Below are 66848 nucleotides of genomic sequence, written 5' to 3'. Positions count from 1 at the left end.
AGGAGACCCAATGGGGTAAATTCCAGTCTGAAAGCCAATCCCAAGAAGAGCCCATGTTTCAGTTCAAGTCCAAAGGTTGGAAAAGACCTTTGTCCCAGCTCAAGGTAGCCAGGAGTGCATTTTTATTCAGCCTTTTTGTTCTATTTAGGCCTTCAACTGATTGGATATGGCCCACCAACATTAGGGGGGACAATTGGCTTTACTCAGTCTACATATTCAAATGTTAATCTCTTCCAGAAACACCCTCACAGACACACCCAGGGTAATGTCTGAACAAATGTCTGGGCACCCGTCTGGCCCATACAAGTCGATGTATAGAATTAACCATCACAGTGACATTCTGGAAAAGGCAAACTTACTGGGCAGGAATCAGATCAGTGGTTGCAAGAGAAAGGGAGATTATTGAACACAAAGGGATATGAGGGAAGTTTGGGGGAGGCGATGGAATATGCCATATTTTTATGCGGTGGTAGTTACATGACCATTTAGGTCTCTCAGAACTCATTGAATTGTACACATAAAATGGGTGAATTTCCTTATATGTAATTATACCTCAATAAACATGAATTTAAAAACAAAAAGAATTTGAGGAGCAATTTAAAAACAAGAAGAGTTGGTCTGGGGACTATTCTGAGGACACGGCATTTAAACTAAAACCTGAAGGGTGAAAATAATTTAGCCATGTGATTTGTTTGGGAGTGGAAAGAGCTTTCTAAGAGAGGAAGAGTATGAGAAGTCTTTGAGGTAGGAAAGACCGGCAAATTCAGGGAAGTGGACAGAGCTGGGTTGCTTGAACACAAAGTGAGGTTAAAGAAACTGCTTAAGGCCAGATCATTTAGGGGTTTATAGTCCATGTTTAAGGAGGATAGATTTTGATGCAATGAGAAACAATGAGAAGTTAAGTATGGAGGCAAGTGATCTGACATATTTTCCATTCACTTTAGCTGTGATGTGGGGATGGGTTGAAGGTGTGAAGAGGCAAAGCAGAGAATCAATTAAGGAGGCTGTAGCAGTAGGCCAGTGAGGGGTGATGCCATTTGAACTAGGATTGCAGCAGAGCTTATTAAGAAAACTGGACTCAAAATATACTTTTGGGGCTTCCCTGGTGGCACAGTGGTTGAGAGTCCGCCTGCCGATGCAGGGGACATGGGTTCGTGCCCCGGTCCAGGAAGATCCCACATGCCGCGGAGCAGCTGGGCCCATGAACCAAGGCCACTGAGCCTGCGCGTCCGGAGCCTGTGCTCCACAATGGGAGAGACCACAACAGTGAGAGGCCCGCGTACTGAAAAAAAAAAAAATTATATATATATATACATACTTTTAAAGTTGAATTCACTGGGTTTTCTGATAAATTCAACATGAAGAATGGAGGAAATGGAGGAATGAAGGGGGACGTTTAAGTTTTTTTTTTGACCAAGTAGGGAGATATTGGTGTTATGCAATGTGATGGGGACAGAAAGGAGAGACAAATTTAGAGCAATGAAAGTTCTGTTTGAACACGTGAGGTCTGGAATGCCTTTGAGATGTCCAAGTGGAAATGTTTAATGTGTAGTTTAATGGGTAATGAAATCTATAGCTCAGTGGGGACTTCCCTGGTGGTCCTAGTGGTTAAGAATCCGCCTACCAATGCAGGGGACAGGAGTTCAATCCCTGGTCGGGGAATTAAGATCCCACACGCCCTGAGGAAGCCGGCGCACCGCAGCGAAAGACCCTGTTTGCTGCAACAAAGATCCCACGCGCCGCAACCGAGACCCAACTTGGCCAAATAAATAAATATTTTTTAAAAAGAGAGAAAAGTTATCGCTAATATAGATAACATTTAAAGTCATAGCAATGAATGAGATCGCTTTGAGAATTTTTTAAGGAAATGAAGAAGGCCTTGCAGGGATCCCTGAGCAACCCTTGGATGTCAGAGACGGGAGAAAGCACAGCCAGTGAGTAGATGAAACCAGGGGAAAGCAGCAGAAGCCAAGGGAAGAGCAGCATATTTAAAGGTAGGAGTTGTCATTCGTGGGGAATGCTGTCAAGGCAGCTAGTAAGGGGACAGGGGTTTCTAATGGCAGCATGGAGGTATAGCTGGTTTTGATACGGTTTTGGGGGAGTAGTGACGTCAGAAGCCAGACTGGACTGTGAAAAGCAAATGTAGAAATGACAGAGCTTTCAGCAAAGCTGCCTTCACAGAATCGGGCTGGTAGCTGTGGTGTTGCTGGGACAGTCACATCTATGAGAATAGTCCAGTAATCAGACTGGTAATTCAGGAGAGGGTATAACCAGTGGAACAATTGGTATTATTGTAAGTGAAGCGATTGAAAGCCTCATGCTTTATACTCGTTTATCAGCCATTTCTCACAATAACTTTGTAAAGTATTATTATTAAGTCTATCAAAATAAGGTTCCAGATGACACTGGTTCCAAAAACCAGAAATTATCTAGTTTCTTTCCTTACTTGCTTAACCACATAGCCTCCCTCAGGCATTTACAGAACATCAAAGGCTTTCCCTAATCTTTGCTAGGGGCACACACTTAGTTGTCCCTAGGATGTAATACTGTAATACTCCTGTCAATGTGAGCCCTGTTCTTGCTTTGGGGCTTCACTGAGTTGCACTGCAACTATTAGGTCAGGCGGTGCTTATGGGAAATCTGCCTGCACTGGTATCATCTCCAGGAAACATGTTTAGGTGTGTGGGGTTTCCTACTCAGGATGTATTTAGGGCACTGGCAGAGAAACACCCGTGTGGCTTCGAAGGCTGGACTAGTGTTAGAGTGACAGGCCTCTGTGTGAGCATGAGACCTGATTGTGTCAGAGACAGAAATAAAAGCTCATTACAGCAAATATCACCCCTGTCTGGTTTGGGTTTTCTGCAAAGCATAGCCTGAGACCAGCACTAAGATGCAGGTAGCTGGGACGTGATCTCAGGAAGAACAAACAAGTGAGAACGTGGAGAAAGGGAGATAGGGAGGCAAGGCACAATGTGGTGTAATGAATGAGCAGGTTACCTCTTGCTGGAGACTTCTGAGATGCTTTGTCCCAAGGAACGAGCCTTGGATTGTCCCAGCAGAGGAGGGGGGCCTGGGGCATTTATAATCCCACCCCACTGGACCTGGCTCCAGGGGATAGCTCCCCCCTTAACTGCCACACCCCAGCACACACACACACACACACACACACACACACACACACACGCACGCACGCGCACGTGCATGCAAGAAAGGGCTTGGGAAGAGATGCTATCTGCATTCCAGGATGTCTGCCACAGGTGCAAGTGGATTCAGGTGGGCGAAGGAATATGAAAGGGGGCATCAACAGCCCTCACTAAAAACCCCAAATTCATGTATTGCAAACGTACTCCCCTGCGGTGATGACGAGAAGAGTCTTGTTTTTATTATCCCCAATTCTGTGCACTCCTGAACTGAAATGGTTTCTCTGACCCCTGTCCACTTAACTGTTCCTTTATCAGCCAGCTGTGTTGTAATTGATCAAGGGGCTACCAGGTGGCGAGAATCCCCGAAGAGTGATGATAGGACGTCAAACAATTTCTCTTCAGTTCTCTTTCCTCCTTGAAATGATCATGCCTCTCCCCAAAGGGACTTTGAAAAAATATATCTAAACTCTCACACCACCATTAAAATCAAGTGAACACGCAAAACAATCTAGGGCTTGTAGCAAAAGAAAGCTGGTGTCTGTTTCCCTGCTAAACCTGCGTTCTCGACCAGGCACCCATAAGCAATGGCTGAACTTTTGCTCTACGTTAGCTCCCCTGGAATTGGAGGCAACCTTTCTTCACATGGGCTAGGGAGAGAGGCTCTATACAATTATATTCTCAGAAAGGTCTATGACACCAAAAGAGAATAAGAACCGCTATCCTCATTGGCTCACCAAGGATCCTTTTCTACTTCACTTATTTACTTCATGTGGAGGATTCAAGACAAGGCAAGAATACGCATTGGATGGAGAGGGGAAGTCTGGCTGCCCGGACAAATCCCCACAGGGTGCCATAACCCTGAGGAGGTCTCCCTAGTCCAGCCTTTTGGCTTCACATGTTCAAGGTCTGACTTGCAACCACTCGGAGGTCTGATGTCTTCCTGGGAGCGGCAGGTTATAATGGAGAGAGCTGCTTGGTAAGCAAGAAACCAGGGCAAAAGAATAAAGTTCAGGATTTGCACAGTCAGTGGCCCCAGGTTCTCACAAGTGTGATGGGGATGCACCTGCTTTAGGCAGAATTCATGCACCAGAACCACATCTTACCTGGCCCGTGGTTAAATGGGCTTTGCCAACATTGCCTTAGACTCTTCTTTAGCCTCTAGGATGAATCAGTCTGAGGAATCGGCTTTCCTTCCCTCTCTCCCCCTTTTTCCTCTCCAGGTATATTAAGACATTCAGTCTTGATATCTTAACATCTTTTAGGCCTTTTTCTTTAAAATCACCAGGAATGTGATTTTAAAGAAAATCCATTGGATAAATCCAACGGTTTCTGTCTTAATTTCATGCATTGAGGATCAGAGGTCTGTCTTGTTTTCTCTTCCCTCGGGGCTACCTCCGTAAAGTGCCCTGAATACAGATTTCTTAGAGACTCTCTAAAAGCTGTTTTCCTTTTAGCTCTTGCTGAGGATGCAATTCGACAAGGCACACATGAAATTTCAACTAAAAGCTGCCTGCTTGTCCGCCCGTAGAGAGAGGCTCTGCAGGAGTGCATCACACAGCCTGGAGGAGCTGGTTGCCTCTGCATTGCACAGTGGGGAGTGAGAAGAATGGCTAGTAGCAATGATGCAGTAGGTTACTTAACACCTACTATGGTGCTAAACTTATTCATTCATTGAGCACTTACTACGTGTTCCTGCACTGTGCTGGTGCTGGAGATGCAAAGGCAAATAAGACAGGGTCCATGCCATGTAGGGACCTTTTTGTGAATGGAAGAAACAGCATGCGAACAACTAGAGCATTTTGTGCTAAGTGTTAAAATAGAGGTAAGAATCAGGTGACTTGGGAGTACTGTGTGCTGGGAGAGAGAAGGGGTCAAGGATGGTAAGAGAGCAGGTGTTTTCCCGGAGGACAAGGTGGGGAACGCAATGAGTTCAGGAACTACTCTCTCTTATGTTTGGGGCCCAGGCATGTCAGAGAAAGGGGAGAAATGAATTCACAAAGGAAAGTATGTGCTGCTGAGTCAGCCACAGTTTATCTGTAGGTAGTGGGGACTCATGTGCATTCGTTTCCTGGGAATGCTGTAACAAATTACTACAAATCTGATGGCTTAAAACACCAGAAATTTGTTCTCTCACACTTCTGGAGGCCAGAAAGGCACCAATCGAGGTGTTGCCAGGGCTGCGTCCCTCTGGAGGCTCTAGGGGAGAATCCTTTCTTTTCCTCTTCCAGCTTCTGGTGGCCTCTGGCATTCCTTGACTTGCGGCTGTGTCCCTCCAATCTCTGGTCACGTTGCCTTCTCCTCTTCTGTCTGTGTCAAATCTTCTGCCTCCTTCTTCTAGGGATACATATGATTGCATTTAGGGCCCACCTGGATAAACCAGGATAATCTATCTCAAGATTCTTAAAGTAATCACATCTGCATAATCCCCCCCATGCCCTGCCACACACACAGTTTTTTTTTGCCATATAAGATAACATCCCCAGATTCCAGTGATTCGGACATGGATATCTTGTAGGGGACATTTTTCAGTTCACCACATTGTGGGAGATTTTAAGCAGGGCAACACTTAGGTTTACAAAGATCCTACAGGGAGTGGAGTGACCCAGTCAGAAAGAACCCCCTGAAGACATTTATTAAACCTAACATGAAATAGCATGGTGGAACAGTGGATTGAAGGAAGTTACAGCAAATTCACTGTACCCACCCTGGGTAGCAGCCTTGGTTAGAAGAGGGGCTTAGGAGTTAGACTGATGAATGTGGAACTCAGAAACCCAGAGCAAGTGAATTCACCTTTCTAAGCCTCAATTTCCTCATCTGTGAAAGCTGGATTATGATAATAGTATCTACCTTTTGGGGTTGTTGAGAGGAGTAAACTAAATATGATACATTGATTGGCACATGAGTAGGACTCAACAAAGCACATTCTGGTGATGACTAATGTTCTGGCATCAGGTTCCTGAGCAGAGGTGGCTGGAAAACCATCAGATGGAGCACATTTCACCCAGTGGCCTCTGATCAACTTGTTGAACCAGTCCACTAAAAGATAGATATTGTTTATGCGCAGCACTGAAAGAATTCCTGGTTCTTAGTGGGATGGTTTAGCTACATTTAAACGCAGAAATCACCTACAAGTAATATCGTTCTCTTAGACTATCAGAGCCTGCTCATGACTTGACACCGTACAATTGATAAATGCTTAGCAGGAATAGTGCTTGCCTCTCCCGTTGCAGAGCACAGGCTCCGGACGCGCAGGCTCAGCGGCCATGGCTCACAGGCCTAGCCACTCCGTGGCATGTAGGATCTTCCCGGACCGGGGCACGAACCCGTGTCCCCTGCATCGGCAGGCGGACTCTCACCCACTGCGCCACCAGGGAAGCCCTCTCATTCTTCTTTTAGTAGTCTTTTAATGACTATTTTGTATTCTTGTGACTGAGTATATCATAATTTATTTAACTATTCCCCCCACTGATGGACTTTTAGGTTGTTTCCAATCTTTTGCTATTATAGACAATGCCAGGATGAATTGCCTTGTACACAGGCCAGTTTGCGCATGTGCACGTATCCGCAGATAAATTAAGAGTCTAATACTCAGGGTTCAAACTTGGACACATTTAGGGTGAGATAAGGATGGACACCTGCTACATTGCACAATAAATAACATTCATGAATTGGGAAACGTACTAGGCACTGTACTAAGCATTTTTAAAGCAGCTTTATTGCAATATAATTCATATCCCACAAAATTCACTCAGAGTACACTTCAATAGCTTTTAAATTTTAGTATATTCACAGTTTGTGCAACCATCACCACAACTGATTTTAGAACATTTTCACCCTCAAAAGACCTCTGTACCTATTAGCCGTCACTCTCTATTCCCTTTTGCCCCAACTCCTGGCAACCACTAATCTACTAACTACTTTTTGTCTCTTTGGATTTGCCCATTCTGGACATTTCATATGAATGAGATCATATAATATGTGATCTTTTTTAAAAAACATTTTATTTTGTTTATCCATTTTTTATACAGCAAGTTCTTATTAGTTATCTATTTTATACATATTAGTGTATACCTGTCAATCCCAATCTCCCAATTCATCCTATTCCCCCCTCCCCCCAGCTTTCCCCCCTCTTGGTGTCCATACATTTGTTCTCTACATCTATGTCTCTATCTCTGCCTTGTAAACGGTTCATTTGTACCATCTTTCTAGATTCCACATATATGCTTTAACAGACGATATTTGTTTTTCTCTTTCTGACTTACTTCACTCTGTACGACAGTTTCTAGGTCCATCCACGTTTCTACAAATGATCCAATTTCGTTTCTTTTTATGGCTGAGTAATATACCATTGTATATATAGACCACATCTTTATCCATTCATCTGTCAATGGACACTTAGTTTGCTTCCATGACCTGGCTATTGTAAATAGTGCTGCAATGAACATTGGGGTGCATGTGTCTTTTTGAATTGTGGTTTTCTCTGGGTATATGCCCAGTAGTGGGATTGCTGGGTCATATGGTAATTTTATTTTTAGTTTTTTAGGGAACCTGCATACTGTTCGCCATAGTGGCTGTATCAATTTACATTCCACCAGCAGTGCAAGAGGGTTCCCTTTTCTCCACATCCTCTCCAGCATTTGCTGTTTGTAGATTTTCTGATGATGCCCATTCTAACCGGTGTGAGGTGATACCTCATTGTAGTTTTGATTTGCATTTCTCTAATGATTAGTGATGTTGAGTAGTTTTTCATGTACCTCTTGGCCATCTGTATGTCTTCTTTGGAGAAATATTTATTTAGGTCTTCTGCCCATTGTTTGATTGGGTTTTTTGTTTTTTTTAATATTGAGCTGCATGAGCTGTTTATATATTTTGGAGATTAATCCTTTGTCTGCTGATTTGTTTGCAAATATTTTCTCCCATTCCAAGGACTGTCTTTTCGTAATATGTGATCTTATATGTCTGGCTTCTTTCACTTAGCATGTTTTCAAGGTTCATCCATTTTGTAACATGTATCATTATTTCATTCCTTTTTAATTGCAGAATAATATTCCATTGTATGGATCTATCACATTTTATTTATTTATTTATTTGGGTTGTTTCCACTTTTTTGTAACTATGAATAATGCTGCTGTGGACATTTGTGTACAAGTTTCTGTGTAAACATATGGTTTCACTTTTTTTGAGGATATGCCTGGGAGTAGAATTGCTAGGTCGTGTGGTAACTCTATTTTTAAACTTTTGAGGAATTGCCAAATTGTTTTCCAAGGTGGCTGCCCTATTTTATATTCCTACCAGCTGTGTATGAGGGTTCCAATTTGTCCACATCTTCAATGACACTTGTTATTATTATCCGTCTTTCTCATCATACCCATGCTAGTGGATGTGAAATTTTATCTCATTGTGGTTTTGATTTGCATTTCTCTGATGACTAATGATGTTGAGCATCTTTTCACGTGCTCATTGGCCATTTGTGTATCTTTTTGGGAGAAATGTCTATACAGAGCCTTTTTCCATTTAAAAAATTGGGTTGTCCTTTTATTATTGAGTTGTAATAGTTCTTTACACCTCTTAGATAAAAGTCCCTTATTACATAGATGATTTGCAAATCCTTTCTCCCATTCTATGGCTTGTTTTTTCTCACTTTCTTGGTGTCCGTTGAGCACAAAGGCTATTAATTCTGATCAAGTCCAATTTTTGTATTTTTCTCTTTTGTCATTTGTGCTTTAGATGTCAAATCTAAAAAAGGTTTTGCCTAACCCAAGGTCATGAAGATTTATTCCTATATTTTCTTCCAAGAGTTGTATACTTTTGTTGTCAAATGCAAGTTCATGTGCCCAATGCACAGTGAGGCGAAACGAACGAAAACAGAGGAGTATGGAGCAGGGAGAGGTTTACTGTAGGTCAAGCAAGGATAATGGGTAGCTTGTGCTCAAGAAACCTGAACTCCCTGATGGGTTTCAGGGAAGAGTTTTATAGGCAAAATTGAGGTGAGGGCTTGCAGTTTTACCTCTTAAATTTAAGCTTATGATTCATTTTCACTTAATTTTCATATATGACTTGAGGAAAGGGTTCAAATTCATTCTTTTGTATGTCAATATCTAGTAGTCCTGGCACCTTTTGTTGAAAAGATATGGTGAGCATTTTATACTGATTATCTCATTCACATCCCATAAAACCCTGGGAGCAGGTATTATTATTATCTCTTTTTACAGATGAAGAAATCAAGTCTTAGAAAGATGAAATAACTTGACCATGTGAAACCAAGCAGGACTCTGTGGGGCTGTCCTGGGTACAAATCCTTTCTGTGTCCCCCCATTTCTTGTTTGTAGGAAAAAGACTTCAGCCTCCTAGACCTTCCTTGAATTCCAAAGGTTGAATTCCTTGAATTCAAGACCTTCCTTGAATTCCTTCCTTGAATTCCAAAGATTCAAACAGTTGTTGATCAGAAAAGTGAGGGAATGCAGAAACAAAGGAGGAGCAATCAAGAAACAATAATGCAGTGATAAAGAAGGATCCTAGTTCCTCCTCAAGGAACACACATAAAATATACCTCTGAGTTCTTCTGCAGGAACTAAGGCCCCCACCCAGGTGGACGATGCTAACTTCAGGCTGAGCACCAGATTCCTGGAGCACTGCCCTCTTACTTCACCACCAACCAATCAGAAGAAAGTCTGCACACAGTGGAAGATAATGAAGATGCTGACCCCCTCCCCAGATGATTAACTGTGATTAACTTCCACTTTCTCCCTTTAAAAACTTTCATGGTTAAGCAGAATCTTCAAAGTTGGTTCTTGGACATGAGTCCACCTTCTCCCCAGGTTGTCAGCCTCCTGAATAAAGCAACCTTTCCTTTCCAACCAACACTTTTCTCTTGAGCGTCGGCTTTCAAGTGGCAAACAGCCAAACCTGAGTTTGGTTACACATGATCACAAAACTAATAAAAGGAGGAACTAGATTTAAACCCATATCCTTCCGACACTAGGGACTACTTTATGCTGTAAAAGAACTTTATAAATTGTAAAGCACTGTAGAAATGTGTTGTTGAAACCCTGAAAGGAATAAACTTTCCAAAGGTGAATGTGTAAAGAGAGAAAACAGAGAGCAGGCAACACCTATTTTATGGTTGGGAAAAAGAAATGAAGGTAGAGAAGAACTAGTTATAGATGGGGATCCATGAGACCAGTGGTTCTCAGACATACAGATTTCATAGACAGGGTTTTCACAGTATGACAACTGATATCTTGACCATTTTACCATAATATCATGTATATAGCTCACATAAGCGTCAGGTCAAGGTGCTATGAACAGAGTTGTGGAAGACCACAAATACTTAATCCTGCTAAGAATATTTTAAAAACACCTGCCTTTTTCTATCATTATCACTTCAGAAAATCAACAGTAATTACAGAAAAAAGAACAATTCTTCCCAAGAAGTATGGACATTATACCACCACATACACATGATACATTGTCATATACTGCATAGTAAATATTTCATAAGAGCTGACATATGTCCTGTGGGTACTGTTTTGTCTTTTTTCATCTCCCTGCTAAAATTTCCCTGCTAAAATGGTCAAAACCTCATTTCCCTGCTAAAATGGTCAAAAAGTCATCATTTGTAACTTTATCCTCTTTGAAAATAGGAACTGCATATTTCTTCGTTGGCACATAGCACTCAATAAATGTTTTTTAACTGAATAACAGACCAATTAAAAAAATGAATCAGCAACCTTGAGAACAAGGAGGGGGGAGGAAGTTAGTTTTAAGATATTTTAAGATACCTTATATTTTAAGATAATGTTCCTCAAGCATTACATAACTACTTGCATAGTGATATAACTAGTTATATTGGGCTCCAGCGCAGATTCTAATATTCTGCCTCCTTCCCTCTTTCTTATGGGTCCTGCAATTAACTCAAAGTGATTCCTTCCTCTTTCCAGCAGGAGAGGAGGTTGGTCTCTAAAGTTCTTTGAAGTCAGGGATAATGTCTCTTTAGTTTTGTATTTGTACATCAAGCACCTGGCCTTGTGTATGGTATGTAGTAGGTGCTCAATAAATGTGAAAGGACTGAAGGACTCTGTGAGGCTAAGTCAATGGGGGACAGGGAGGCTGCCTTGGAGAAAGTAGAGAGACCTTGGAGGGAAAGGAGACTGACCAGGTTTTCCCTGGGGTAAGATCCCATGCTCCAATCCTGCTGGATGCAGATACCTCACCCGTCTTCCTCGGGCTGAAATTCTGTTAAGAGTTTTGCTGTAGGTGGGGCTGTCTGGGTTATAAGACTTATAATCTCCTGCTTCAAGTATTTTCATCACTGCTTGAACATAAAGCTTGTACACTGATACTTTGATAGCAGGCTTGTTTTTCTCCTAATTTAAAACAGAAAATCCTTGTCCTTTTACATCTGAACGCATCTAGCATTTCCCCTCAGGCAACCCAAATCCTTTGACTGGACCACTTACAGGCAAGTGTGCCCCTAAGATTTGCAGGGTCTGGGAAATAGTACAAATGGAAGTCCATATGTCTAAATTTATATATTTATATATATATATATATATATATATATATATATATATATATATTTTTTTTTTTTTTTTTGCGGTATGGGGGCCTCTCACTGTTGTGGCCTCTCCCATTGCGGAGCACAGGCTCCAGACGCACAGGCTCAGTGGCCATCACGGGCCCAGCCGCACCGCGGCATGTGGGATCTTCCCGGACCGGGGCATGAACCCACGTCCTCTGCATCGGCAGGAGGACTCCCAACCACTGCGCATACAGGGAAGCCCCTGTCTAAATATTTTAAAGCTATAAATCAAGCTAAACAATTGTTAAATTATGTTTGATCCTCCTACATTGACAAATACACGTAGAGCTATAGTTTTCTTTTTGTTGTTGATCTTATTTCCCCAACCAGGGATTGAACTTGTGCCCTTGGCAGTGAAAGCTCCAAGTTCTAACCACTGGACCGCCAGGGAATTCTCTGTAGTTTTCATATGACTGAAAATTGGCAAAATATCAAAGATGACTGAATCCAATTATTATTACAAAATTGGAATATATTATCATGACAACATAAATTCAATTTTCAAATAAAATTGTCACTTTTTATGTTTTCAAGAATTATTTTTCTAAAATATTCAAAATCAAAAGTTAAAGGGAAGAAATATAATTTATAATTAACAAATGTTAAAAATTAAACCAAGTATTTAAATAAAGTTGAAACTTTTTACTTGACTTTTTGAAAATGCAATAAAATCTTATTAAATATTTTTATCAAAAGCTACTGATGAGGGCTTCCCTGGTGGCGCAGTGGTTGGGAGTCCGCCTGCCGATGCAGGGGATGCGGGTTCGTGCCCCGGTCCGGGAGGGTCCCACATGCCACGGAACGGCTGGGCCCGTGAGCCATGGCCGCTGAGCCTGCGCATCTGGAGCCTGTGCTCCACAATGGGAGAGGCCACAGCAGTGAGAGGCCCGCATACCACAAAAAAAAAAAAAAAAAAAAAGCTACTGATGATTCTAGTGTTCAGTGTCAAGTCAGTGTCACGTTTCACATACGTTATGCCTAGACCTACATGTATACATTTAAGAGTAATATGAAGTGTTTAATTTTGCAAAATACTCATCAGCCTCCATGTGATATGTTGCAAATACTGCATTAATTTGTGCGTACCTCTGGGACCTTAAATTAGAGCATGTAGAGAAACAAGAAAATGTATACTTGGTGCTACTGGGAGGTGGTGTATTCTCATACAAGAATCTATTGCATCCAAGGCATCTTAGTGGAGGGATCTGACAAGTGCACTTGTCTTTTTTCTGTTACCTAAGCTCTTGCATTGTTTTGTATCCTACTTGCTCTGAAACAGTCTCTGTGTGCACGGGTAGTGGCACAACCCAGGAGCTTCACAGCATTCAGATGTTGTCACCTTTTGTGTCAAGGACATTGGGCAGGAAACATGAAGAAGCAGTTCCCTGGGACCTGAGCAGTGTTATCCATGAGAGGGGGTGTCGCAGTGCTGAGTGTCAGGTCCCAAGTAACCAAAGAGTCGTGTGTTCTTTAACGCATTTGTGTGTGTTTGTGATTGGCAGGCTCCCCTGCAAACATGGGCCAAGAGCGGAGTCTATCCCTACCCAGCCCTAAGAGAAATACTGATTTTAGGCATGGGGTGAGATTACAGGTATATGATCTTTCTGATCCAAATCTCATTTTCTGTGAGGAATGCAGAGTGGAGGTGGAGGTGGAGGGTGGCCCAATGTTCTCACTTTGCTGACAAAAATAGGCTTTCCCGGCTGACTTGGGTAGCATAGTCATTTAAGTGTTGCCCTATCTGCCAATCTGGCTGCTACAATTCACTGAATTGCAAAAGACAGATACAAAGTTTCTCATTCATTCATTCACTCACTCAGTGTGGATTTTCTGAGCACCTGTTTTGTGGGTGTTTTCTGGGTTCAGGGAGTAAAGAGCTGAATGACACTGTGAGGTGGGTCTCACAACCTAGAGGAGACAGACTTGACCATGAATGAAGGTAACACTGTGAGGTGAGTACTTACAGGTGTGTTTAAGGTGCTTTGGGAACACAGAGGAAAGAGCAACGGCAACATCAGTGTGGGTTGGCTTAGAGAAGGCGTCAGAGGATATGGCAGAGTAACACTAGCTTCCATTAGTTGCTAACTGAATGCCTGCCATGTTGCAGGCTCTCTACATATACTGTCATGTTTACTTCCCACAATAACTTTCAGGGGTAGTCATTTATGTCCATCTTACAGATGAGAAAATTGAGGACCAGAAAGGTTAAGTAACTCAATACCACACATCTAGTATGTGGTGGTGTTAGAGTTGTAACTCCCAGATCTTCCTAACTCCACTATGGATGGACTTTCCACTCTGTGCTGATATTTCAAGAGTCTTGAAAGATGTGTAGGAATTTACTTGAGTGAAACAAGAGGGTAAAGAGCATCCAGGCAAGAGCACCGGCATTTGTTATTCAAGATTTCAGGTGTAAATTAAAATTATAAAGCATAGCATATTTGCCTTCCATAAAGATGAAATCACATAGGGGTGTAATTACAGCCATTTGACTGACTTGTATAGGGTCCTTTGCAAATCCCTTTGCTTGGTTGATTTATAATACTTTCTAACAAGTTCTTGGTAACATCTAAATTCTCTCCATTCAGACACAGATCCCTACTCTTTCATAAATATTCTCCTGTGCGCGCGCGTGTGTGTGTGTGTGTGTGTGTGTGTGTGTGCGTGTGCGTGTGTGTATGGGGGTGCAGGAAAATTCTCTAGTGGGTGTTCCTGGTAACCTCTCTTGGATTTGTTTTTTCTAAGCCTATTTAATCTCCAAGTTAGTATTCCAGACATTCTCCAGCAAGCAGTTTGAGATGTGAGCCCACGTCCTGTCTCTGGCACCATCCTAGGGGTTACATGGATTCTCCAACATAGAATCATTAGCGCTGGAGTTCAGTTTGAGGTCAGTAAAACAAACCATCCAAGAAACACAAAACGATCTGGTATACCTTTCCCCACTCCCTCACCCAAGTTCTACCCGTTTCTCAAGTTTTTGCCTAAATCATTCCTCTCGATGCATTTTCAGTTGGAACTACAGTAGTGTTTTTCTTGTTAACGTTTCCACAAAGCTTGTTATAGATTGAATTTGCTCCAGTTGGCCTCAAGTGATTTTTAAACAGTTGTTTCCAGTATAACTACAATCAGAACGCGGATTCCCCACAGCATTTGTTTACAAGTCTGCAACCACACCAGAGGGAGTGTAGGATACGGGGAGAGGGGGGTCCAGGCTTCACCGTCTTTGTTTCTGCAGTGCCTCGCATGTGCTAGGGACTCCGCGTTTGTCGACTGAACCTACGAGGGCCCCGGGAGGGAGGGGAGCCGGCTAGGGCGTGGAACGCTGCGCTGGACGCAGAATTGAGGTTTAGCCACGCTCGGTCGACCTTAAACCCACCTCTTCCTGCCCGCCCCTCCTTCCCGGACCAAAACCAGCCCTTAAACGCGGGCTAGGCGCAGGCTAGAGGCGGGTGCGGGATCGCCGGGCGCCTGCGCAGGCAGCCGCCAGGTGGGCAGGTACCTGGGCGGGGCGCGCCGTGGTTGGCTGCGGCGGGGGCCGAGCACTCGGAAGAGCCCGCGACTCAGCCAGAGCAACAGGCGGCCGGCCGGGGGCTGGAACCGGGGTGGACCGGGCCCGCCATGGACAAGCTGAAGAAGGTGCTGAGCGGGCAGGACACCGAGGACCGGGGCGGCCTGTCAGAGGTGAGTGCGCCGCGGCGCCCAGCCGCCTGGCCGCGCCCTCTCCGCCCCGAGGCTGCTGCGCCCCCGCCTCGGTGGAGGGTCGGCGGGGGGCCTGGGAGCGCGCCGGGGCTCGGGGGTCCGGGTGACACCGGAGCCCCGCCCCCAGCTCCGCCGGCGCCTGTTGCTGGCTGGTAGGAAAGGCAAGCAGGACTTCCAGGATTTCGTGGAAAGCAGCTCTGCCCCTGCTCCTTCCCCCTCCTCTCCAGAGCTCCGGACCCCCGCGCTCCCCCCACTCCCCACCTCAGGTACCAGGGCCCAGACACTCTGCACAGGACAGTCGGCACCTGTTTACTTTTTTGTCCTGCACCCTTCAGCCTTCCGCGTCCCATCCCCCCACAAAGGGAGGGCCGAGCTGGAGCAAAACCTAGAAACATCTGCGAAGGGGAGGGCGGATATTCCCGTTCGGCGGCCCCATCCCTGCAGGCCAGGGAAAGGGCTTTAGGGCCGAGCTAGGCTGGGGCCTCTAGGGTAGATCGCCTGCGCCGGGGGCCTGGGTGACCGCCCCTCCTCGCTGCCCACCGCGAGGCGGGGCTGGTGGCCGCGCCCAGGTGCTCCCGGCTGCGTTCCTGCCCAGTTTAGGCTGTGGGGTGTGACACTCGCACCCGACCTTGTGCGCACTGTTGCTGTAAACTACCCCCAGGAAAACCGTGAACTCCTGGACGGCTGGGACCACATCTTGTTTCTCTGTGCACACACTTCACGTAGACTCCGTAGACGCCTAGGACCTCATGAGGCCGCCTGCACACTTGTTTGTTTTTTTAGAAAGGTTTGGTCGAGCTGAAACTTGGGCATTAATGCCCTATCTTCTAGAGCCACACAGGATGTTTATTTCCTATTTCTAGTGCTTAGAGTTTCGTTATTTTTTTTTTCTCCGTGAATGATAAAATAAGATTTCTCTTTATTTTTTGGCATATTCCGTGGGCCTCAGTTTCCTCATCTGTAAAATGAAGCTCTTGCACAAGATAATATGGCTTCTTTCAAGTTGAAGCCTAAATTTTTCCTCTGATTGTCATCAGTGTCTCAAGTGGCTATCTCAGCATGCTGTTTTCACTCGCCTTTGTGGTTGTTGATGTTATTCTGACCTTTGTGTGACCCTGATACCTCCACGCCCACCATGAAATCTCGGGAACTCTAAAAGTTGCTCTCTGAATCTTCACCTTGAAGAAGCAACACTACAGACATTGAGTGTTTTAGAAATTGGAGTTTAACTTTTTTTTGACATTTCCAAACAGCCTGTGGCTTCTTTTAAATCTGTTGCCTTTATGAATTGGTCAAGGCTTGCTAATAATTTCATGAGTTCCTCGTTTTTTGATATCTGGCTTCTTGTATGAACTCACAAGCCAAACCTCAGACTGGGCCTAAGAAAACTTATGTGGTTGACAGTCATGCTTATCTAAAGCTATATGTTGCACGGACTGTCAATAAGGTTTTAGAGCAGCTGGGGTTCAAGAGGTCATTGCTTTCTCTTCCTGTGGACTCTTGTGGGGAGAGCGGGGATGATGCAGATACTTTGATTTAGAAAATCATCATGAAGTGGACAGACACTCAGGAGCGAATGATGTAGTGCAGATTGAAAACATAAAATGCTGAGTTAGTTTTTACCTAAAATAGTGAATGCCTGTGTTGGACACAATGAAGGGCTTTAAAGAGTTGTAAGCTCAGGCATGTAGAATCTATTTTAGAGAGACTAGGTGCTTCTGTCTGGTTCTAAAACACTGCTGTCACTTTCCTCTCTCTGAGTGTGAGATTCCTGTTTACATCATTGTGTGGCACTTCCTGAGTCCGCAACTAACCAGGAAGCATTTTGTGTCCAGCTGAATTCACTCTCAGGGTTGTTTTTGGCTCAGTTTTTACTTATTAGGGCAGGGCCTCCTTGAAAATGTTGGTACTGACTTGACTGTCTCACATTTCCCATGGTTTTGAGGCTGGCAAGGCTGGAGGATGCTGGTGAAATTTCTGTTTTGTGGGGGATATTGGACTTGGTGGCCTTAAAGTCTCTTCACATTCAGTTATAAAAACAGTCAGACGTCACCAGAAGTGAGTGCTTTAAAAAACTGTTATCCTGTTAGCTAGTGGGAAGCAGCTGCATAGCACAGGGAGGTCAGCTGGGTGCTTTGCAACCACCTAGAGGGGTGGGATAGGGAGGGTGGGAGGGAGACACAGGAGGGAGGGGATATGGGGTTACACGTATGCATGTAGCTGATTCACTTTGTTATATAGCAGAAACGAACACAACACTGTAAGGCAATTATATTCCAATAAAGACGTTAAAAAATTGTTATTCTTTTAATGCAAAAAATAAAAATATGACTAGTTCTGTTTCTCCTACATGTGAAATTGGGGAATTATAAAACTTGCCTGGTGATGTCTAGTCACAGATGGCCTCTTGATGAGTTTTGTGATTGATACCTTGTCTTCATAAATCCACCTTCAATCTTCAATTCAGTTTCTATGGGCTTCTTTCTGAAACTACGGGCTTTATGTTTTCTCTACAGATTGCAGGGACACGGAGGGTCTGAATTGTACCTGGTTTGAAAGCACAGGAATGAGGCAGTGTTCCTTTCTCACCTTCTGCCTGTTACCAACCCTGTTTCCCCGAACAGTTCTCAGCTTTTCTTCTTTTGGCAAGAGCCCCTCTTCTCTCCACATCCCAGAGTCAAAGGGACCCTTGTGCATAACTGCCCGTCAGACAGCCTGTGAGCTCTTTGCCTACAGATTCTATCCAGGTGCTATTCCAGCTACTCTAATTTCCCAAAAGTGCGCTAGCACAGTTTCCAGAAACCATGAATTTAAGGAGTTATTTTACATCAATGGAGTTGATTTTCACAAATTGGCACAAAGAAGTGTTTAGCTTTCACTGGATCCGGCTGGAAGTGGAGCAACATCTTCCTCTGGCCTGTGACTAAGCATGCTTAGTGAGAGAACTTGCAACCACGTAGATGAAAAGTTATCGCCCCCTCCCTCATTTTGGCAAATAGGGTGACATTTGGATGGGAGTCAGCTTGAGAGGCATGTAGAACCAGCATGTTACTTTCCTTTTTAAAGCAGAAACCGGAACTGCTTCCTATCACGAGTGATTTTAATTTTTACAAGAGCTGGCATCTCACTGTCCTGTTGAGACTATTTTGTGCTCTAAATACCAAGGCCGTGTCAAATTGATACTTAACCTTGTGGCTTATCCTGTAAAAAAATGGGTGAGGGCTTCCCTGGTGGTGCGGTGGTTGAAGGTCCGCCTGCTGATGCAGGGGACACGGGTTCGTGCTCCGGTCCGGGAGGATCCCACATGCCGCTGAGCGGCTGGGCCCGTGAGCCGTGGCCGCTGAGCCTGCGCGTCCGGAGCCTGTGCTCCGCAGCGGGAGAGGCCACAACAGTGAGAGGCCCGCGTACCGCAAAAAACAAACAATCAAACAAACGGGTGAATCTTTTAAAATGTCTCTGTTGATGCTAAGTAATGCTCAGGCAAGCATTGGATTGAATCCAGTCCAATCCCACTACCACAATTTTCTTCTTCCACGTAGCTCTGTTCAGTTTTCCACCTTGGCAAGGTAAGTTCTTCTGTGCTTGCATGAGTAGGAAGAGTGGTGGCTTTCGATTTTCTCCTGTCCTTGTGGGAGGTTGAACAGGTGAGTCAGAAGGGGTCTAACCCGAGTGTCTGGGGTGCCAGTGAAGACTGGTAACAGAGCATCACAGGGCTCATTTTGGGGGAGAGGTTCCTAACGTGGGACCAGGTGGCCCCTCTGTCAGCTCCTAACACCCTACTCCCCCGGAGTGTCACCATCCTGAGCGTGCCATTCTGTGTAGGGTCATATGTTGCCATATGTTTCTGCAAGTGCTGTGTGTGTGTGATGAGCCCCACTTTCAATATGTGTGAACATATGGGGCAGATCACCTGCCCTGAAAACCTGTCTCATGAGTGGGGAGGAAGCCATGCTGTAGTGAAGCCTGCCACGCCTGAGGAAGCCTCTGGTCTTCCAGCTTCTAGTTTGACAGGAAGTTTAGAGACAGGGTTGAGAATAGGCCCCTGAGCTGGGAGCAGTCAAGGCTGAGGGAGTTGCCGGTTTAGTGACCCTGGGAACCTCTGCCACCACTGCCTTCCTCCATCAGCTGGGGGCACGTGTGGTCACCACATTGCCAGATGGGGACTGTGCTGGCCACTTGAGGTGAGCCCTGGGTGAATGAATATGCAGGGGGCCTGGCTGCCCTGCCTTGGCTGGGCAGGAGGAAAGGCCTTTGGTCTCCCTGGCAGCTGCCTGTGCAACTTGGAGCAGCTGTGGCCACTGCATGAGGTTGAGAGACTAGGAAGGTCTCTGGTGCAGACACTTGGCTGTCATCTTTGACATGGGGAAAAAATCCTCGGGAGTTACTCACAGGCTCCCTTGTTTTAGTGGGGCTTTTCTGGACATCTCGGCCTCCTCTGAACTTTGCTCTTGGGAAGGATTAATCGTGGTGACAGAGGGATGAGTAGGGCAGTCAGTACTTAACTAGGATCCGTCTCACGTGTGGGTGACTTGGCCAATGCCGGCACCTTGAACAACTTCTGCACCAAGAGTGAATAGACTCTGCTGAGAGTCCTGGTTAGGATGAGAGCCTGAGCCCTCCCGGGTCCCAGAAAGGCCAGCAGGAGCAGTGAGTCCTGAAGCTTGGCCGGTTGACTTAGGAGACGGTGCCCCTTGGATCCAACTGCGTGAGTGCCACGCCTGTCTTTTCCCCTTTCCCTGGGCCCTGCCTGGGGGAGCTCACAGCTTTCCAGTTGTGGTCCTCATCCTGCCTAGGCTGCCGTAAAGGCTGAGGCTGCTCTAGGGTCTGCTGTCTTGCAGATGTGGGGTGCCGTGTCCATGGGGACATGGGTTCGAGCCCTGCTCCAGGAAGATCCCACATGCCGCAGAGCAACTAAGCCCATGCGCCACAACTACTGAGCCTGCGCTCTAGAGCCCGCAGGCCACAACTACTGAGCCTGTATGCCACAACTACTGAAGCCCGTGTGCTCTAGGCCCTGTGTGCTGCAACTGCTGAGCCCACATGCTGCAACTACTGAAGTCTACGTGCCTAGAGCGTGAATGGCCATCATCAAAAAGTCTACAAACAGTAAACATTGGAGAGGGTATGGAGAAAAGGGAACCTTCCTACACTGTTGATGGGAGTGTAAATTGGTGCAGCCACTATGGAGAACAGTATGGGGGTTCCTTTAAGAGTAAAAATACAGTTATCCTATGATCCAGCAATCCCACTCCTGGGCATGTATCCAGAAAAGATGAAAACTGTAGTTTGAAAAGGTACATGTACCCCAATGTTCATAGCAGCACTATTTACAATAGCCAAAATATGGAAGTAACCTAAGTGTCCATTGACAGAGGAATGGATAAAGAAGATGTGGTGTATGTGTGTGTGTGTGTATATATATATATATATATATATATATATATACACACACACACATATATTCCATTTTATATGGAATATATATATTAATATACATATTAATTATATATAATGGAATATTAGCCATAAAAGTGAATGAAATAATGCCATTTGCAGCAATATGGATGGATGTGGAGATTATCATATGAAGTAATCAAAGACAAATATATGATATCACTTATATGTGGAATCTATAAAAGTGATACAAATGAACTTATTTACAAAACAGAAACAGACTCAGACATAGAAAACAAATTTATGGTTACCAAAGGGGAAAGGGGGAGAAGGAAGGGATAAAATTAGGAGTTTGGGATTAACAGATACACACTACTATATATAAAATAGATAAACAACAAGGACTTACTGTATAGGATAGGGAACTATAGTGAATATCTTATAACAACCTATAATGGAAAAGAATCTGAAAAAGAATACGTACATGTATAACTGAATCACTTTGCTGTACAACTGAAACTAACACAACATTGTAAATCAACTACAGTTTTTAAAAAACAATCATGCTATACTCAAAGACTGAGTAATTGTATCTACCTAAAATTTGAGGAAACAAGCTCATTTACAATGTAAGACTAATTAAATTAATTAAAGGGGAGTGGTGATTATAATAAAGTACATCTTATTCTAAGGACAGTAAACGATACACTTCTAAATAGCTGTGAAACCAGCAGAAAATTGGACGTAACAGTCTTTGACATATGCGTAGCCAAAAATTTCTTAAATATGGGTCCTTTTTAGATTTCAGCGTTTCCAGGTTTCTGTATTTTCTTTCACATGTATGGTTTCTGTCAGCTCTTTATGTTGGCCTGGATCCTTTAATTCTGCTTCTGTATTTGAATATCTACTTCATATATAACAACAAATAGTATACATAATTTAATAAATGACCAAGAGAAAATGGCCATATTTGTACTCACACACCTAATATCTTTCCACATCAGAGACAGTGGAAATGTTATCAAAAGATATTTTACTGGGCTTCCCTGGTGGCGCGGTGGTTGGGAGTCCGCCTGCCGATGCAGGGGACGTGGGTTCGTGCCCTGGTCGAGGAAGATCCCACATGCCGCGGAGTGGCGGGGCCCGTGAGCCATGGCCGCTGAGCCTGTGCGTCCGGAGCCTGTGCTCCGCAGCGGGAGAGGCCACAGCAGTGAGAGGCCCGCGTACCGGAAAAAAAAAAAAAAAAGATATTTTACTATTATTAAAACAGTAATAAGTGACCATTCTTCTCATGGAATTTGAATCATCTAAATTGAAATATAACTGTCTCATGCTACATAATATCCCATACTAATATGTTTGTCCTTACTTAATGTCAAAGATATTTGAAGATGATTTTACTTATAATAAACAGAACATGGTGGAGCATTTATGCATAGGATAATATTCTGGAACAGTCTCTGAGGTCAACCTTGGCATAATTTGACTTGTGGTTTAACGGTATCTTATTCTAAGTACCGTGATTTCGTCATAAACATGGTCAAATCATTTTGTGGTAAAAACAAGAGAAAGTACATATAGCATACATGACACAGTACAGCACTAGATAGATTTTTTTATAATAAACACTCTTTAGGAAAAATGGAATGCATGTGTTTTTCAAATATAATTTTTCTAAGATCTAAATCTATTACAAAGGCACATATCTTTAAAGCAATAAAACTTTAAAAATTTTGTAATATAAAGAACAGTGCACTCAAAAGAAAGAACCCAGTGATCATTCCATTCACTATTTTTCCACAGTTTTCTTTAACTCCTCTTTCGAACTCAATAGCATCTGTTGGATAATTTTATAATTCCCTACGGAGTAAGAAACCAGAAGTTATCTTTAAATTTCCATGGACGATTTTGCAGTTCATTATGGAGTAGGAAAGTAGATAATACCTATACATTGTCAAGATAAAGTTAAGGGACTTCCGTTTGTGCCACAGGTTTTACCAAGGACCAAAAATGCTAAATTTCTCTATATGATTTCCAGTGATGGAAACAAGGCAGAGACAGTAGGCACCCAAAGTGGTGAGTTAGCGCTTTCCGGATGCCTGTCGTCCTCATGGAAGAGACCCTGGAACTATTTGTTGGCCCGTTTGTGTCTGTACATCTGCATCATCCTCTGACGGAACACGTCAAACGTGTCTTCTTTGTGCTCCTGCCTGTCGGCACCCAACCCCTCCCCTTCCGAGGCAGTTCCCACGCTGACGGGCTCCCTGATGCCCTTCCCACAGGAGCCCAGGCCGTGGCCCTCCTTCCAGCCCATCTTCTGTAGCATCTGGACCCCCAGGTTCTTGTCGGTCAGTTTCTGCTGGGCGAAATCAAAGTCCTGGCGTTTCTTCTTCTTGGACACGGGACGACCCCGAGGCCTGTCATAGGCAATTCGAACCGGTTCGTGAACTTTGGGCTCCTGGATGAGACACAGCACAGCTGTGGGACACAGCTCGGGTCCCACCAGCCCATCTCTTCAATCCACTTCACTGTTTGTGAAGTGCATTGTGCTTGAGACAGAGTTTCCACCTCTGGAGATGTCCAACCAGAGGATCGGTAGCCTCTAATCAGCTGCTGGAGAAGAGATTCATGGCCGGATTCAGTGATCATGAGGGCTCCTGTAGCTATGCACAGCTAGGATTCTGTGTTGCTGCCTTTCTCTGTACAAATTCTAAATTTAAGTATGTGTCCTTTGTTTTTGGTGATTACATATGCATATACATGTATGTAATTAGTTTTTTAAATATTTCAGGTTGTGGAGGCAGCTTCATTAAGCTCGGGCACCAGAATAAAAGGCTTCATTGCCTGTTTTGCTGCAGGAATTCTCTGCTCACTGCTGGTAAGACCGCCCACCCCTCCGCCATCTTTTCCCCCTGCGTTCCTTCCCTCTATCTTTCCACTTTCATCTACCTCCTTTTCTCTTCTGCTCGTCACTGAAATGCATGGATAAGAGGAGGGGGAGGAAAGGGAAGTGGTGAGGGAGGTAAGGGGAGCGCGGAGGGGAAAAGGTTCCTCTGTGCACTCCTGGTTCGGTGGCTGTGGTGGGGTGTTCCTCACGTGCGGATACTCTGTGCCTTATCTTTCAGGGAACTCTTCTGCTCTGGGTGCCCAGGAAGGGACTATACCTCTTCGCAGTGTTTTACACCTTTGGTAACATCGCATCTCTTGGGAGGTAACAGTTTTTTAAATCTAACCTTAGCCAATAATTAGCCAATTATTAGTGCGTTGTGTTTGGAGGGAGGTGAAAGAGGATGCTTCCATAGTTTTAAGGATTTGGAGAGAAAAGAAGTAGTTAAAATACATCACTTTTGGGCTTCCCTGGTGGTGCAGTGGTTGAGTCCGCCTGCCAATGCAGGGGACACGGGTTCGTGCCCCGGTCCGGGAAGATCCCATGTGCCGCGGAGCGGCTGGGCCCGTGAGCCATGGCAGCTGAGCCTGCGTGTCCGGAGCCTGTGCTCTGCAACGGGAGAGGCCACAACAGTGAGAGGCCCGTGTACCGCAAAAAACCAACAAAAAAACCCCAAAACATTACTTTCATACCCTATCACTTCAACATATATATATATTTTTTTCTTTTTTAACTTCAACATATTTTTATATCTTAGTTCATCCTTGAAGTACCACTGGAGAAGGCAGGAACTGTACTACCATTGTGATTTTATATGGCACGGAAGAGTTGAATGATTTCTTCAAAGTTTACAACACTGCCCTCTCCATTGCTCTAGTCTTACTGCTGCTGCCCCTTGCTGATTGACTCACATGCTCACACCCAGTGCTGGGCTCTGAGGCTTCAAGGACGAGCGGGGTTTGGTTCCTGCTGTGATGGAGCTCACTGGTTGGCCAGGCAGACAGACATATAAACTGATAATATAATAGGGTATGGGGAGAGCAATGCTCAGGGAAGGGCAAGTGAGCTGATCTGACGTGACATGGGGAGACCGGAGGGCTTCCCGTAGAAGGTGATATCTGAGCTGCTTTTAGCTCTGGCCTCTATCACTGCTCACTGCAGGAGTTCCTTGGTGGGCTTCTCTGCCTCTTTTACGGACCCTCGCCAGGCCATTTTCCACAGAGCTGTGGAGCCATTCATTTAGAGCCTTGCTTAGCCCCCTTAGTGGCTTCCCATTCCCTCTCAACGGGTGAAGTCCAAAACCCTCAGCATGCATACAGGACAGACTCTTCGAGTCGTTCTCTTCAGCCAGGCTGAACTTGCATTTCTCCAAACGTCTTCGTGCTTTGCTTGGGCTGTTTTCTGTGCCTGGGATGCTGCCCCGTCTGCGCCCCCCCTTGATGGGTACTTGCTGATTTGTCAAGACCTGACTCAGAAGTCACCTCTTCCATGAGACTTCTCTTAATTCCCTTTTCCCCTCCAGAATCAATGACCTCCTTTATATGGGCTCTGTCTATCCCACATATATTTATGTGACAACACAGATAGCATTTTATTACACTGACTTGTTACAAGTCTACCACTTGACAAGGGCTGCACTTCTGTCTTACTTGTCCCTAATTGTCCCCAAACCTAGGTCTTTTTCTGCCTGGAAATGTTAACCAAATGATTAAGTGCAATGCACTGGCCATGCTTAAACTTAATTTATTAATTCTGTTTTTTTTCAAGTTGTTTTTTTTAAATTTAATTTTTATTTTATATTGGAGTATAGTTCGTTTACAGTGTTACGTTAGTTTTAGCTGTACAGCTAAGTGATTCAGTTATACATATACATATACCTATTCTTTTTCAGACACTTTTCCCATATACGTTATTGCAGAATATTGAGTAGAGTTCCCTGTGCTATGCAGGAGGTCCTTGTTGATTATCTATTTTACATATAGTGGTATGTATACGTTAATCCCGAACTCCTAATTTCTCTCTCCCCACCATGTTTCCCCTTTGTTAACCATAAGTTTGTTTTCAAAGTCTGTGAGTCTGTTTCTGTTTTTTAAGTTCATCTGTATCATTTTTTTCTTTTGATTCCACATACGAGTGATATCATATGATATTTGTCTTTCTTTGTCTGACTTACTTCACTTAGTATGATAATCTCTAAATTTATTAATTCTTATGATAGTATAATGCTGGCCCTTGGAGATGTCTAATCTTGCCTCCAAAGCTCTCTCAAATACTAACTTTTCGGGGGTTTTGCTTTGGGCAGACAGCATAGGTTATAATGTATAGTCTAGACTGAGCATAAATATATGGGTGTGTTGGTTAGTCCAAAAGAACTATTTAGCAAATCCTAATGGGACCAACTTTTCGAAGCATTGCCCAGGGAGATAAGAAAGGGAGCGAATTGTTATTACTGGGTGTGTCTAGGAGTTTGTGGCTCTGCCTGTAATCTTTTATATTTTTGTATATATGCTGCATGTAATTTTTAAGGCCACCCTTGGCTATCGCTTCTTGTTCAACGTAGGCTCAAGAGTGCACTCAGCGCAAACACTTGACCTGGGAGTGCAGCTTTGAGTTCAAATGGAAGCTTAATGACACTTCAAAGAGAGGTAGACTTATTTAACAAAGTTTTGTTTTTAGAACACTCAGTAGCTAATGTCATCTGCTGGTTGGCTTGTATTAAATGCTGGCTGTAAACCAGCTACGCCTGGGGTGATGCCACATGGGGCGTTTCTGTCAGGAGTCGGGAAGCATGACCTATACCGGGCCCTGGCACTTGCCGTGTTAGGCGTGAGTGTCTGCTTCGTTTGTGTTTACTCTTTCTCACTGGCCACCTATCAAGTTCCATCCCTACAGAAGGCATGCTGGGGCTGTCTTTTGGAGTTTGGGAATCCAACAGATGTGGGTTGGAATGCCAGCTCTTTTATGGGCTTAGCTGTGTGATCTTGGATAAGTAAATTAACCTTTCTGAGCTTTTATTTTCTCAGCTCTAAAATAAGTGTAATAATACCGAACTCACAGAGTTGTTGAGGGGATGAAATGAGATCATGTACGCGATATCTAACACTTAGCAAGTGTTCCACGCATCACAGATGATATTCCTATCAACATTAGAACTGTCCTCTGGAGATTACAAAAGAAAATGAAATGCCCTGCCTTTTAACATAAACTACCTAAGCCTGTAAGATGCGGTTTTTCTTTTTTAGATTACCGGAGTCACTTTGGTTTGTTTGTTTCCGTGGGTAGGTTGTGAAGGAGGCAAGGCAGCACCTGGAAGGGAGGGGTCCTCTAACCTAGTGGTTATGGACGTGGCTCTGGAGTCAGACCTACGTGCACCTACATCCTCACTCTACCGTATTCTAGTTGGGTGGCCTTAGATAAGTAACAGGTCCTTTCTGGACTTAAGCTTCTTTGTCTGCAAAATAAGTATGATGACTGTTCCTATAATCAACTTCATGAATTGTTAATGGACTAAATAAGAATAAGGCACAAAAGGCCCTGAGGCACAGTGCCTAGCTCAGTCGGAGCTTTTCAAGGGTCATCTACTATTACTGCTATTATTGCCGCAGGTGAGCTGGGGGAGGTGATGGGGAGGCACCTTGGTTTACCTCGTGTGGTTCTGTTCCGGTCTGAACGGCTTGTGTGTGTTTGCCTCTTAGCACTGTCTTCCTCATGGGACCAATGAAACAGCTGAAGCGAATGATAGAGCCTACGCGTTTGATTGCAACCATCATGGTGCTGGTAAGGGCTGCCTGCTCCCTGGATGTCTAAAGTAGGAGTGTTTGTTTCTGCTGTTTGCAATTTTTTTCCTCTTAAACCTAAAGACTTCTATCCTTTTCCCTTTCATCTTGACTTACTATCTGATGCCTGTAACCACTGTGGCAGAAGGGAGCATTCTTTATCTAATAATTTTTCCTCTCTTCCCCCGACTTGTGTTTCAGTTGGTGTTAAGGTACTGCCATTTCTATAAAGCCCCTCCAGAAGGTGTTGCTTCTTAAATTTGGCAAACTCATGTGGTAATAAGAGGGCTCTGACACCCTCCTGGTGGTGGGTGATGCCACATACAAGGAAAGCTTAGAGGGAATAACTGGGGAACACAGGGTTCATTCTCTCAAGTAGGTGTCCAGTCTCCTAGCATGGGCTGTTTTTCCCCTTGTCATTCTGACTTTGGGATCCTGTTTGTTTTTGTCAGTTTTCCTGAAGCAGGTGTGGTTTCCTCATGGCCCAGCACCCCCATTCCCTGCTCTCACCACAGTGTCTTCAGTCTTGTCCTATCTTCCTGTCCCATTAACCCAGAATGCCTCTCCCTTCCTTGGGCCCTTTCCTTCCATGGGACCATCCCATCATTCCAGACCACATCCTCTGGACTGCTGTTACAGTTATCAGTATTGCAATGTCCAGACCTTGAGGAACATACTTTGTAGTTTCATTTGTGTACATCTCATTTTTTCAGGTGGGTAAGTTCTCTAAGGCCGTGGCCACACTTGCTCCTGTTTTGTGTCCTTTCAGAGCATTGGGCACCATGCTGGACACCAAAAAATTATTTCGGTCATATTTATTGAGTGGTTACTGATACAGCAGGATGGAGAGGACAGGCATGACTGACAGCTGGACCACTCATTGTTTTTGGCCATCCCTGGATGTAGATGGCCTGGATAAGTCTCTTGCAAAAAGAACTTACTAAGAAAGGACTCAGGGACAGTGTTAGGTGACGTGTAAACAAATAATTGACTCTCTGGCTGTGAGATTGACATCTAGTGTTAACCTTTGTCCTCACATGCCCTTTCCCCTCCAGACACTAGTGTTTGGCAGGAGTTAAAGAGGTGTGTGTTTTACCTACTTTAGTATATGTTGGAATGGAAGGATGGATGGATGGGTGGACCAGAAATGTGCTTGTGTTTGCTGGGCAGAGATTTTGGGAAAATTTGAAAGTAGAAGAGGATCCTTCTCTTTTTAATCTACATGAATCCTTATTGGCCAGTTTCATTTCACTGGGATTTGAACTCCTCTGCCGAAGACGGGTGCTCGCGTAGCTTCAGTGCTTTGAAATGAAGGATGCGTTTGGTTGCTGTGATAACCACAGAATCTGATTACTGCAGTTTGATGTGTTGTTGTAAGTTTGTCAAGAATGCTGCCTTTACAGTTTCTTCCCCTCCCTTTATCATTGTCATTGTATTAATTAAATAAAGTTTCCTTTCTCTCTCTAGTTGTGCATTACGCTTACCCTGTGTTCTGCCTTTTGGGTAAGTGTGTATTTTAATTTTCCTTAACCTTCTTGGTGTGTGCCTCTTGTCACACACGTACCTGTAACCGTATCATTTTTCTTCCAGTGGCACAACAGGGGGCTTGCTCTCATCTTCTGCATTTTGCAGTCTCTGGCCCTGACGTGGTAAGTAACCTTTTCTACAGTCCCTTCCCACATCGATCTCTGACTAACGCAGCTGAAGGAGATAAAATCCCACGTGGTGTGGGTAGGAGGATTGGGAAAACAGAAGCTTTTCGACTTAAGAATCCTTAATGATGCAGTCAAATCACACCGCAGAGCACCAAAGCCTGTCGACTCAGCCCACCGCCAGTAGGTGGCGTTAGTGGCCTTGAGTGGTCTTGGGAGGCTCTTTGCCCACTGTGGCATTTTTGCTGGGCTCAGGGTTGATTTTGAGATGTTACAAACGTTATTCAACCACTCACGTCTGGTAAGGGCAAGGACAATGAGGTTGTGTAGGGGCTGGTAAAAAGAGGCTTGTGAGTTAAACAGGCATTAAAGAAAAAGGAAACTGGTGAGGAAAATTGTGAGTGTTACATTTGTGGTGGGATGAATCGTTTAACAGAAGGACAAAGAGTGAATTGTCAGCGGCAGATGAGTAGCAGTGACTGACGCAATGGAAAACCGTGTGGCTGTGCCCCGTAGCAAAACCAGGGAGTTGTGCCCTAGGGGCCAAGCATAGTGAGAGGACCACTGGAGACATTATCATTCAGAACCATGGATGGGGCTGTAGCTTCATGGCCATTTCAAACCTGTCCAACGTCAAAGTACGGGGGTGGTGGCACTTATGGAATCAATAACTTCTGAGACGTTTCTATAATATGTTCACGGTTTATCAAGGGATGATATCTGCCAGAACAGTTTCATAAAAATGTGACTTGATCTACTTTGGGAAAAAATGTTGGCTCTAATGTGAAGAAAGGAAGACTGTGAACGTTTTAAAGCTTCCAAGGATCAAAGGTTGTCTTATTTGATAGAAATGCATCTTGAAACTGCAAGCTTAACACCCATCCTTCCTTTTAGTAATTTTCGACTTTTGAATATATGTACTTTCAAAATGCCCTTCGGAATTTATTCCAAGTAAGTCAGCTTTTGTACGTGGTGAGTGTCAGCTACGGAGAAGAATGATGGCCTGATTTTAATGTGACACATACAGTGTGGTAGTGGGTACCGAAAGGGCCTGGTGTGATGGCTTATGTTTATATTTTGGTTTTCTTCTCGGGGCAGAAATGAATCCCTACGTACACATGCCTTTCTTTGCATATAGACTGATTCTGACGTCATTTTTTAAAGGTTCAGCGTTCATATGTGCACAGTCAGACGGCCCTATTCCAACCCTGATGTGTTCCAACTATATGTGCCTTCTTAGAGTTGATTGGCTTCCAGCCCGCCTGACACCCAGGCCTGGTCTTTGGGGGCGTGGCCAGCTTCCTCCCCTCTGTGGTTCCATTCTGGGCGAGGGGGCTGAGCTAACTGGGACCACCAAGATATCTGTGGGCTTGGGTTCTTAAAGAATCATAGCTTGCTTATACTTTCATCCATAGGGCAGTTGGTAGTGCGTTTTTTGTTTTCTTATTCTTTTCCTGCTCTCTTTTCTCTTCTTTTAAAATTATTAGGCACAGAGCAGAAAATTTATGCCAATGGGGTAGAAGTTGTATTCTGTTGCGAACTTGTAACGTGTTAGAGGACAGCTGATCTGCATTTTATTTGATGTTCCTTTAGAATAAGGCTTCTAGGTCATCTGGCTATCTGGAATCCGCCCGTTGTAGGTAAGGCTGCTGGCTCATTTGGTTAAAGCAGTAACCCCGTGAGGCTGAGGTGACAGAGTTGTCTCCCTACGGGCCTTCTGCCCTCCTACTTTGGCTACAGAGGACACCCCCTTCCCTGTTATACACATGGCACCGCGCGCACGTGCGTGTATGTGTGCGTGTGCGCACACGCCCTCCACGCTGAGGAGGGAGGGGGTCTGGATACATCACCGCAGGTGCTCTTGCAGCTCAGAAACCCAATCCACTGTGTCATCTTCCACTTCCTTCATTTGACTTGATCTTCTGTTTGTTTTTCATTGTAGGTATAGCCTTTCCTACATACCATTCGCAAGGTAAGACCGTCTTTAGGATTATAACACCTGTCATTTGGGGATGAGGATAGTTTGCATGGGGCCCTTTAGTTTAGGGTGCTTTCAGAGAGTTCATGCCATTTTATCTTTATGAAGATCCTTGGAGACGAATAGGCAGATGTTATACACCTATTTTATAGATTAGTAAGGTAATGCCCCCCCCCCCACCCCATAATACAACCAATGATGGGCATTGACCCAGGTCTACCGATTCCTGGCGCTGGGAACATTCTGCTGTGATAGACAGTGTGTATACGCTCATTATCACTCTTTTAAGCTGTAGGTTTGAGGAGATTTTCCTAACGGTGAATATCACCTTAATATCACTGAGCGAGGGATGGAGGGGGTCTACGTTCATGCTTGTTTTCTTAGACTATCCCACTGATGGGAACATTTCAGAAAAGAATTCATAAAGGGAAAGTAGGCAGGGCCAGGACTCTGGAGGACCAGGGTTTCCTAATTAGCCGTGTGACCTTGAGCAGCTCACTTGACCGCCCCCCCACCCCCCCCACCCGGCCTGAAAGGACTCGTGATAGCTGACTTGGGTTGGCCCCTTCTCACTCCGAGCTTCTGACCTCCAAACCTCCTTTAATTAGCACTTTCGGTGATCTTTGCCTCTGACTCTGTTCTCATGTCACCATTTAATTTCCATTCCTCCCTTTCATGACCTGTGAACTAAAAAGAGGCTTTTCCTTAACTGTGTTGAGGCAATGAGACATGTGCGAGAGCTGGGAAGGAGCTAGAGCAAGCTTAGGCCTTCCGAGGCTGTTGCTGACAGTGATCGGAAGACGGTGGCGAGTGACTGATTAGATGAGAAGTTAACCAGCCCACCACGTTAAAGGCAGCTGGGTGGCTTTGTGAGTAGGCTTTCCAGGTCCTTTAATATGTGTATTGTGAGCTGCCCCAAGGGACCTTATTTGTCCCTAAAACCCTTTCTTGTGCAGAGCATCTGCTGGGACTTCAGTGCAGAGCGTATCTTAAGAAATACTGTCCTAGGGCTTCCCTGGTGGCACAGTGGTTGAGAGTCCGCCTGCCGATGCAGGGGACACGGGTTCGCGCCCCGGTCCGGGAAGATCCCACATGCCGCGGAGCGGCTGGGCCCGTGAGCCATGGCCGCTGAGCCTGTGCGTCCGGAGCCTGTGCTCCGCAACGGGAGAGGCCACAACAGTGAGAGGCCCGCGTACCGCCAAAAAAAAAAAAAAAAAAAAAAAAAAATTAATGCTGTCCTAGAATTATCTTGATAGCAAAATGCAGCGCCCGCTCATGCGAATACATTCTCTCATGTTCCCTCCCTCCCTCCCTCATGTGACTCCAGTGTCCTTGGCACAAATGCAGCTGAGAACACAAGGAGTAGAACTGGGGTGAGAAGCCCTAGAACATGGCCAGATACGGCGGTGGGATGGATGTGCCTGCTTGAATAGAATAGTAATTTGCTGAGCCCTCACTCTTTCCTTGCACGCTCTACACTGAATTCCAAGGAGCAAGTGCCTGGGATAGAGCTCATACATCGGGGTAGCAAGTGCTCAGTAGCTATAGAGAGCTCTCTGTGCTAGGGAACTCCTGCAAGATGTCCCTTAACAAGTTTCTGCTGCCTGCTTAGAAAGGAGAAAGGCCCTAGTGCCTATTTGACTTAATGCTTCCGGTGCATCCTGTGATTATGGTTGACATTAAAGTACACAGTCCTGACTACTTTCTTGGTTTTAGATAGTTTCCACTTTCTTCCTATCTTTTCCTCTGATGGTCATGGTAGCGATTCTTTATTAAATACCTACTCTGTTCAGTGCACTAATTCCCAGACTGGTCTACAGGGTAAGTGGGGATGTGCCCTTTTACAGATGAGGAATTTGATACTCAAATAAGGCAAGTCCCTTCCCCGGGATAATATTAGTAGTAGATGTTGAAGCTGAGGTTTGATGCCATGTAGATCTGACTCCATGGTCTGGGTGCTTTCTTCTCTGCAGCGTGCTACTCTGGGTACCCAGAAAATCTCAAGGAAGGTCTTTACCACTTCCAGGAGCCTTTGGAGTGATGATCTCCCATTTATCTTTGTGTTTTTTCTTCCTAGGAACGCTGTGAAGAAGTGTTTTGCTGTATGTCTTGCATAACACACGGCCGGTTTTGCAAAGCTTTGGAAGGCATGGTGGATGGAAGCTCGTGGACCGTGTTGTAAATATCTTCTAAATCTCTGTCTCACAGACATGTGCCTTTGATCTTGCAGCGACATGCTGCTTGCATTCTGAACACCTGAGGGTTGCTTTTGGAGGCAACGGTGTGTTCCCAAACGCAAATGTCTGTAGCACGATATGAGAGGTGGGTTCTGTATCTGATGGAGTGGAATCTTCCTCATGCGCCTTTGCATGGTGTTCCACTGAGTTCTCGTAAATAAAAACCTTGTTAAGCAGCAGCAGATAAGCCTTGGGAGCCAGTGATTCCCAGCTGGCAATAGGCCGCCCTGTTGGAGTCACAGGGGTGCAACAGGAAGGGATAGAGTTTGGGGGTCTACAGGGACTTCGTAGACTTGTTCCTCAGCGTGGCATCCGTCACCCCTGCCCCACACAGCGTGGACACGCTTCTACTCCGGTGTCTGGGAACAAGTGCTTCTGCCCTCCTGACAGCTGCACACGAGCCCGTGGCGAGTCTGGCCGTGGACTGAAGTAGAAAAGGAGCACTTTTTGGTGATGTGTGTTGTTTTTAGACCTGAGCCGTGGCTCTTTTGCTGTTCTGATTCCACACCTGCCCATAGAATGTATTTTCTAACATTCAGTGCACACTTTTTTTCTCTTGGGTTTTTCTTTCTCCCCGCCACATATCTTTACTCTTGACCTCTTGGAACGAGATTGAGAGAGAACAACGCAGCAGCAGCAGCAAACACTACTGCTTCCTTTTGGACAAGACCTGGTAGGAGGTGAAAAATGTTGCTGCTCTCTGCTGTATTTTTTCCCCCCATTATTTATAAATGTTTGCTTTTAAAATGATTTTGTTTTCCATTCTCCCCTAAAACGGGGCCAGGGGAGAGTAGGTGGGAAGACAGAGCCCTGCCGTGGAGGCAGCAGGAAGTAGGCACGCCTGCCCAGTGACCTTTAAACAGTCCCAGCGTTTGCAGTGGAGCCTGTCCTGGAAACGGTGGGAGAAGACACCAGGGGCAGCGGGGTGGCCATATTGCAGCTTGATGTCTGGCCACAGACAAAGTGCTTTCATGTCCCTGATCTTGTCTAGTCCTTGTAGGAGCCTTGTGATGAAGCAGGGATTGTATCCCACTAGGCTGTCAAGGAAATCAAGGCTCGGAGAAGTTACGAGATCTGCCCAGAGCCACAGTCGATGGCAGAACTGAGCCCCAAGCCTGGGTGCCCCGGCTTCTGTCCCCTTCATGACACCGCGTTTTGCCAGTGTGGCTCTGGTGTTACCTCCTGTAACTGTTTTCCCCGTTTTCATCAGCCAGGCCTGTGCCTTTTCTGGTTGCAAGCTCTCTACGTCATTGTATCTTCTCCTGCTCAGTCTCCCTTTGGGAAACTTCCTCTTGGCTCTGTAGGATCTCCACCATGCCTTTTGTGCCCTTTAGCTCCTCCTTGAGGCCTGACCATCAGAACGCCCTATCTTGATCGTTGGAGTTCTTGGCATTACAGGACCTCCAAAGTCACCTCCGGAGGAGAAGTCTGTTTGGGTTTGCCTTTCTCTTCTTCTCCCAGGTTGGCCGGTCCGCTCAGGCTCTTGCTCTGGGAATCTCCAAACCAAAGGCAGTGGTCCGCTGCTTGTCTCCTTGCTTGTGGCTGGCTGATTGCTGAATTCATTTTCCTGCTGCGGCCAAGACCTCAGACCGGTGAGGCTTTTCTTCTGAACTGGGAGGTATGAACAGGCCTGACGGGGCCAGAGTGTGGAGCCAATGTTCCTGGGTCCTTTTCTAGGCTGTTGAGGGCATCCTGTCTTCTGCTGAGGCCGCTAGCCTACCTTCAGCCAGAAGTGGAAAGTATATGCTACCATCTGGCTTGTGTGGGGTTCCTTCACAGGCGAGGTGCTTCCAGGAGACAGCTCAGATCTCAGAAGGGCTCTGTGAAGGCGGTCAGAAGTCGTCTTCTCTTTAGAGCTGATGTGAGGCTAGCCTGGTCACTATGAGCTTCAAGTAGCCTGGAGTAATACACCTAAAAGGCTGACCCCTCTGGGCCCTTTTCAGAGGCTGGACTTGACTTTGTGAGACATGAGGTTAAGGTGTCACCAGGCCTGTGTAATGTAGTGGTGGTGAACGTCGGCTATGAAACAGGGCTGGGTGTGAGTTGTGGTTCAGTCACCTGCTAGTGTCATGTTGAACAAGCTCCTTAACCTCTCGTCCTCACATCGCTTGTCTGTTTAAAAATAATGGGGATAATGATTCCTGCTGGATCATCACAGGATGTCAATGAGAAACGTGTCAAGTGCTTAGCATGGGGCCCAGCATAGGTAAATGATATCTCCGAAAAGGTGGGTATTATTATTTAATCCCGGAAATAATGGATGACCATTGAAGGTGATAGGGTGACTATCTCTGGCCATTAATTTATCTGAAAAAGCTTACTTGGCAGTATGTGTCCGGCACTGTAGGCATTGCCATGCACTATCTTGTTGAATATTCCCAATCACTTTGCCAGGCTAGCAGGCTTGTCTCCATTATTAGGGAAGGAACAGCCTCAGAGCGGGTAAGGGGTCTGTACCAGATCTCACCAGCCGAGGGCGCTAGCTCTTGCGTGAAAGCTCGTGCTTTGCCTTATCTCTGGAGGCCTGTGGCCAGTTTGTTCAGACAGCTCCAGTCTGGACACCTCGGCAGCCTGTGGGTGATCCCGCCTTCCAGGATCTTCCAGACTGAAATTTTCCTTCTGCCGCCTTACCCTTTGGTTGCTTCCCTACTTGTTTTTGTCTGCCGGGCTGTAGGAGTAAGAAATCCATTTCAAATATGCTGAAAGCTGTTACCAAGCAACTGTGCTGGTTAAAAGCAACCTCGTGGGTGAGATGACGAGTGGACAGTTAGGGTTTTAGGTCCTGTGGTTGGTTGTGGTCTCTGTTTCCCTGCTCCCCTGCCTTCTATCCTACCCCGTTCACTGCTAGGTGAAGGAGAGATCCTTGCGTTCTGGAACGAAGGGAACCCTTGAGGCAGGTCTTTTGTAGACAGGGAATGTGTTCATGCAAGGCTGTGCTTCCAACAGCTGGGTGGGAGCGCTGGCCTGCACGCTCTTCCCTGGCCGTGTTTGCCTGTGACTGCTGTGTGGGGAGCAGCATTGCTCTCCAGACTTGGAGAACCGGCTTCCAGTGCCCTTGGCCCTCTCTGCCTTCACCCCACCCCTGAGAGACTGGGCGGGTCTGTTTACTAACTCGCTGCTTCCCATCTCCTCCTGTCTCGCTGTCTAAGAGGTCTCCCCTTTTGCCCGATGTGCTCAGGGGAACCTCTGGCTCTCCAGCCCCTCTGCGTGGCTGTGCCTGTGGCCACTGCTGCTGAGACCCGGCCGAGGTTCCTGCTCTCCCTCCCTCCCACAGACGGGCCGTCTTGTCCTTGGGAAGGACCGACCACTCTCCGCAGCTGAGCATTCTCACCGGCTTCACTGTCTCAGTGCTTGGAGCTCCTGTGCATTCACGCCTGTACGGTGACTGTGGGTTATCCACCTGAGTGCTACCTTCCACCCTAATCGGTACATGCTCAGGGAGCAGGAAATACAATCATGAAATGCCTCTAAATAAAATTACTTTTGGATACTTCTGTTAGAAAAGATAATTAAGAAGTGGGTCATACCTTAAAAAAACCAAAAGGGGTGTGGGGATGCCGGTTTGGCTGCTTCTGCTTTTGATAGCTCCACGAGAGTGACATGTGTTGGAACACGTGTGATGAGACTTGGTGGAATGAATTAGGGAATGGAGCTGCAGCCCTGTGGCCGTGGAGTCCTTTTTCTATGGGGCCGTCTACACCAGTCTTGCCTACTCGTCTCTTTCCTTAGATAACTTCTGACTAGAGTCTGCTGTAGGATTCCAGATACTTCAAAATCCACAACCCATCCTTCAACTTCATTTTCAGCAAATCAACAAGGACAGAAATCAGTGTTTAAGGTTCATAGAGCCATGTTGCTAGATTACAGGCATTGTTCTTTTGGTTTTAAAAATCCGAGACTTTTTAAGATAAGTTTGAAGATGTGCCGTAGCTTCCTTGCAGATAGCATTTTAAAGAAAGCGAACAGACCTTCACCTGAAGTTAAATACTGATTGATATCTGTGTAGCTCTCGGTAAGATTGACAAAAGAATTTACATTTAGAAGTCTAAATTTTTTAGCAATTTCTATTTAAGAAGTTGGGGGATTAAATCATGTGACTTTCAAGCACCTTCTAATTCATAATTTTATGCAGTTCTGAGATCTGGAGGATTTTTTGTCAAGTGAAGAGGAGAGTGCCGTGCAGTGTTCTTGCCTCCAGTTTACTTGAGATAGGGCGTTTAGTCCCACTTTTCGGTTATTTCTAGTTCTACCCTGAATGCATAGGTGACACTCCTAAGCCCCTGGTACACTTAAGCTTTGCTGTTGAGGGCTCATATTTCTGTCCCTTGACCTCACAAAAGGCCTCACAAAGCACCAGCACAGGTCTCACCACAGAGCTTGTGAGCAGAGCCCATGGTCCATCAGCCTTTGTTAATGTAAATTGACTGAATAAAATTATGTGCTTCTTAGCAGGAGCTGATAAACTGACGATGGGCTTGGAAATGTACAAAACATTTTCTATAGACGGGATGAGCTGAAAGCAGGGAAGAGTGTGTTCACTAGACAGGAGGAACATGGCTATTTGGAGTGAAAGGTCAGTCCACAGCATCGTAATAAACAATTACTACTGATGTGGATATTCACAACAAAGTAATGACACTACACTTAATAAACAGCACCAAAAAATAGACATAGCATGGACAAAAGTTCCCTGATATAAATGGCTGCCTGGACTTAATATCCTTGTGGATCCTTGGGAGGTATCCTTTGAGACCAAACTGAGACTTGTCAGAGAATGTTGCCCTCTGCCTGTTGAACTGCCATACTGCAAGAAGAAGTAATGAGCCTTAAGTACAGATGAACCTTGTGTAATGTCTTAAAGGGGAACCATAGTTTACATGCAATCTTGTGGTCTTTGTGCTATGAGAAGTGCTTATTTTGCCTTTTTCAATATTTTTGCTTGACTTTGCCATTTGGAACAAGGAAAACAAAAAAATGAAAACCTCTGATCTTTCACTGCTTTTGTACATTCTGATTGTGCAGTTAAGGGTAAGGATGCTCAAAAGCCCATGGGGAATTTATATGCGTTCAGAACGTTGTACCTGTTTTAGTATGATGAGCTTTTAAAACACTTTGTTAAAACATCAATTTTTGTAATTGTATAGATACTCAGCTAATTTTGAATGCTGCTGGTGGCATACCTAAATTTTCATATCACAAAATATATTCTTGTGTGCTGCTTTTCCTACCTTGAGATGCTGTTTCATACAGTGAAGATTGTTTTCTTTTTACTAACTCATTTCAGAGAAAGAATTTTACTGTTAAGTAAGCTGGTTTTTTCCCCCAAGTATCACAAAACAATTTTTTTTTTTTGCTTTTTTCCTCCAATAAATGATAGCATTATGATCTTTAGTAAATCTAGTGTTGTCTCTTATTCATGTTTGTTTTTCCAGGAGTCACTGAGCCAAATGAAGATTGCAGGACTATGAGAAAAGACCATGTCTTTAATATGAATCCTTAATGGTAGTGTACATCGTAGGCACTTAAAAGATGTTTTTTGAGATAAATTGATATGTTTAGCCTCTCTTTCAAATGACTTCAGGATAAACACAGGTCTAAGGACAGTTCTGAAGGTTTTTGAAAGGTAAGACATTTCAAGTGTTTATTTTGGAATATTCCCACACACCTAGCTGGATAAGTCACTTTATGGAAACTAGGTTGTCAAATTAATTACTAAAAGGTTTTTAATAATATCTCCTTATTCTTTTAATGTCTGTAGCTCTTGTAGTTATGCCAGTTTTTCATTGCTGATACTGGTTATTTGTATCTTTCTTTATCTCTGTCAGTTTAGCTTGAGGTTGATCAATTGTATTGATAGTTTCAAAGATAACTCAGTTAAAAAAATTTGAACATTTAACTAAAGAAGATATGTGAATGGCAAGCAAACACATCGAATACATACTATGTTATCATTATAAGAAGTTTAATAAAAACAGGTAAAACTCAATTCTAGACTTCAAAGACACATTCTTAGGTGGTAAAACTATAATGAAAGCAAGGAAGTTATTTGCATAAAAGTTTGCATAGTGATTGGTTTGAGAGGGACGGAGAGGTTAATGATTGGGAAGGGACAGGATGTGGAGGGAAACCCTGGGTATTGGTTGTGTTTTATTTCTTGATCAGGTGGTACTTACAGGGTGTTCACTGGTAAATCATTGCACTGTGTGTTTTCTGTGTATGTGCACTTCTGTGATGTGTTATATTTTATAATAAAAGAACCAGCTTTGGTTTCATTGATTTTCACTATTGGTTGTCTGTTTTCTATTTAATTGATTTCCTTTTGTTTTTGTTTTTGTTTTGTCCAATAACTGTTTATTGTGCTTGCTTTTACAATAATTGATTTCTTTTTATTATTTCTTTTCTTATATTTACTTTAGATTTATCTTTTCCAGCTTTCTAAAATTTATTTACATTTTTCCTGTTTATTCTTATACATCCAGCATTCAAGTTATAAAAATTTAAAACAGCATATTTAGTTAAAAAAATGGAGACTTTGGGGATAAAACCCAATGGACTAAGGCTCAGTCTCTTATTTTTTATTTCCCTTGTTGGTTATTTATTTTAAATATAGCAGTGTGTACATGTCAATCGCAAACTCCCTAACTTTCCCTCTCCCCCCACCCTTCCCCCCAGTAACCATAAGTTCATTCTCTAAGTTTGCGAGTCTGTTTCTGTTTTGTAAATAAGTTCATTTGTATCATTTTTTTTTTTAGATTCTGCATATAAGTGATATGATATTTCTCTTTTTCTGACTTACTTCACTCAGTATGACAATCTCTGGGTCCATCCATGTTGCTGCAAATGGCGTTATTTCATTCTTTTTAGTGGCTGAGTAATATTCCATTGTATATATGTACTACAACTTCTTTATCCATTCCTCTATAGATGGACATTTAGGTTGCTTCCATGTCTTGGCTACTGTAAACAGTTCTGCAATGAACATTGGGGTGCAGGTATCCTTTTGAACCATGTTTTTCTCTGGATATATGCCCAGGAGTGGGATTGCAGTATCATATGGTAGCTCTATTTTTAGTTTTTTAAGGAACCTCCATACTGTTCTCCATAGTGGCTGTACCAATTTACATTCCCTCCAACAGTAGGAGAATTTCCTTCTCTCCACACCCTCTCTAGCATTTATTGCTTACGGATTTTTTGATGATGGCCATTCTGACTGGTGTGAGGTGATACCTCACTGTAGTTTTGATTTGCATTTCTCTAATGATTAGCAATGCTGAACATCTTTTCATGTGCCCCTTGGCCATTTGTATGTCTCCTTTGGAGAAATGTCTATTTAGTTCTTCTGCCTATTTTTCGATTGGGTTGTTTGTTTTTTTGATATTGAGCTGCATGAGCTGCTTGTATATTTTGGAGACTAATCCTTTGTCAGTCACATCATTTGCAAATATTTTCTCCCATTCTGTGAGTTCTGTTCATTTTGTTTATGGTTTCCTTTGCTGTGCAAGAGCTTTTGAGTTTAATTAGGTCCCATTTGTTTAATTTTGTTTTTATTTCCATTGCTCTTGGAGACAGGTCAAAAAAGATATTGCTGTGATTTATGTCAGAAAGTGTTCTGCCTATGTTTTCCTCTAAGAGTTTTATAGTGTCCAGTCTCACATTTAGGTCTTTAATCCATTTTGAGTCTATTTTTGTTTATGGTGTTAGGGAGTGTCCTAATTTCATTTTTTTACATGTAGCTGTCTAGTTTTACCAGCACCATTTATTGAAGAGACTGTCTTTCCTCCATTGTATAGTCTTGGCTCCTTCATTGTAGATTAATTGACCGTAGGTGCATGGGTTTATTTCTGGGCTTTCTAACCTGTTCCATTGATCTATATTTCTGTTTTTGTGCCAGTAGCATACTGTTTTGATGACTATACCTTTGTAGTATAGTCTGAAGTCCTGATTGCTCCAGCTCCGTTTTCCTTTCTCGAGACTGCTTTGGCTATTTGGGATCTTCTGTGTCTCCATACAGATTTTAAGATTTTTTGTTCTAGTTCCATGAAAAATGCCATTGGTAGTTTGATAGGGATTGCATTGAATCTGTAGATTGCCCTGGGTAGTATAGTCATTTTCACAGTGTTGATTCTCCCCATCCAAGAACATGATATATCTCTCCATCTGTTTGCGTTATCTTCAATTTCTTTTGTCAGCATCTTATAGTTTTCGGAGTACAAGTCTTTTGTCTCCTTAGGTAAGTTTATTCCTAGGTATTTTATTCTTTTTGGTTTGATGGTGAATGGGATTGTTTTTTGAATTTCTCTTTCTGATCTTTCATTGTTACTGTATAGGAATGCAAGAGATTTCTGTGCATTTTTTTGGTATCATGCAACTTTACCAAATTCATTGATTAGCTCTAGTAATCAGTTTTCTGGCGGCCTCTTTAGGATTATCTGTGTATAGTATGATGTCATCTGCAAACAGTGACAGTTTTACTTCTTTTCCAATCTGTATTCCTTTTATTTCTTTTTCTTTTCTGATTGCCATGGCTAGGACTTCCAAAACTATGTTGAATAATAGCGGTGAGAGTGGACATCCTTGTCTTGTTCCTAATCTTAGAGGAAATGCTTTCAGTTTTTCACCATTGAGTATGATGTTAGCTGTATGTTTGTCATCTATGGCCTTTATTATGTTGAGGTAGGTTTGCTCTGTGCCCCCTTTCTGGAGAGTTTTTATCATAAATTGGTGTTGAATTTTGTCAAAAGCTTTTTCTGCATCTGTTGAGATGATCATATGGTTTTTATTCTTTAATTTGTTGATGTGGTGTGTCACATTGATTGATTTGCAGATACTGAAAAATTCTTGCATCCCTGGGATAAATCCCACTTGATCATTTGTATGATCCTTTTAATGTATTGTTGGATTCGGATTGCTAGTATTTTGTTGAGGATTTTTGTGTTCATCAGTGATATTGGCCTGTAGTTTTCTTTTTTTGTGGTATCTTTGTCTGGTTTTGGTATCAGGGTGATGGTGGCCTCGTAGAATGAGTTTGGGAGTTTTCCTTCCTCGGCAATTTTTTTGGACAAGTTTGAGAAGGATAGGTGTTAGCTCTTCTCTAAATATTTGATAGAATTGTCCTGTGAAGCCACAGTTTCAATTTCAGTACTTGTGATTGGTCTGTTCATATTTTCTACTTCTTCCTGGTTCAGTCTTGGGAGAGTGTACGTTTTTAAGAATTTGCCCATTTCTTCCAGGTTGTCCATTTTATTGGCATACAGTTGCTTGTAGTAGTCTCTTATGCTCCTTTGTATATTTGTGGTGTCAGTTGTAACTTCTCCTTTTTCATTTTATTGACTTGAGTCCTCTCTCTTTTTTTTCTTAATGAGGCTGGCTAAAGGTTTATCAATTTTGTTTATCTTTTTAAAGAACCAGCTTTTAGTTTCATTGATCTTTGCTATTGTTTTCTTTGTCTCTATTTCATTTATTTCTGCTCTGATCTTTATGCTTTTTTTCCCTTCTACTAACTTTAGGTTTTGCTTGTTCTTCTTTCTCTAATTGCTTTAGGTGTAAGGCTAGGTTGTTTATTTGAGATTTTTCTTGTTTCCTGCGATAAGCTTGTATTGCTATAAACTTCCCTCTTAGAACTGCTTTTGTTGCATCCCATAGGTTTTGGATCATTGTGCTTTCGTTTTCATTTGTCTCTAGGAATTTTTTGATTTCCTGTTCGATTTCTTCAGTGACCCATTGGTTGTTTAGTAGCATAGTGTTTAGTCTCCACGTGTTTGTGATTTTTATAGTTTTTTTCATTATTTTTAATCTTATAGTGTTATGGTCAGAAATGATGCTTGATATGATTTCAATTTTCTTAAATTTACTGAGGCTCGCTTTGTGTCCCAGCATTTGGTCAGGCCTGGAGAATGTTCCATGTGCACAAGAGAAGAATGTGTATTCTGCTGCTTTTGGATGGAATGCTCTATAAATATCAATTAAGAATAAGTCTATCTGGTCCTAGAGGGTCATTTAAGGCCTGTGTTTCCGTATTGATTTTCTGTCTGGATGATCTGTCCATTGATGAAAGTGGGGTGTTAAAGTCCCGCACTATTATTGTGTTACTGTTGATTTCTCCCTTTATGACTTTTAGTACTTGCCTTATGTATTTGAGGTGCTCCTATATTTGGTGCATATATGTTTACAATTGTTATATCTTCTTCTTGGATTGATCCCTTGATCATTATGTAATGTCCTTCTTTGTCTCTTATAACAGTCTTTATCTAAAAGTCTATTTTGTCTAATATGAGAATTGCTACTCCAGCTTTCTTTTGATTTCCATTTGCATGGAATACCTTTTTTCCATCCCCTCACTTTCAGTCTGTATGTGTCCCTAGGGCTGAAGTGGGTCTCTTGTAGACAGCATATATATGGGTTTTATTTTTGTATCCATTCAGCCAGTCTGTGTCTTTTGGTTGGAGCATTTAATCCATTTACATTTAAGGTGATTATTAATATGTATGTTCCTGTTGCCATTTTCTTAATTGTTTTGGGTTTGTTTTTGTAGGTCTTTTTTCTTCCCTTCCTCTTTTGTTCTCTTGTGGTTTGATGATCCTCTTCAGTGTTGTGCTTGGGTTGCTTTTTCTTTTTTGCATGTGTATCTCTTGTAGTTTTGGGGTTTGCTGTTCCCATGAGGTTTTAATATAGTAGTCTATATATGTACAAGGTTGTTCTAAGTTGCTGGTCTCTCTCCCACCTAGAGAAGTTCCTTTAGCATTTGTTGCAAAGCTGGTCTGGTGGTGCTGAAGTTTCTTAGCTTTTGCTTGTCTGTAAGGCTTTTTATTTCTCCATCCAATCTGAATGAGAGCCTGCTGGGTTGAGTATTCTTGGTTGTAGGATCTTCCCTTTCATCATAAATATATGATGCCACTCCCTTCTGGCCTGCGGAGTTTCTGCTGAGAAATCAGCTGTTAACCTTATGGGAGTTCCCTTGTATGTTATTTGTTGTTTTTCCCTTGTTCCTTTTAATATTTTTCTTTGTCTTTACTTTTTGTCAATTTGATTACTATGTGTCTTGGCATGTACCTTCTTGGTTTATCCTGCCTGGGACTCTCTGCGCTTCCTGGACTTGGGTGACTGTTTCCTTTCGCATGTTAAGAACGTTTTCAGCAATTATCTCTTTGAATATTTTCTAAGGTTCTTTCTCTCTTCTCCTCTGGGACCCCTATACTGTGAATGTTGGTGCATTTAATGTCCCAGAGGTCTCTTAGACTGTCTTCATTTCTTTTCATTCTTTTTTCTTTATTCTGTTCCATGGCAGTGATTTCCACCATTCTGTCTTCCAGGTCACTTATCTGTTCTTCTGCGTCAGTTATTCTGCTATTGATTCCTTCTAGCATATTTTTCATTTCAGTTACTTTATTGTTTTATTGTTCATCTCTATTTGTTTGTTCTTTAGTTCTTCTAGGTCTTTGTTAAACATTTCTTGCATCTTCTTGATCCTTGCCTCCATTCTTTTTCCAAGATCCTGGATCATCTTCACTATCATTCTTCTGAATTCTTTTTCTGGAAGGTTGCCTATCTCCACTTGACTTAGTTGTTTTTCTGGGGTTTTATCTTGTTCCTTCATCTGGGACATATACCTCTGCCATTTCATTTTGTCTAATTTTCTGTGATTGTGGTTTCCGTTCCACAGGCTGCAGGACTGTAGGCCTTGCTTCTGCTGTCTGCCCTCTGGTGGATGAGGCTGTCTTCAGCTTTTTAAGTTAGATGCTTAAACAATTGATTTTAGATCATTCTTTTCTAATATAATTTCATACTATAAATTTCTCTCTAAGCACTGTTTTAGCTGCATCTCACAAATTTTGATACATTGTATTTTCATTTTAATTCAGTTCAGTATATTTTCTTATTCCTCCATGATTTTTTTTCTTTGACCTGTTGATTATATAGAAGTGTGTTTAATTTTCAAATATTGGAGATTTTCTGGATGTCTGTTATTGATTTATAACTTAATTCCATTGTAGTCAGAGAACATATTCTATATTATCTTCATGATTTTAAATATATTGGGACTTGTTTTATGGCCCAGCATATAGTCCATCTTGATGGATGTTCCTTGTATATTTGAAAAGCATGTATATTAAGCAGTGGCTGTGTGGAGTGCTGTATAGCTATCAGTTTAGATCAGATTGGTTGATAGTACTGTTTACGTTCTAACCTTACTGATTTTGTCTACTTCTATAAATTACTGAGAGAGATGTGTTAATTATAATTTGAATTTAACTATCCATTCAATCAGCTTTTTTATAATTTATTTAAAACATTAAAAGATAAAATATGCATAGAGAAACAAAATAAAATATGAAACAAACAAAAATGTGTAGCTCAATGAATTATTACGAAATGATTGTATAACCACCACCCAGGTCAAGAAATAGAACGTTGTTAGCATCCCAAAGTTCCCTTATGCTTCCTTCCAGTTATTGCTTCTTGTACTCCTCCTTCACAAAGGTGACCAGTATCCTGATTTTATAGTGTCACTTCCTTGGTTTTCTTCAGAGTTTTTTTCTTTCAGTTTTGTTGAGATACAATTGACATAACAGTACTGTATAAGTTTAAGGCATATAGCATAATGACTTGACTTATATACATCTTGAATTAATTGCCACAATAAGTAGAGTTAACATGTATCATCTCATTTAGATCCAAAAAAAAAATCAAAGGAAGAAAAATATATTTTTTCCTTTGTGATGAGAACTTTTAGGATTTACTCTCTTACCAACTTTCAGATACACCAATACAGCAGTGTTAACTATAGTTATCATGTTGTACATTACATCCCCAACACTTATTTATCTTATAACTGGAAATTTGTAACTTTTACCCACATTCATCCAGTTTTCATACCTCCCAACCGCTATCTCTGTTAACTCCAAATCTGATCTCTTTTTCTGTGAGGTTTTATTTTTTGTTGTTTGTCTTTTAAGATTCCACATATAAGTGAGATAATACGGTATTTGTCTTTCTCTGTCTGACTTACTTCACTTAGCATAATGTCCTCAAGGTCAACCATGTTGTCATAAATGGCAGGGTTTCCTTCTTTTTTATGGCTGAATAGTATTCCTGTGTGTGTGTGTGTGTGTGTGTGTGTGTGTGTGTGTGTTTCAATATCATGCTGAGTTCAGTTTGCTGGTTTTTTCTTTTTGGGGGGGTGGATTTTTGCATCAGTGTTCATAAGGGATATTGGCCTCTAGTTTTTTTTAATGGTTTCTTTGTTCTCATAGAATGAGTTAGGAAGTCTTCCCTCTTCAATTTTTGGAAAAGTTTGTGAAGGATTAGTTTTTCTTTAAATGTTTGGTAGAATTCCAGTGAATCTATCATGTCCAGGGCTTTTCTTTGTGGAGATATTTTTGATTACTGATTCAACCTCCTTACTAGTTATAGGTTTATTCAGATTTTCTATTTCTTTGTAATTTAGTCTTGGTAAAGGACTACCAAACGTTGTGTGTCTAGAAATTTGTCCATTTAAAACTAGGTTATCTGACTTTTTGGCATATAATTGTTCATAGAACTCGCTTGTCCTTTTTATTTCTGTAGGATTGGTAGTAATGCCCCCACTTTCATATCTGATTTCAGTAATTCCTGTTGTCTCTCTTGTTTTCTTAGTTCATTTGGCTAAAGGTTTGTTGATCTTATTGATCTTTTTTTGTTGTTGATCTTTTTGTTGCTCTTTTTTTTATAGATCTTGTTGATCTGTTTTGTTTAATTGATTTTTTTCTATTCCCTATTTTATTTATCTCTGCTCTAACATTTATTATTAGTATTTTTCTACTACTAGCTTTGGGTTTAGTTCTTTTTTTCCCTAGTTCCTTAAGTTGTAAAGTTAGGTTGTTGGTTTTAGATCTTTCTTTCATCCTTCCTTCCTTCCTTCCTTCCTTCCTTCCTTCCTCCGTCCCTCCCTCCCTCCCTCCCTCCCTTCCTTCCTTTCATTTTTGGCTGCGTTGGGTCTTAGTTGCAACATGCGGGATCTTTCATTGCTGCGTGTGGGCCCTTCATTGTGGCACGTGGGCTTCTCTCTAGTTGTGGCACACAGGCTCTGTAGTTGTGGTGAGCGGACTCTGTAGTTGTGGCGCGTGAGCTCCAGAGCACGTGGGTTTAGTAGTTGCGGTGCACAGGCTGTCTCTAGTTGTGGTGTGCAGGCTCTGTAGTTGTGGCACACAGGCTCCAGAGCGTGTGGGCTCTGTAGTTGTGACACGTGGGCTCTGTAGTTGTGGCGTGCAGGCTCAGTAATTGTGGCATGCGGGCTTAGTTGCCCTGCGGCATGTGGGATCTTAGTTCCCCAACCAGGGATAGAACCTGTGTCCCTTGCATTGGAAGGCAGATTCTTAACCACTAGACCACCAGGGAAGTACTGTTTCTTGTTTTTTAATGTAAGCATTTATAGCTGTAAATTTCCCCGAGGACTGCCTTTGCTGCATCTCATAAATTTTGGTATGTTGTGTTTTCATTTTCATTCATCTCTAAATATTTTCTAATTTCCCTTGTGATTTCTTCTTTAATTCATTGGTTGTTTAACAGTGTGTTGTTTAATTTCCATAATTTTGTGAATTTTCCAGTATTCTTTATGTTATTCATTTTTAACTTAATTCCTTTGTGGTCGGAGAAGATGTTCTGTATGATATATGTATCTTTTAAAATCTACTGAGACTTAATTCATGGCCTAACATATGGGCCATCTTGGAAAATGTCTCGTGCATTTGAGAAGAATGTTTAAGTTGTTGGTTGGAGTGTTCTGTATGTCTATTAAATCTCATTTGTTTAGTGTTAAGTCGTCTGTTTCCTTACTTTCTGTCTGGTTGTTCCATTCATTATTGTAAGTGGGGTATTAAAGTCTGCAACTATAACAGTAGAACTGCCTATTCCTCCCTTCAGTTCTGTCAGTTTTTGCTTCGTATATTTCGACGTTCTGTCATTGTGTGCATAAATGTTTATAATAGTTATATCTCTTGCTGTATTGAAACTTTCATTAATATATAATGTACTTCTTTGTCTTTTGTAAACTTTTTTACTTAAAGTCTGTTTTGTCTGATATAAGTATAGCCATTCCTCCTCTCTTTTTATTACCATTTGCATGAAATATCTTTTTCCATCCTTTTACTTTCGACCTCTTTGTCTTTGGCTCTCAAGTGAGTCTCTTGTAGACAGTATGTAGTTGGACCATGTTTGTTTATCCATTCTGCCAAGTTTTGTCTTTTTTTTTTTTTTTTTTTTTTGCGGTGCGCGGGCCTCTCACTGTTGTGGTCTCTCCCGTTGTGGAGCACAGGCTCCAGACACGCAGGCTCAGTGGCCATGGCTCACGGGCCTAGCCGCTCCGCGGCATGTGGGATCTTCTCGGACCGGGGCACGAACCCATGTCCCCTGCATCGGCAGGCGGACTCTCAACCACTGCGCCACCAGGGAAGCCCCAATTTTTGTCTTTTGATTGGAGAGTTTAATCTATTTACATTTAAAGTAATTACTGATCAGGAGGAACTTATTTTTGTCATTGTGTTATTTGTTTTCTATATGCCCTACAACTTTTTTGCCCCTCATTTCCTGCATTTTTGTCTTTTGTGTTTAGTTGATTTTTTAGTAGTGAATTATTTAAAAACCTTCACAGTTTCCTTTGGTGCTTTTCTATAGCTATTTTCTTTGTGTTTACCTTGGGAATTATGTTTAACATCCTAAGTTGAATGTATAGCAGCTTATCTTCAGTAACATGTAAAAACTATGTTCCTTTACAGCTCTTGTCGTCACCTCTTTTGGCTGCTGATGCCATAAAATTACACCGTTATACATTGTGTGCCTGAAAACATAAACTAATAATTCTTTTAAATGCATTAGTCTCCTAAGTTCTATAGAAAACAAAATTTGCAGTTACAAACCAAAGTTATAATAATACAAGCTCTTATACTAATAATTGCTTTTTTTCTTTAAATGTATTAGTCTCTAAAATCGTGTAGAAAACAAAAATACAATTATAAACCATTGTTACAATAAAACTAGTTTTCATAATTGCCTAGGTATTTACCTTTATTGAGATCTTTGTTCTTCCATATGGCTTTGAGGTATTGTTTAGTATCTTTTCATGCCACCTTGCAGGACTCTCTTGAGCATTTTTTGTGGGGCAGGTCTAGTAGTCATGAACTCCCTCAGCTTTTGTATATCTCTGGGTGTTTTGATTTATTCCTCACTTTTGAAGGACAGTTTTGCTGAATATGACTCTTGGCTGGCAGTTTTTTTCATTTAGCACTTTGAATATATCGGCCTACTGTCTTCTGGCCTTCAAAGTTTCTGATAAGAAATCTCATTGAGGATATTATTGAGGATCCCCTGTATGTGATGATTAGCTTCTCTCTTGCTGCTTTCAATATTTGCTCTTTGTTTTTGGCTTTTGAGAGTTTGGTGTGGGTTTCTTTGAATTCACTTTACTTGGAGTTTGTTGGGCTTCTTGGATGTTTATAATCATGTATTTCATGAAATTTGGGAAGTTCTCAGCCATTATTTTTTCAAATATTTTCTCTTTCCCTTTCTCTTTTCCTTCTGGGATACCCACAATGCATATGTTGGTGTATTTGCTGGTATTGGAAAGGTTCCTTAGACTGTGTTCACTTTTCTTCAATCTTTTTTTCTTTGTTTCCCAGCATTGATAATTTCCATTGTCTTATATTTAAATCCACTGATTCTTTCTTCTACCTGCTTAAATCCACCTTTGAATCCTTTTTACCACCCTAGCTCCCATAAGCTCTGTGCAGGCTGTTCCAGGAACACTGCCTAGCTGCCTTCCAGGTGGCTGGAGATGGGTGATGGGTAGCCATTACTGTGTAAGAGCTGAAATTGACTAAAATCAACCACAATTTATTGTCCAAGCCTTCTCCTCAAAGTTGCAAGCCTTCAACAGACCCCAGAGTTCCAAAAGAGTTATATCAGATAGATTCTGCCAGTCCAGTTATTGTCTAGGTGAGGAGACAGATTCCTGGTGCTTTCTACTCTGCCACTTTCTCAGAATTTTCATCATCTTTTACTTTCATTGTTTCTGTTAAGAAATCAGTTTTATGATAGTTGGTGCATCTTTGAAAGCAATCTATTTTTTCCCACCTGGCTCTTTGTACTCAGTATTTTACTGTGATGTAATTAAATGTCCATTTCTTTTTATTATCTTTTTAGAATTTTTAGGGCTTCATGAACCTTTACCTCAGTGTCTTCCATTAGTTTTGGAGAGGTCTTAGCTGTTATCTCTTACATTATTTTTCTCCTCTCCTTCTGGGACTCTAATTAATATGATAGACAGTCTCACTTGATACTTCATATCTCTTACCCTATTTTCTGTGTGCTTTAGTTCTTTAATTTCTTTACATTTAATTCTAGGTATTATCTTCTGGCTTCTTCCAGTTCATTTGCTCTTCAGCTGTGTCTTATATAATGTTGAACCTATCCACATTGAATTCTTAATTTCAGTTGTGTTTTTAGTTTTAGAGTTTTCATTTAGTACTTTAAAAAATAGTTTCCAGTTTTCTGCTGAAAGATCCCTATACTATCTTTTATCTCCCTGAAAATGGTCAGCATGTGTCTGTTAAATCCATTTTCTGAAGGCCCCGATAGTTCTGTTTATAGTCTCTTTTGGTTTTGCTGGTTTTCATTCATCGTGTCTTGTTCCCTTGTTTACCTGCCTATTTTTTTTAAAAATAAATTTATTTTATTTACTTGTTTTTGGCTGCGTTGGGTTTGTTGCTGCACGCAGGCTTTCTCTAGTTGCGGTGACCGGGGGCTACTCTTTGTTGCGGTGCAGGGGCTTCTCATTGTGGTGGCTTCTCTTGTTGCCGAGCATGGGTTCCAGGCACGCGGGCTTCAGAGCACAGGCTCGGTAGTTGTGGCGCATGGGCTTAGTTGCTCCGCGGCATGTGGGATCTTCCCAGACCAGGGCTCGAACCCGTGTCCCCTGCATTGGCAGGTGGATTCTTAACCACTGTGCTACCAGGGAAGCCCCTACCTGACTATTTTTATTTTGTGCTAGGTGTTGCATTTGCAGAAAGCTATGTTGAAATAATTTGAAGCCTAGAATCTTCCATAGATAATTTATATTTACTTCTGGCAAGTGGTTGGAAGTACCAGCACTGAGGGTAATTTCAAGGTGATTGGTAGCTAAGTTACTCCTGGTTTACTCTATCTCCTGGTGCACAGCTCTTCAAGGCCAAACCCAAAGATAAGGAGGATCCATCACTTGTTCCCCTCCTTATGTCCTAGTCTCTTTGCCCCTACCAAGATTCAGGAAGCCTTCAGAAGTGCTTGCTAGACCCTTAGTCTCTTCTTTTGGAATCAGCAAAACCTTCCCAGAAAAAGCACCCCAAACACCCAGATCACTTCCCCAGACTCTGTCTTCTTCCCTATCCTGACTTTATAATTCCTCACCACTTTGTTGCATCTCTGATGCTTTCAAGGAGATAATTATATTTTGTCCAGATTTTCTGTTTGTCCTCAGGATGAGGGTTGGTTCAGATTATTTGGCTTGCTATTAATGGAAGCAAAAATGCCCTCCTATCAACTTTTGCCCTCTATCATAGTCACAAATGGCCTTTTCATGCTTTTTATGATGTTTAAGCTTTTGACTAATAAGAGTAATGACCTTATTTAGCCTCCTTCCCTGCCTTTTTTATTTTCTTTGCATTTTTTGTTCAGCTTTCACATTTTCTTTTTTTATTTGGCATCTTTTCTCGAGTTATATCAAAGCTGAATGCAAAAGAAAAAAATTGTGTTGTGAATATGTCTATATATGCAGGGTAAAATTTGTTTTCATTCTTCCTGTCTTCCTCATAAAAAGAGTAGTTTGTTGGGCCTTAGAAATTTTTTGTTTGGGAATTTAGTATTAGAAGATACTATAACATTTAGTAATTTAGGTAAAACGCTTGAGCTGTACATTTTTAAAAAACTTGTCTTTTGGTTATTCATATATATATAATTTTTAAAATTCTCATTAGACATGTATATTCATAGTGGGTAATTAATAAAAATCTTTCAATTTATTTTCATCTGAATTATTTCATGGAACTCACGATTCTGTTTTCTGGAGTTATGTTTATCCTAAAGCTAACTTAGGAAGAAGGGAAGAATGTTGGACTCTAGGAAGAACATCAGAGAACTTGATTTAAGGTAGATAAGCCAATCAAGCCAATCTCCAAAAATCACTAGTAAGTTTCTACATAGAAATGTCTTATTTTCTAAACAAGCAAGTAAAACTTTACTCAATTATCATGGGATTGGGGGATTAAAGTAAGAAATAAAGGAATGTGTCAAACCGTGAGGTCCATTGAGGATCAAACGTGAGGTTGCTTCTATTTCAACATTTTCATAAATATTCCTCCAGAGGAATTACAGGTGAAATTGAGAAATTTGTAGATAATGCAAAATCCATCTGAAAAGTAAAAATTCTGAGCTGATGGAAAAATGCAGGAAAATCCAACCAAATCTTATGAATTGTCACAAAAGTGGTAGATGACTAAGCATACAGTGAAAAGCAACCCAAATTGTGTTTATGAACGTGGGCTCCAACTTGCCATTTGCCACCTAGAAACTCAGGGCCAAATTAATTTTTGAGTGAGGTTTCTGGTGAAAAATCACAGATATTTGGGGGTCTGACAAATAGATTGCCAGTGGCTTTGTAAAATCTAACCTTTCAGACGTGGAAGAGGGATGAGCTGTTGGCATGGGAGGGTATCTTAAAAAGCTCTTGTGACGTTGATTTGGAACTGACCCCAGACACTAATGAAAGAGTAATCCTCCCTAAATCACCCCAAAGCTAGTAATCCCTAGGGCTGCATGTTGGTGATTAAAAAAGAAAGGTAGGAACAGCTGTCTTTTTGTTCAGTTTAATTATGACCCAGTACCTGGGTGAGTGTTAATTTCCTGGTGGCACTGTAGGTGGGTGGAGAAAGGTGTTAGGTTTCTGCACGCTGCAAGGACTGAATGTGCAGACATGAATTCTGCCTGGTGTATGGCCAGGGATGTGGACACCGTTCAGGGGAGCTCAAGCTCATGAGCTCAGGTTGCGTGGCGTTCAATTTCTGCCCTTTAAGTCTGAGACGTGGGCTGCCGTGTGCCAGAGGACACAGCAGTGCTATCAGGTATCAGCTAGACTGCACACCTTAATTAGTAGCCCCCCACCTCCAGCAGGGCAGCTGCTGGGCCTGTGGGGTATAACTCCATTAAGTCATCAGGAAGAAGAGGAACATTTAGCCCCCTTAATCCCTTTAGCAGCATTCAGCACCAGAGGTCACAGAACTGGGCATCTGCTTTCTCAAGTTCCCAGTTCCGAATATTCAAGTGGTGCCTAAGGGTGTGTTCACAGACAGCCTGTGAGCTACTGGCTGTTCTTGGAAGTTAATGCCCCAGCTCCTGGTGAATGTGGAACACCATTCCTCCCAACTCGTCTCCTCTGTGTTTTCTCTATTTGAGAATGGTCCTATGGTCTGCCCAGTCATCCAGCCAGATGCTTGATATCATTGCATATGCCTTCTGCCTCCTAAATAGCTCTCGCATCTACTGCATCTTCTCCTTTTCCATTGCACCTGCCTTGTTCTCCTTCACCACCCCTCTTGAGGGTTTCTGCAGCATTCTCCCTGCCTGCCTGCAATCCCATCACTTTTCTGTCCAGCTTCCACATTGCCACCAAAGCACTCTTCCTAAAGTGTCAATCTCCTCAGGTTGTCTACTTGCTTAAAGTTACACAGTGGCTCCTAATCACCTATAGCTGCTTTTGCTAATCTTCAATCATCTTCTTACCATCTTTGTGATGTTCAAATTTTACCTTCACTATTGCTTTATTATTATTTTAATTTAAACCACATCTCTCCTTTTAGTTTTACTTTTTACTTGTCCTCGGAAATACTATCCTTAAAGGCATGGGTTTCACATGCTACTTACAGTTCTCTGCTGTAACTACTATAATAATCAGTGTTAGGCTGCGTGCCACCTAAAATTGTTTCCTTGTGGGAAATACTGAGTATCCAAAGCCATTTATCATTTCCTCTCTAGTCTAATATTCCACAGGCTTGACTCCTTGTTATTGTTTGAACATATACAACATTCCAAAACTGAGTCAAGAAGAAACAGACAATTTGAACAGACCAATCGCTAGTAGTAAAATTGAATTTGTAATAAAAGCTCCCAGCAAACAAAAGTCCAGGACTGGATGGTTTCACAGGGGAATAATACCAAACATATAAAGGAGAACTAATACCTGTCCTTCTCAAACTATTCCAAAAAATTGAAAAGGAGGGAACACTCCCAAATTCGTTCTGTGAGACCACCAATACCATGATACCAAAACCAGACAAAGATGCTACAAAAAAAGAAAATGATATCTTTGATGAATATAGGTGCAAAAATCCTCAACAAAATATTAGCAAACCAAATCCAGCAATATATAAAAAGGATCATATGCCATGATCAAGTTGAATTTATTCCAGGGACACAAGGATGGTTCAGCATTCACAAATCAATCAGTATGATACACCACATTAATAAAAGGAAGAATAAAAATCCTATCATTTCAATAGATGCAGAAAAAGCATGTGACAAGATTCAACATCCATGATAAAATCTTTCCAGAAAGTGAGTATGGAAGGAACATATCTTAACATAATAAAGACCATTTATGACAAACCCACAGCTAACATCATTCTCAATGGTGAAAAGCTGAAAGGCTTTCCTCTAAATTCAGGAATGAGACAAGGACGCCTATTCTCACCAATTTAACATAGTATTGGAAGTCCTAGCTACAGCAGTCAGCCAAGGAAAAGAAATAAAAGGCATCCAAATTAGAAAGGAAGAAGTAAAACTGTCACTACTCACAGATGACTTAATCCTTTATATAGAAAACCCTAAAGTCTCCACCCCAAAACTATTAGAATAAATGAATTCAGCAAAGTTTCAGGATACAGGATTAATATACAGAAATCTGTTGCTTTTCTGTACACTAGTAATGAACTATCAGAAAGAGAATGTAAAGAAAAAACCACATCAAAACAATAAAATACCTAGGAATAAATTTAACCAAGGAGGTAAAAGACCTATATTCTAAAAACTATAAAAAAAATTGATGAAATTGAAGATGATGCAGAGAAATGAAAAGATGTCTCATGCTTTTTGATTGGAAGAATTAATATTGTTAAAATGGCTATACTATCCAAAGCAATTGCTATCAAAATACCCATGACATCTTTCACGGAAGTAGAACAAATAATCCTAAAATTCATACGAAACCACACACACACACAAAAGGAGTTATAACCCTCCCACACTTCAGACTATACTACAAAGCTACAGTAATCAAAACAGCATGGTACTGGAGCCAAAGCAGACACATAGATCAATGGAACAGAATAGAGAACCCAGAAATAAACCCATGTACCTATGGTCAATTAATCTCTGACAAAGGAGGCAAGAATGGAGAAAAGGCAGTCTCTTCAATAAATGGTGCTGGGAAAATTAGATACCTACATGTAAAACAATGAGATTAGAATATTTCTTCACACCATATGCAAAAATAAACTCCAAATGGATTAAAGACCTAAATGTAAGACCTGAAATCATAAAACTCCTAGAAGAGAACATAGAACAAACACTCTTTGACATAAATCATAGCAATATTTTTTGCAATCTGTCTCCAAGGCAAAATAAATAAAAGCAAAATAAACAAATGGGACCTAATTAAACTTAAAAGCTTTTGCATAGCAAAGGAAGCCATCAACAAAAGAAAAAGACAACCTGTGGAACTGGAGAAAATATTTGCAAATGATGTGACTGACAAGGGGTTAATATCCAAAATATATAAACAGCTCATGTAATACAACATCAAAAAAATTAACTACCCAATCAAAAAAAATGGGCAGAAGATCTGAGTAGACGTTTTTCCAAAGAAGACGTACACATGGCTAATAGGCACATGAAAAGATGCTCAAGATTGTGACTCATCAGAGTAAAGCAAATCAAAACAAGGAGAGATCACCTCACACCTGTCAGAATGGCTATTATGAAAAAGCCTCCAAATGATGTTGGCAAGGATGTGGAGAAAAGGGAACCCTCATACACTATTGGTCGGAATATAAATTGGGCAGCCATTATGGAAAACAGTATGGGAGTTCCTCAAAAAACTGAAAATAGAACTACCATGTGATCCAGCAATCCCATCCTGGGATATATCCAGAACAAAAGGAAATGCTAATTTGAAAAGATATATGCACCTCAACATTCATAGCGTCACTATTTATAATTGCCAAGATATGGAAGCAACCCAAGTGTCCATCAACAGATGAATGGATAAAGAAGAGATATATATATATATATATATGTATATATATATACAATGGAATATTACTCAGCCATAAAAAGAATGAAATTCTGACATTTGCAGCAATGTGGATGGACCTAGAGAATATTATACTAGTGAAATAAATCAGAGAATGACAAATGCTGTATGATATAATTTGTATGTGGAATCTAAAAAATAATAGAAATGAATGTATATAGCAAAACAGAAACAGACTTACAGATATAAAAAACAAACTAGTTGTTACCAATGCGGAGAGGGAAGGGGGGAGGGGCATGTTATGGGTATGGGATTAAGAAATACAAACCACTATGTATAAAATAGATAAGCAACAAAGATACGTTGTATAGCATAGTGGAATATAGCCATTATCTTGTGATAACTTAACGGAGTATAATCTGTAAAAATACTGAATCACTATGCTGTACACCTGAAACTAATACAATATTGTAAATCAACTATACTTTAATAAAAATATGTTATGATGCCTCTAAAAGTATGTCATTAAATAAACACAATGGTTTTTTCTTAATAAACATGAATTTTTACTTCATTGCATCTGACATATTAAACAATAAATCAGTCACTAATGATAAAGGACCTACTATATGCTAGCTACTTGACTTTATGGTTAAAAGTAGTAAGAGCTTATGATATTGGAGGCAAAACAATTCAGTGATTTAATCTTAACATGTAGATATGAAGCTCTATTTTAAACTATTGAAGATATGATACGGAATCACATATTGTCTAAGATTTAACTCTACAGGTAGGCATCGTGCTGTAAAGACACCTGAAGAGAGAAAAAAAAACGAGTGATTTGTTTTCTAAGAAGCTTGACCAGAACCCCTACTTATAAAATATGCCAGGGACCCACATGTGAGGCTTTTAGAAAATAATTCAGAAAGTGGCAACTCACTGTCATGGAAAGCTGGAATAGCACATTATATCTGAGGAAGAGAAGACTTCCAGGAGGGGTTTTGAGCTTTTTTTTTAATATGTAAAATAATTGGCTTGCTGCAACTAGAGAACACCCACATGCAGCAACGAAGACCCAACGCAGCCAAAAAAAAAAAAAAAAAGGTCCTTTGCTAGTACGTAAAATAACAACAGTTATAGTAGTACCACCAATATATATCAGAGGGAATGCTAGATTGCTAGAGCTGGGAAACACCTTTGGCATCATTTAGTCCAAGGATTTTGAAATGTATATTTAAAGTTTATATATCTATTCTTAAAACATGAGAACACCTTCCCACCTTTTCTTTAAAAAACAAACAAACAAAAAGTTCCATGGCAGCCCATTATCTAATGTAGAAAAAAATTTCTGTGATTGAAGGATGTTCAGTGGAGCAAGAGGAAGGTGGGTTGAAGATTCCCACCTGCTAGTTTCCTGTTAACTGTCCAGCCTAGCAAGGGGATAGAGGACCACCCATGAGGTATTCCTTGATCCCTAAAAGTACACTTATTTGTGCACTGGGATGCTCTGTACTCAGGTGGAGATTCACTGGGGGTGGGAGGGTCATTTCTTTTCTAACTGTTTCCCTGGTTCACGTCTTATTGGACAAATCATTTTTCCTTCTTTACCTAGTTTTTTCATCTACTATAATATGGAGATGATTAGGATCTCCTGATTTCATCATTAAGTTGCTGAATGAATAAATTCCTGGAGATAGATGGGTTAAAATAAAGTCTATCTATTTGGACTATAAATTGGTACTCAGCCTTCAGAACGAGAATGACCCAGGCTGAAATGTATTTACCATTTACTTGTTATGTGACATGGGCAGCATACATAATCTCTCAGAGCTGGAGTGCCCTCCTCATTTTAAAAAAAGGGGATGGCAATGATTCTTTATAAGGTTATGAATATTATATGAGGTCACTCATACAACACATAATACAGTGCCTGGTCTATAGTAAATAATCAGTATAACGTAACGGTTAAGAGAATAAACTATCCTTAGGCTCAAATACTGGCCTTACTACTCATTGTCTAGATGCCCATGGACAAGTTACTTCACCACTCTGAGTTTCAACTTTTCTCACCTAAAAAATGGATATAATTATAGCACTTACCTTATAGACTTGTTATAAGGATTAAATAAGATAATGCATATAACATAGTTAGCATATTTTGTTCTTGTCAATTAGCGCTGCTTCTAAAATTACACGTGTAATTTTACATGTGTAATTTTAGAGAAAAAAACAGGTCATATACAGTAAATGTATATGTAAATGTAATTTTACATTTTCTCTAAATGTAATAATTTTCTCTAAATGTAATTTTACATGTGTAATTACATGTGTAATTTTAGAATGTGTAAGAAAACAATCATTATGTTTTCCCAAATATTTGTTGTCCAGAATTCTTATCTAATTATTTAAAATGATAAAAGATGGAGAACAGCATATATGTAAGTATAAAAGATTGGTTAGATAAAACATGACCCATTCATAAGATGGAATAAGTTGCAAGCATTAAAATAACAATGTAGGAAGTTATTTGATGATATGGGAAAATATTCTTTATACATTGTTAAAAATAATAAATCTTATTAGTATTTTATTTACTCATATATTTAAAAACTTATTTTAAGGCAAAACCCAGCATTCATCTGTCCCTCTCTCCAAAAGTAGTCACTTTCCTTTCTTTTTACTATTTCTTCAGCCATTTATCTCCAGATTTTTAAACATCATATTTGTACTGCTCTTTCTTGATTTTTCAATTTTAGGCAATATTTACTGTCTTCCTACCATAGAAGTTGAGAATTTAGCATCCCCTTCCTCTCACAATACAAGCTTCCCCTTCTCATCATTCAACTGTCATCATTCTACTAAATCAACATTTAATATTTACTTTTTTACAATTTTGGTTCCAGCTGAGCTGTTATATACTGTGATTACATTTCCTTTCTTGGACAACTTGTTTTTTCCCTTGTAGTTCATAGTTGCTTCAGTTTATTTCATTTGTTTTCTTGCTTGTTTGTTTTTAATATACTCTGGTAGGCAGAATTCGAAGATGGCTCCCTGGTGGACATGCCCTGTGTAATCCCCGCCCCTTGGGTGTTGGAAGGACCTCTAAATATGAGGAAACATCACTCCTGAGATTATGCTAATTATATGGCAAAAAGGACTTTGCATATGTAATTAAGAATCCTAATCAGTTTACTCTAAGTTAATATAAGGAAGATCATCTTAGGTGGGTCTGGCCTCATCAGGTGAACACTTAAAAGAAGTTACCTAGCAACTTCTGAGCAAAAGGGCATGGGAAGTATTGTAAAATCTTTGATACCTTGTAGGTCTGAAAATGTATTTATTCTAGTCTCACACTGGATAGTTTGAATGGGTATAGAATTCTGAATGAATAATAATTTTCCATCACAATTCTGAGAGCATTAATTAATTTTCTTATAGCTTTCAGGTTGTTATTGAGAAGGCTGATGGCATTATAATTTATGATTTATTGTATATGACCTGTTTTTTTTCTCTAAAAGGTTTTTATGTTTTTTTTCTCTTTATCACCAGTGTTTAAAGTTTCATAATGATGTATGTGTTTTGGAGCAGATATATATTTTATTCATTGTGCTGGGCCCTCCATGGACTTTTCATTCTGGAAACCTATGTTCTTCAATTCTGGGAACTTTCTCTGTATTATTTATTGGAGAATTTCTGCCCCTTTGTCTTCTCTGTTCTTTCTTTTTGGAACTCATTGTCACTTTGTTTTACTTTCTTAGAGATTTCATCAACTCTATCTTCCAAGCTCTTATTGAATTTTAAATTCATGTTTTGATGTCTTTAATTTTCAAGAGCTCTATTTTGTCCTCCAGTTCTTCCTTCCCTTCCTTTCTGACCCCTTTTCTCTTCCTTCCTTCCTTCTCTCCTGTCCTCCGCAATTCCTCCCTCCCTCCCTCCCTCCCTCTCTCCCTCCCTTCCTTCCTTCCTTCCTTTCTCCCTTCCTCCCTTCCTTCCTCCCTCCCTCCCTCCCTCCCTCCCTTCCTTCCTTCCTTCCTTCCTTCCTTCCTTCCTTCCTTCCTTCCTTCCTTCCTCTTTGTCTTATTTCATGAATGCAAGATTTTCTTTTATGTTTAACTGGAAAATAGTTATAGTTTTCTTTTGTTATATTTTGCTCCCTGCATGGTCTCTGTTTACTCAGAATTCCTTTTTAAATTTATTTATTTATTGCTTTGGTCTCTGACTTCCGCATCTGATGTCTGATGGTCTCTTACTGTCATATTTAAGGCTGAGGCCCATGCAGGCATACCTGGTTTATTGCACTTCACAGATAGTGGGTTCTTTTTACAAATCGAAGGTTTGTGGCAACCCTGTGTCGAGCAAGTCTATCAGTGCCATTTTTCCAAAAGCGTTTGCTCATTTCATGTTTCTGTGTTACATTTTAGTAATTCTTACCATATTTCAAGCTTTTTCATTATTATTATATTTGTTGTGATCTGTGTGATGTAACTATTGCAAAAAGATTATAACTTTCTGAAGGCTAGCATTTTCTAAATTCACTCTTTTTTTTTCGGTACGCGGGCCTCTCACTGTCGTGGCCTCTCCCGTTGCGGAGCACAGGCTCCGGACGCGCAGGCTCAGCGGCCATGGCTCACGGGCCCAGCCGCTCCGCGGCATGTGGGATCTCCCGGACCGGGGCACGAACCTGTGTCCCCTGCTTCGGCAGGCGGACTCTCAACCACTGTGCCACCAGGGAAGCCCCCACTCTTTTTTAAAAAAAAAATTATTTATTTGGCTGCTCCAGGTCTTAGTTGCGGCATGTGGGATCTTTTAGTTGTGGCATGTGAACCCTTAGTTGCAGCATGTGGGATCTAGTTCTCTGATGAGGGATCAAGCCCGGGCCCCCTGCATGGGGAACGTGGAGTCTTAGCCACTGGACCACCAGGCAAGTCCGTGAAGGCTAGCATCTTCTGATGGTTAGCATTTTTTAGCAATAAAGTATTTTTTTAGCAATAAAGCATTTTTAGCAATAAAGAATTTTTTAATTAAAGTATGTACATTGTTTTTTAGACATAATGCTATTGCACACTTAATAGACTACAGTATAGTGTAAACATAACTTTTATATGCACTGGGAAACCAAAAAAATTTATGTGACTCTCTTTACTGCAATATTCGCTTCGTTGTGGTGGTTTAGAACTGAACCCACAATATCTCTGAGGTGTGCCTGTAAATGCCAATGGAATGCCTATGTGCATGGGCAGAGTTTTACAAAGGTTTGCTTTTCCCATTTGATTGGGGTTGGTGATCATTGGGGATGGGCCATTGCATTGAGGAATCACCAAGTCTATTACCTAAGGAGTGTGTCATAATACTCTGTTTTCAGTATGTTCCTCACCACTACCCCACCAGCGACTGCTGTCTTTGAGTACAAATCCTCTCAAATCCCCTCTCTTCTGAAAGTCATTCTCTTGTTTTCTGCTGCGATGGGGAGGCCCAATTGCCTGGCTGAGGGGTAAAGATCTCAAAAGTTAACTGTTTCTTAAATAAAATTTCAAGAAATTTTCCTATTTGGTCCTAGCCAGAACTACCTGCCCACTCTTCCTTTCAGAGGTATATGATGCATTAAATCCCTGAGATATTTCAGAGTTTTGTGGCACAATTGGCTTGCTTCTTATTGGCTTCTTCACCTTGAAACTTAGATTTCAACTTTCTCTGATCTGCCTCGTCAGTTACCACTCAGCCGTTTGTTTTGTCAGTTTCCAAAATTTTGTTGACATCTCTTATCTGCTGTTGTTTCCTCTCTTGTACTCCTCAACTTTGTGGGTTTACATATCATTTTACCTTAGTACCATTTTAGAGCTGTTTGGAGAGCAGATAGAAAAGAATGTGTTCAATCTGCCATGCCTGCTCAGAAGCATTTAAAAATTCCATTTTTAAAGGAAAAAGTATACATATATTGTAAATAAAAAATATCTACACCAAACTTGTAAGCAGAGGTCATCTCTGGGTGTTGTGATTATGGGTAGTTTTTCTTTACTTGCTTATATTTTTCAAAATTATCTATAGCAAGATACTTAGTAACTAGAAAACAATGATCTAAGTAAAATGATATTATTAGATAGCTGTCTCAGTCAAAGCATTTTATATTAGTTTCAAATCTGATTAGTTGAATCATATGAAATTGCTATTTTTTCAAATAAAACAAAGGTTGAATAACAGTAATTTCATATGGTTCAATCTAAACTATCTAATATAGTACAGACCTTAGAGGAGACATAGCCTGGAAAGTGAAGCCATTGTCTACTCAGGTCAGATTAAAAGTCAAGAGAATGTAAACCATCTTTTATCGCTAGGTGACTCTTGGGGTTCATCCCAGAGCCATTGCCTGTGCTATTCTCCAAGGGCCATTCTTTACTGGGCCCACTGGTTGAAGATATTCATGTGCTAACCTAGTTTTCAGCAGCACACTGATTTGGATATAACTGATAAGAAAAATAGTATTATTTCCTTCTTTTCTCCCTTACTGGTACGCTTCACACATATCTGTATTGGAATTCCCTGGGCATATGCCTTTTTCTCTCTTCTAGATTGTTACAGTCTTTGAAGGTAGGGATCCTCACCTTACTGGTGTTTATGGATTGTTTGAGAAAACACTGCTCAGTGTATCACACAGTGTTTTTCTCTAAAGATTCATAGGAGAAATTTTTCTTGGGCAAATGGCTTGTTTTTAGTTTAGGAGCACAGTGTAATGTATGCCAGATTGTATTTCCCCTACTTTGCATGGGCTGCTAGGAAGCTCAGAGCCACACTTGTGCCATAGTTCTAAGCAGTTCCTTCTTGAAATCTCTGCTTAGATGTCTTGTGGTTTTTCTATTCGTTTCTTATTGCTGCTGTAACGATTACCATAAACTTAGTGGCTTAAAGCAACACAAAGTTATCACCTTACAGTTCTGGAGCTCAGGAATCTTAAATCAGTTTCACTGGACTAAAATCCAGGTGTTGGCAGGTGTTTCTTCTGGAGACTGTAGGGGAGAATCCGTTTCCTTATCTTTTACAACTTCCTGGGCTTGTTACCCCTTCCTCCGTTTTCAAAGCCAGCAGCACATTATCTTCTCTTCTCTCTGACTTCTGCTTCTGTGCCTACATCCTTTCTGACTCTGATCCTTTTTCCTCCTTCTTATAAAGACCCTTGTGATTACCTTGAGCCTACCCTGATAATCCAGGATAAAATCTCCCCATCTCAAATTTTTAACTTAGTCATACCTGCAAAGCCTCCTCCCCCCGCCCCTTTAATAGATTTTAGTTTTTAGAACAGTTTTAGGTTCACAGGAAAATTGAGCAGAAAGTACAGAGATTTCCCATATACTTTCTACCCCCATACGTGCATAGCCTCCTCCACTCTCAATATCCTGCACCAGAGTGGTACGTTTGTCACATTGATGAACCTACATTGACATGTTATCATCACCCAAAGTCCATTGTTTACATTCTTGGTGTTGTACATTCTATGGGTTTGGACAAATGTATAATGACAGGTATTCATTATTGTGACATCATACAGAGTATTTTCACTGCCCTAAAATTCCTCTGTGCTCTGCCTATTCATCTCTTTCTCCCAACCTCTGGCAACCACTGTTCTTTTCATTGTCTCCATAGTTTTGCCTCTTCCAGAGGGTCATATAGTTGGAATTATACAGTATGTAGCCTTTTTGGATTGGCTTTTTTCACTTAGCAATATACATTTAAATTTCCTCCGAGTATTTTCGTGGCTTGATAGCTCATTTCTTTTTAGCACTGAATAATATTCCATTGTTGGGATGTGCCACAGTTTATTAATTCGTTCACCTACTGAAGGACTTCTTGGTAACTTCCAAGTTTTGGCAGTTATAAATAAAGCTGCTGTTAACATGTGTGCAGGTTTTTGTGTGGACATAAGTTTTGAACTTGTTTGAGTAAATACCATGGAGTGTGATTGTTGGATCGTGTGGTAAGAGTATGTTTAGTTTCGTAAGAAACCACCAAACTATCTTTCGAAGTGGGTGTACCATTTCGCATTCCCACCAGTGGTGAGTGAGAATTCCTATTGTGCTGCATCCTCATCGGCATTTGGTGTTGTCAGTGTTTGGGGTTTTGGTCATTCTAATAGTCATGTAGTGTTAACTCATTATTGGTTTAACCTGCATTTTCCTGAGGACATATGATGTCGAGCAGCAGAGTTCCTTTTTATCACGTGAGGTAACATATTCACAGGTTCTGGGGATTAGGGCATGGTCATCTTATTCAGACTGTCACAATCTTCTCAATATTAATTCTGTGCAAATGAACATTTTTCTTTCCCTAACTAAAGCAGTACCTCTGTAAACCCCTCTCCCTGCATCCTTCCCCATCTCAGTAAATGGCCCTCCCATCTACTAATCATTCACCGCAGACACTCCCTCCCTCCCCCCACATCCAGTTCTGCCATATCCACTTCTAAGATGTATCTAGAGTCCAATCACGTGTCTCTGTGGCCACAGCCACCACCCTAGGCTAAGCCACCACCATCTCTCGCCTGAACCACCATAACAGCTCTCTAATTTTTCTCTTCAACTCTTGCCTTTTACTATATTCTGTATAAATCATCCAGATTTTAAAAAAAACAAAAACCACAAAGCAAAACATGCCATCTTCCTACTTTAATACACACTAATACAGTAGTTTCCTTTCTCATAGGGAATAAAATCTAAACTCCCTCCTATAGCTCATAAGGCCCCTCTTAAAGCACATCTCACTCTGCTCTCTTCACCACCATATTCTTGCCACGCCAGCCCCCCTCATTTTTCTCTAAATGGCCCAAGCCGTGCTTCTTGCCTGTGGTTCCTCTGCCTGAACTCTTCCCCCAACTCTTTACTGACTAAATCCTTGTCATCTTTTTGGTCTCAGCTGAAATGTCTCCTCCTCAGAGATGACTGTCCATACGACCCCACATTGCTTTGCACCCACTTTTCTCCACCACCTCACGCCTTTACATAGTCTTCATAGACTTATCACTATTGGTAATTACTCAGTTGTTGTTTATGTCATTCATCTTCTCTCTCAGGTTGTTAATTCCACGAAGGCAGGGCCATTTCTGCTTCATTCATCATTGGATGCTTCATTGGTATTTGGCACTTAGGAGGCACTGAATGCATTTTGTATATTATCTCCACCCTGACTTTATCTTACCTTTTTGCTTTTAGTTTCCTTTTTTAAGGGAAAATACATTTTTTAAAAAATTCCCTTTGTTGGAGTATAGTTGACTTACACTGTTGTGTTAGTTTCTGCTGTACAGCAAAGTGAGTCAGTTATACTATTTTCCTTTTGTTTGAATCTTCTATAGCTTTCTGCTGTAGCACGAGAAAAACTCACAAAGTCCCAGGATCTACTCAGAGTTGAGGAGGTAGAGCTATCTCTGCCCTTCACCCCTCCCCAGTTGTACTATGTGCCATGGGTAAAAGAAATGTTTTCTACTAGTATTATCTCCCAAGGGAAAGTGGGGATTCACCCCAGAATGCCAGATAGGCCATGGACCATCTAAGGGGAAAGCCAGAATGCCTTTCTGGACTTGGGATTAAAATTGTCCTGCCTAATAATGTAAAAAGCTTATTTTCACTCGCTGGGGGCAGAGTGCTTCCTTAGATTAATATGATGCTAAATGATTTTTTTTTCTCCCACTGGCTGGGTTTGGAGATAAGAAATACTTAGGCTGTGGATTCTAGGAGGAGGAACCAGGTTCAGAGCTCGTCTGCTTGTAGAGACAATGAGGACACTTGAGATGAGCAGGGTGTGAATGTGTAGGATTCCTCAGGAGAGCGATGACAGTACGGGATACCCTGAGAGAAAGAGGTCCTTAGCGCTTTTCTCCTGATCTCTGACCCTTGAGCAGGTGGCACACAGAGTACCTTCCTTCATTCTGCGACACAGTTGTCATATTCCTTGGCACCGTGCCCTTGGCCTTCCATATATGCTGTTCTATTCACAGCTAGCGAATAGCTTATGGATTTAGGTTCTCGACTGGGTCAGGAAACCTGTATTGGCATCAAGTTTGTCGATCCTCCCCAGGACCTCTTTCCTTATAGGTGCCACATGCCATGATTTATACACAAACATGATTTGCCTGATTGTTGCAGTCTGGGCCCAGAACAATTTTAATTAACAGGAAAATGGTCCTCAATACACCGATTAGACCTCTTCAG

The 66848-nt window shown here is 41.7% G+C and overlaps 1 protein-coding gene across 1 annotated transcript; it reads left to right on the top strand.

Moving 5' to 3' along the window:
- The first annotated feature begins 15289 nt into the window (after positions 1-15289).
- On the top strand, positions 15290-36657 carry SFT2D2 (SFT2 domain containing 2). Its single transcript, XM_082865751.1, has 8 exons — positions 15290-15405; positions 23609-23695; positions 23943-24028; positions 27400-27481; positions 28948-28983; positions 29071-29129; positions 31075-31104; positions 33188-36657. The coding sequence occupies exons 1-8, from the start codon at positions 15343-15345 to the stop codon at positions 33225-33227; spliced, it is 483 nt and encodes a 160-aa protein (XP_082721877.1). The 5' UTR covers positions 15290-15342; the 3' UTR covers positions 33228-36657.
- Positions 36658-66848: the final 30191 nt, after the last annotated feature.

This window comes from Leucopleurus acutus (genome assembly GCF_964270905.1).
Source record: "Leucopleurus acutus genome assembly, chromosome: 2".
Lineage (NCBI taxonomy): Eukaryota > Metazoa > Chordata > Mammalia > Artiodactyla > Delphinidae > Leucopleurus > Leucopleurus acutus.
The sequence above is the reverse complement of the archived record's forward strand: the minus strand, read 5'-3'. Positions and strand labels throughout refer to the sequence as shown.

What these genes read in the sequence shown, in the direction of transcription:
- SFT2D2 (XM_082865751.1), top strand. Translation starts at nt 15,343, where the DNA reads ATGGACAAGCTGAAGAAGGTGCTGAGCGGGCAGGACACCGAGGACCGG. An exon ending in AACATCGCATCTCTTGGGAG is followed by an intron (nt 24,029 to 27,399) that starts GTAACAGTTTTT and finishes TTTGCCTCTTAG; the next exon opens with CACTGTCTTCCTCATGGGAC. An exon ending in TTGCAACCATCATGGTGCTG is followed by an intron (nt 27,482 to 28,947) that starts GTAAGGGCTGCC and finishes TTCTCTCTCTAG; the next exon opens with TTGTGCATTACGCTTACCCT.